The sequence below is a fragment of the Sceloporus occidentalis genome, unplaced genomic scaffold (assembly GCF_023333645.1).
Source record: "Sceloporus occidentalis isolate IW3139 unplaced genomic scaffold, rSceOcc1.0.p SCAF_68, whole genome shotgun sequence".
In the NCBI taxonomy this organism is placed as follows: Eukaryota; Metazoa; Chordata; class Lepidosauria; order Squamata; family Phrynosomatidae; genus Sceloporus; species Sceloporus occidentalis.
The window spans coordinates 1,933,230-1,995,085 of NW_028317048.1; the positions used below are offsets into that span (position 1 = coordinate 1,933,230).

At 40.7% G+C, this 61,856-nt stretch overlaps 3 protein-coding genes across 3 annotated transcripts in view; 2 read left to right on the plus strand and 1 right to left on the minus strand.

Annotated features, from left to right (window-relative positions):
* LOC149286493 (serine/threonine-protein kinase Nek5-like) overlaps nt 1-8,956 on the plus strand; it is a 15,879-nt gene extending 6,923 nt beyond the window's left edge. Inside the window, exons 13-20 of the mRNA XM_089493918.1 lie at nt 974-1,105; nt 1,668-1,751; nt 3,438-3,518; nt 5,082-5,259; nt 6,893-7,027; nt 7,679-7,795; nt 7,978-8,089; nt 8,761-8,956. Coding sequence (XP_089350044.1) covers nt 974-1,105; nt 1,668-1,751; nt 3,438-3,518; nt 5,082-5,259; nt 6,893-7,027; nt 7,679-7,795; nt 7,978-8,089; nt 8,761-8,956 — 1,035 coding nt within the window. The remainder of the gene's footprint in view (nt 1-973; nt 1,106-1,667; nt 1,752-3,437; nt 3,519-5,081; nt 5,260-6,892; nt 7,028-7,678; nt 7,796-7,977; nt 8,090-8,760) is intronic.
* Nucleotides 8,957-10,570: 1,614 nt separating this feature from the next.
* LOC149286494 (GDP-Man:Man(3)GlcNAc(2)-PP-Dol alpha-1,2-mannosyltransferase-like) lies at nt 10,571-14,252 on the minus strand. Its single transcript, XM_089494024.1, has 4 exons — nt 14,218-14,252; nt 12,889-13,122; nt 11,510-12,435; nt 10,571-10,842 (listed from the first exon to the last, which is right to left on the minus strand). Exons 1-4 carry the CDS (start codon nt 14,250-14,252, stop codon nt 10,571-10,573), a joined length of 1,467 nt encoding a protein of 488 aa, XP_089350150.1.
* A 10,676-nt stretch (nt 14,253-24,928) lies between these two features.
* Nucleotides 24,929-60,143, plus strand: LOC149286495 (copper-transporting ATPase 2-like). The gene is made up of 21 exons (XM_089493920.1): nt 24,929-25,129; nt 34,409-35,618; nt 36,120-36,341; nt 37,792-37,955; nt 38,977-39,138; nt 39,339-39,415; nt 39,778-39,952; nt 40,305-40,538; nt 41,901-41,992; nt 43,693-43,820; nt 44,998-45,152; nt 50,217-50,351; nt 50,697-50,891; nt 52,198-52,380; nt 52,848-53,040; nt 57,033-57,179; nt 57,411-57,553; nt 57,812-58,015; nt 58,413-58,530; nt 59,529-59,631; nt 59,870-60,143. Exons 1-21 carry the CDS (start codon nt 24,929-24,931, stop codon nt 60,141-60,143), a joined length of 4,515 nt encoding a protein of 1,504 aa, XP_089350046.1.
* The last annotated feature ends 1,713 nt before the right edge of the window (nt 60,144-61,856 follow it).

The following is a 61,856-nucleotide window of genomic DNA, read 5'->3' on the forward strand; positions in this document are numbered from 1 at the left end:
TGTGCACAAGGTGTCAGTATACGACTATAATAAACTCTGTGTTTACTAAATGGATATAAGAGTGGGAGTGGTCTCTTTTTAAGTTTTTCCTTGGTCCTCCTTGCAAACGCATGGAAGGATTCTGCATAATCCCCCCATATGTGTTTGCCAACCCCCCAAAAGCTCCTACGATCGGATTCTATGTTTCTATGCAGACTACTGTATTTATTGTAACTCCCATTTATTATGCTATAAACTGTTAAGCTCTATAACTGTCAGTGCTTAATAAATACATATCTAACAGCATGACTATGTATGTTCCCTTTCTCCTTTATGTGGTGCACTGGCCACATACCGTACCTTACACGTATTTGTGATCGATGATGTGCCAGGTTAAGGCAAAGACAGAAATGTTTGGCAAGGGTGTAGTACCACGTGGATCCATTCCAAAGACACACTGACTTCGTGGCTCACTTCTAGCACATTACCCTAAGAGAAGTTGGGGGGGTCTCTCCAATGTCTCCCCAATGTCTCCCGTGGGTCATATCATTTAACAGCTTTCAATGCATGTTCCATTAAGCCGATGTTTCAGCCGCTGATAAGAGCCCACCAACTCCAGATGGCAAGTCCAGTCAAGTTGGAGCCAGCTAATTTTATTTAATACCAGTTGATAGATTGCTGCCAACGTTGAGTGGTCTAACTTGGCCTTTAGTAAAAGGACCAAAAAGATCAGTTATGCCAGACTGCATAATAATGTGGTTTAAAGATAGCAGTTTGTCTGCTGTTTCTAATCTAATGTGTCTAATAAAACATTTGTATTATTGAACAGCATTCAGTGCCAAAGGACAAATGTGAGATATTAATCTTCAGAATGAATAATCGTTGCATCTAATGACCTCATTTCTGAAAGCAGGACTTCACAGAGAAGATCATGCATGTGCCCATTTATACCTCAATGTTTATTCTATTCTCAACGTATTTCTTTAATGTGTAGGGTCTACGGCCATCCTCTGCTGATCATTTCTACAAACCAGTGCAAGTTCCAAGACCTGAAATCCACCCTGAACAGCACTTGGAGAGGACACCACAGAGACAGCAGCCCAGGAACAACGAGAAAGAAGAACAGGTAGAATCTTTATCCCGCCTTTATCTCATCATTTATACAACATGAAAGCGCAGAAGAAGTGGCTTCACAACCAGGTAGATTGTCAAGCCTGAGGAATGATGACGACTAGAAGGGACAGAACGATAGTGCTAGTTCTGCAACAGGCATATAACAATCATATCCCACAGCACTGTACAATGGGTTAACAAGACATAACAACTATTACATAACAATTTTCACCTACTGGGTTGTCTTCAGGTTATCCAGGGAATAATATTTATCAAGTGTAAATTGAAAACACAGTCGGTGTGGATGACAGCTGTTGAGGACACATATATTCACTAGCCTCCAGTATTGGCACTTCCACAACACTCCTGCAAACTATTTTTACAATTCTCGATTAGTGAATAATTATAATAATATATAGAGAGCTTGTTTCCAGGCGGTTCCTCTCCCTACAGAATTACCATGTGAGGGCAGTGAGCCTCAACTAATTATCAGCCTGAGTATCAGCCTTTCCTAACATCAGATGAACTGTCTTAGCCGTATGCCCAGTGATAACTTATAATGTTTTACCTGACAGTACCTGAAACAGCTTGAACTCATTCGCCAGCAGTATTATAGTGAAGTGAAAGAAAATAAAGTCAAAGCTGGAGGAGGCTATCAGGTAAATACAATTGTTTGTGTGTGTGTATGTGTTTAATGAAAATAAAAGTTAGATCCCGTTCTGGGATTATCTCTCATTCCAGTGAGAGAGGCTCGATCTTAATGACATATTTTTAAAGGAAATAATGTAACCCAGGTGCAGCACCATCTTATCGTTTATGATGTGCAGCACCATCTCATAAAACAGAATCATTTAAATTTGGTGACCCATATTCAGTGCCTTTTACATTGGGTTTTAATGCATGGTCGACTATGCAGTGCACACTCAGATCTACAAACAAAATCTTCATTAATTACATTGGAACAAAAGCAGTTATATGAGTGTTACAGCTGATCGGGTCTTCATCAAGGTGAGCTAAATAAAGAATCAAGCAATAAGAGATAAAAAAAAATATAGAGTTTAAATACCCTAGGACTGGAAGAACTCAAGCGAGGAAGATGCTTCACGCCGAAAAGCTGTTTTGACAACTAATAGTGCTGTAATAGTGATGCAAAGGTAAAGCTTGGCCAAAATTGGTTCATGCAACAATGATCTAAAGCACACCAGCAAATCTACAACAGAATGGCTAAAAAATAACAGAATCAGGGTGTTGCCATAGCCCAGTCAAAGTCCAAACCTCAACCCGATTAAAATGCTGTTGTGGGACCTTAATAGAGCTGTGCATAAACAAATGGCCGCAAACCTCAATGAAGCAACGTTGTAGAAGAGTGGGCCTAAATTCCTCCACAACAGTGCTAGAGAATTAGAGAGTCACACAGAAATGTAATACTTCTAGTTATTGCTGCTAAAGATGGTTCTACAAGCTATTAAAGGTGTACTTAGTTTTTCACACATGGCTTCTCAATTTTGGCTTTGTTTTTGTTGCATAAATTATGGCATGGTGTAATATGTCATGTGTTGTTGTTCACCTCATTTTTAGACCTGCTAAGAAACAGATGATCATTATTATGTCCTGATATGTAAAACCATAGAATTCAAAGAGGGTGTACTTTCCTTTTCACATGACTAGCCATTAGCATGTGTTTTATCTCAGCCCAATCTGCTAGACAAACATCCTGACTCCTTATCATACTGACTAGTGGTAACCAATAGAATTGCTCAGTACTAATCACATAGCCGGACACTCTGACTAATGAAATTCTGGAGAAGTAGACTTCATTAGTATTGCTATAAAATGTCATCTCAATGTAGTGTCTGAGCAGGGAAAGTCACTCGAAATATCGCATTATTGGTCTGCAGATAAAGGGTTTATTTGAACATCGCATTTATGACAGCACTGTATTTTGTCCTCATGAAGAAAAATATGATTTCTATGAGACTTCCCCTTTAAGATACCGCAATCACTAGCTATAACGTTTTGTGAATGGAGCCCACTGAACATTGCTATTCAAGATGTTTAAAAAATGAATTATGCTGGCAAAAGAAATAATCATATATTGCATGTTATATAATATTATACAGGAGGCCCCTAAGGTTCCAAAGGCAACCTACGTAGTGAAGCCAGGGAGGAATGGAAAGGGGACACCTCACAGAGACCAGCCTGATACCCCACAGCCGGCGGAGGTAATAGTGGAAAGATCACAAATAAAGCCAAATGCTCCTTTTGTGTCACTTGCTACTATGGAGGTTCCATGTTAGATGTGGAACCTGTTAAGTGCCAAAAATAACATTCTGTTTGTCTTTAAGGACATTGAAAAACATTTAATTCAAATCTCTGTGCAAAACAGACAAGAAAGAAAAGCACTGGAAGAAAAGTATAAAGTCAAGGTATGATTTCTGGTATCTGAAACTAACTACTTTACAAGTACTTTCTTATAAATTTGTTTAACATGCAGGAATATACATAGAATTGAATAATTACTTGCCTTAGCGAGAAGCTGCAGATGCAGAGCTGCTGCAGAACACACTCTTCATGTTCTTATGTTTCCTGCAACTGATCTGCATCCATCAGCGGCAGGAAAGCGAGGAGAGATTGTTTCCCCTGAGCTCCCAGCAAGGACAAGCCCTGAAGAAGACTTTCCCCAAGCCATGAAAGGCACAAAGCTGCCAGGACCCAAGTGTTGTCTGGGGGAGGCTTCCAGAGCCTGGCTTAGCTGGGTCTGGCAGGGAAGTGAAGTGAGTAGTTAGGCTGGTTGGTCTGGGCCAGCAAAATGTAGTGAGAGAGAGTGGTCCGATTGTGTTAGGCTTTTCTTTTATAATTTTCACTTGTAAATACAATCACACTTCCTCAGAATACTGCTCCTGAGCCTTATTGCCCTAGAGGGCCATGCTTAATATCCATACAAGATACTTTATTGGACCTCCACTACAGGGTTTTGTATAAACTAACAACCTCTGATAAATGTATTTTAAATGTATAATTGGAATAGTTTCTTGTAAATTTAGAATTCATGTTAATATATTTGAAACCAGTGTTTTTTCTAATCTGTCACTTGGAACGTAATCACAGGACAGCTTGCATGTCGCCCACACTTGTTTTTATTTGATGCTTTTTTCTATCAAATTAAATGTCTAAAAGTCTGTAGCATTATTGGTTATATGGAAGAGAGCTGAAATATATATATAGCTCAAAGTAAAAAGGGGTTGAAATGTATTGTCGTCATCCTTTTTCTGACAATAGACATGTGAAGGAAAATTAAAGGAAAGGATTATTTCATTTAATTAATGTAAAAAACAATGACGTCCTTTAAGCATCCTAAGGTTTGTGTATAAGGAGGGGTTCAGTCCTGAACCCCGCAGGAGATTTTCTAGGGTCATACAAGGCCAAGGGTCCATAATAGATTTAAGAGAACTTTAGACTTTGTGCGCCATATTCCTGACCTCCCAAAAAATACATACAGGGCTTAAGCTCCCTTAGCCACCCCGTATCAACACCTCTGATGCTTTGATACCCAGCAATTATTCTGCATTATGTGGGTAATATGGGATTGACACAAGACGATTGGAGACAACGTGTAAAATCTTCCCTTGATCTATACATTTGTTTTGTAGTTCTGCCATAATTTAGTCAAGAAGTACTCTTTAAGGTATGATACTTACGAGGAAATAAGTAGTTTATGATGCTTTGTAGGGTGGAGTGAAGTTTGAAATTGATTTACACGAACCTTTTCAAGAGGAAGACACCAAAGCGGATGAGGTAGGACGTGTGAATGCATGTGTAATAGTATAGGTCAAGCAAACATCTTCGGTATGAAAGGCAATTAATTCAGATACACCGTGTGTTTAGGTTTTTGTATGTGGCTAGATGAAGCATTTTCCGTTGATCTATACACATGCAAAAAAAGATTTGTCTTTAAGCTGCAATTTCCCATTTGTAGTGAGAACACCTAGATTAAATTGGATAACACAGATAGTACTCCTGCCTTCCTAATGGTGATTGATTTTGACATTGTGGTATCGTCACAGGAAGCTGATTTACTAAATGATACTCTGACATTTGATCATGGGAAGAAACTCGAGGATGTCAACTGGAGTGAGATGTACAAAGGTTGTGCCGTACAGGACTCAGGTAATAGCCTTCAGTTTAGTTGCTCTCTCAGGACCTATTCCATTTGTTAGACTGTATAAGGTTATTCACACACTTTCCATACTGTGCTCCTATGGCTTGTCCTCCTCTCTCTATATCAGTCTTCCATATCAGTCTTCTTTCTCACATGCCTTCTCCCCGGTCTCTGCGCCTCTGCGCCTTTTCTTTTCTTCTCCATACGTGCAAGATCTGAATCTATAGCACTTGCTGTGCATATATGATATAATATCCTGGCATATGATATGATATCCTGGAGCTCCCCATTCTCATTCATGTGTGAGGACATCGGATTCTGTTGATCTCAGCCAGTGTGGGCCACTAACAGGGATACTCTGATATCTCAAACCGCAGTTTTTTACAGTCGCCATAGAACCTTGTCTAGCCCTAGTATTTAATTGCCCCGTCCACTGCTTTCTGGTATTTTGTCTTTATACTGTAACTTCTTGTGATGTCATCCCAAGTACAGTAGGCTTTTGACAATCTACACCCACCACTAATGGGGTTTTTACCCCTTCTAGCCTGCTAGGTACTAGCATGACGGTAAATATAGCATTCCAATAAAGTAAAGCATTCTTTACAGACCTTGTGTTCATTACTATAAACAGCGGGTTTGCCACTGGCAGCATAAGCAAGACTATTAATCTCAAAATGATTCAAAAACAAAGAGCAAAAATCATAAACATGATGACAACAGACTTTTTTAACCATGAACAGTCATGCATACAGTATAGCGGGTATACATGCCAGGCTGATTCTCCCTACATGCAAATCAAACCAATTATACTTGCGAAATAGCCATAAAAAAGTGTATTTACCAATAGTAACAGGTCAGATAAAATATGTATAGTCTGGATAGCTCTCCTGTGCTAATATAATCTGAGTTGTCAATCTGTGTATTTTGCTGTGACTCTGCATATAACTATAAATGTGCGGCTATTCCAGTTTGAACTATATAATATGTCAGGGGAAAAGACCTAGATATTCTTGAAAGTCTGGTTAAACCGGATCAATCGGAAGCATTCTCTCTTCCCCAGATGGAGCCTTAGTGTTTAAATTTAATCGTAAGACATTTAAAGGCTTGCATGTAAACTTAAACACTCTAGACTGCCGGGAGAGGTGGGTGAAGACCCCACTACACCACAGAATCAATTGGCATGATCTCTGCCGGGCTCCTAGAATACCACTACATGCACGGGGGGGGGGGGGGCAGCTAGCATCCTAACGGGGTTCCACGCACGGAGCTGGCGCTCTAAGGGATTAACGAAATATCTCCAAAAGGAATACACCAAATTACATCAGAAAATGCATAATTTATCTCTAGACCATGTTTCATTTGTTAGAACGTATACATTTAATAGTATTGTATTTCTTTTGTAGATAGGTGCCATAGAATTACAGAGAAATACTCTCTAGCTTATCACATTAGTGCGGATACAAGTGTAAAATCACCCGTCTCTTCTATTGTGTCCCGTGTATAAGGAAGAAGTGACATATTAATCCTAGTCTTGTCATACACCTTGTATATATGTAATTTACGAAGCGCTGCGTAAATTGTTGGCGCTATATAAATAACAGATAATAATAATATTGTATTTTTGTTCATGTGGTTTTGTAGATGATACCAAACTGGGTGATAAAACAGCAGATAACCGGAAACAGTGGACTCCAGGAGTTCCTAAAACATTGCTGCATATTCTAGAGGCGGCTGACGTCACGTCTGTTAACGACACCGTGGCCGACATTGACCGTGGTGAGGAGCGACAAAAGTAACAACGAGCCTGTGTGATTAATCTACAGGAAGCAGGAAATCCCAAATGTTCTTTGTATAAACCCACGGTAGAGATAAAGAATAGTGATTCACAGAATCTACATACAGTAAGACAAGAATCCAGCACACAAAATCCAATTTAGCGTTTGACAGGCAAAGGTTACTGGAAGCTAGACGTGATCAGGATAGACTTACGGATATTTACACATATCATAAAATGGGTATTTGAACTTGATGAAGTAGCATTTTATAGCCCCATAATTGGTATGTACTATTACATATAATCTGTCTCCTTAGAAAGTAGTGCACAGCATAAGTTAATAATGCTCGCTTTACATGTGAACATGGCTAACGACCAATCTAAACTTGGGTCAAAGCCTGGGGGACTCAGGCTGATCTTGGCAGAGTTCCTGGGAATCATAGCCAATTGCTGACCGTGATTGGAACGCTGGACCAACCCAATCAGGGTCATCTGCCCTGACACAACGATGCACTGAATTGGGTAGAACAAACTGGTTAATGCTGGAGTCAGTAAACCGAGCTTACAGTACCTAGCAGTCTACTAAATACAGTCATGAGATTACCATTTTAGGTTAATTACTATTCCACATCTCATACTTTTTGTTTTGCCAGTTGATGACTTGCCCATAAATCGGAAGCAGTGGAAACACATGGCACCTGCTACGCTGTTAAAAGCCTTGGCTGAGGCGGAGATGGATAACTCCATTATCCATCATGAAGATGTGTGTGGTGAGAATAAAATGTTTCCTCCTCTGGTTCTCTGTGAAATGTAATACACAACCGGTGAGATCATAAGCAGGCGTTACACGAGAAGTAGTTCTCTGTATTCTGCTGTTTTTGACCGACCCATTCGCTCCATCTAAAACAATCTGGGACCACCATTAAATAAGTTGACCTTTTCTTCTGTTTAGATGGAACTTTGAAGCAATGGCCTCCAGTGAAGGGAGATGTGGAAACTGATGACGCATCAGAGGATGACTTGGATGAAGAGCGACTAGAACCAAGATCTGACGATGACGATACGTAAGAGTTTTACTGATAAGACTAAGCATGGGTCTGTTTTATATGGTAAAAGGCCTTCTTAATCAATAGACACTCCAACCATCATGTGCACCTTGAAATCGCAAGGTGACCCCTGTGCATATGCATTTACCCCTTTCCCCACCCCAGCTATATGTCATGTAGATGTCCACAGTCAACTCCAGCGTTGGGGTAGGGGCCTGTTCAGATCTCTTGTGCACATGCGCAGAAAGCACTCCTATTTTCAATTAGGGCATTCCTGTCACTGATTGGAGGCTTGGAGAAGCCAATCAGTTGTAAGAATTGCTGAACCACAGAAAGGAATGCTAACTGCAGCAGGAACACATAGTAAAGCACTTTAACGTGCATACTTCTTCAGTAAAGTGGCCCTAACAGGGCCCGGTGTGTCGGTGCGGGCTCCAGCTCAATGCCAGGCTTGGCCCTGATCTTTAGTGGATTAGTGAGCCATTTAAGGTGTCTTATCTTATGTCTGTGTCTACAAAAAGCAGTCTGGTTCATTGAACTGGATCTGCCTTAGCCTGTGCCAATCCATTGTTGGTTCACCTGGGTCATGAGGGACATAGAGGGTTAACCTGAAAAGCATAATTTAATGAATGATTAAAGTATACATTTTCACACCATGATACTACTTGATATAGCCTCTGTATTTACAGCAATTTCGAAGAATCCGAAGACGAACTCAGAGAAGAGGTCATGGACTCCATGGAAAGAGTTTTAGGTCACACAAAAGGAAAGGCGTTAGAAGAAAAGGTGGTTGAGAAAAAAGATTCTTGTGCAGAGAAGCCTGCCTTGGATACACGAAGTTCCGATGCTCAGAAGCCAGACCAGAGTTCAGCAGAAAACAGCTAAGAGGCAATAAGAGGAGACGGTTTGTAGCAATGGATGACAAGCTGCCTTTAATGTCAGGGTAGAGATAGTTATGTACTTCTCACATTTATGGGTAGTATGTATACAGCAGACACATGCAACAGAAAATCATCGTTCATGTATTGTAGTGGCGTACCAGTCTGTGTTTGGAAGCTGTTGCCATCAAGCCAAGGCAATCATTAATCGTAAAAGCTGATTACATATATCTATACATATACATATATACTGTATATGCAGACATTTAAATGTCCTAGACATGCAAAACAATATGTTTTGTCACTGAATGTACACAACATGTAAGCATATAATTCAAACTGCCATATGCTGTTCTGTGCTTTAAGGGTTTAGCAATTTGCTGTCTGCTGTAGTTCGACCTTTTTATCTTTATACATCTTTGCTTAACTCTGTATAGCCAACTACACTATTCACGGCAAGTCATCAGTGATTCCATTTCTATTAAAAAGAAAACAAAAACCTACCTATGCCTTAACTGATATTAAATATAGTGCATTAAAACAGTATTTTTAAAGGTGGGATGATTGACGTTTGGTGGAAAATATGTGCCAAAAGCATAAGATCAATGAATGGTATGGGGTACTTGTGGTTGGTAGAATCTGCTCCTAGAGAATTTATGGTTAAAAATAATTTCTTAAAACATTTTTAAACTGAGGGTACAGTTTTAGCAAAAGGGACAGGTGAAGGAAAAGTTGTGTTTCAGCACTCACTTCATTATACATTAAGAGTCAACCTCATTGAGCTTCTGCTGCAGGAAGAGCTTAGCTGGTGCTATACAATGTATAGCTAAATAAGGGATATTTCTTGATTTAACAGTGTATTACACCGGCCAGCTACGTCATTCTAGCTAGAAAAATATGCCAGTGTTGGCCATTCACAATGTATATTGAAGTACCGTAATACTACCACTGTGAATAAACTTGTGGATTTGAGTGGTGAATGTAATGTGTAGACTTAACACCGTTCACAAAGAAAGAAGCTTATATACATCATGTTGGTTCTGGTTATGTTATACAGGCCATCTAGGTTTACATTAAATGTATAATCAATAGGTAGCTTGTCACTCAGCTACAGAGAATCCCGAGTACACAATGCCTGCATCTTTAAAGAAGCAGTGAAAGTGTTTATACACAGTATATGTGGATGCTCATATATATATATATATATATACACATATATATATATATATATATATACACACACATACATACATATACATCTGTATGTGGTGTGGATGCCCATGTTGTATGAATGGAATAGTCTGGGCTTTTTGATGGGATCTGGAGGGTTTTTAGGGAGTAATCCTATTGCAACTTGCTATAGATCTCAGTTTCTATTGCTCTAGGCAGAGGTTGTAACACTTAAGATAGCGTGGTCGCCGTTCTTAACTAGTCTGTCTTTAAAAAAAAAAAAATATATATATATATATATATATATATATATATAAAATGACATAAGGCATAATGTAAATTATGTATTTACAAGTTATTAATTTAGACATCTACAACACAATAAATCCAATATAAAAATATTTCCTTGTTTTTCTGCCATATATACAAATGGAAACCAAAAGGCTGTCTGTCACTTGAATAGATGCTCAGCTGCAGAGAGGAAATTTCCTTCGAACTCATGGTCCGAGAACCTAGAGACAGAAACACGCGCATTCTGCCTTATCACCAGTCTTTCCTCCGGGGACAGAGAGAGAATGTGATCCATGGCTGAAGCGTAGCCGTCCTCGCTGTCTGCCAGGAACCCAGTTTTCTGTCCTTCATAAGGGATCACAATGTCCATCTTGGGGCCTCCTGAGTTGTGTGCCAAAATGATGGTCCCAGCTGCCATACATTCAACTACCCCTGAAAGACACATATTAGGGTCATATTAATCATGTATTTTACAAAGATTTACAGACAATCTTACTAGAAAAGTTGGGAACGATCAAACGTTAACCCTCCACAGCATGACGCTCTACAGAAACAGCGGAGAAGATACCATTGCAGGACACTGTCAATCATCACCTATGTAACACGTAGATTTGTGCATTCATTTTCGTTCAATCTTAATCGCCTGTTTCGTGCATTTGTACATTATTCTTCATTGATAAATATTGGTGACAATAGAATATGTATAATATATATTATTGGGGAAATTCAGTCATCTGTCAGTGTCTGCCTGCCCAGACTGAGGGCCCTATTACTATTGCACCTCTTTGACCATCTTTACTCTGGGGGAACCTTTTAAAAAAATATATCATTAAAGGGGAGTCCATAAGGTGTCAGGGATCTCCTCCTTTAAGAAAGCCCCCCGAATGTCAGTCCAAATCAAAAAAAAGGTCCCCGAATTTCACCCAAGCCAAATGGCCAGGAAACTGAATTCCCTGCCCAAAAACGACGTGGCAAAAACTTTTGTCCACATCGAAGTTGCTCGCCGTGCACAAGTCTAGTAACAAGTATTTACAGTTGGTTTTCAGAGACATTGCCGTTTGCCCTACATACTACGTCTGCTTTGCCAAGAGGTTCTTACCAATTCCAAAGTGCTCGTTCCACATGGTGTGTAATCCAATGGTAGCTTCACTTAGGTACTTCTTCAGCTCCTCAAAGGGAATATTCACTTTGAACTCCACAGGAACGCCAAGTTCCTGACTAAGCCTTTTCAGTCCAGACACCCGGTCTTCATCTTCTTTGTTGCGACAGCCACCGATCAGTAGAAGTTTCAGATTTGCTTGCTCTTCAGGTGTCTTCGTGGCCAATAACGCACTGAACGCCCTGATCTGCAACGCATGGTCTTTTTCAGGCCGGAACTGACCAATCGACACCAAAGAATGTTCATGTTTTTCTTGCTCCAGGTTTAATTTAATATCTAAAAATGTCTGCACATCGCAAGGTGGATAGACTATGTGTGTGCACTCACTACATTTCCACAAGTCAAGGATATGGTTAAAGGTCCACGTAGAGTTAACCATTATGATGTCGCTACACGAACCAACCCATCCGTACAACAAAGCAAAAAGGGTGTAATAGATTAACTTCATTCTGCTTAGGACAGTATTATTAGAAATATAAGTAGAATTGTTGAACCTGGAGTGTTGGCTGCGAACCACGGACAGCATATCTGTACTGATAGTGGGGTAATGTACATAGCAGCCCACTCGGCAGCCTCCGATATACTTGAATAGAGGTAAAGTGAAGGCAAAGCCCATGGAGTCTATATAAATATCTGGCACACACTTTACCAGGGCCTCCCAACCTAGGAAGATGGAGCCGAGGCTCTGGCCTAGTAAGGTGAAATGAGGGTATTTCCTGGCTTCCACAAGGTCCCGCTTTTCCAAAAATATAAACTTCACAGGGTGGGTTAGATTGATGTTAAAGCGAGCACTCGCCCCATTAAGAATCTGTTCTTCAGAGACATCGGTGTCTCCAGTGTAAACGACATACATGGCCTCTTTATACCTAAGAGAACCAAAAAAGCATACTTTTACACGTGTGTTAACGTTAAGCAGCTATTCTACGACAGAAGCAGGCACAGGTTGTTGCTATGAATGCAGACTTTCAGCCGCATGCCATGTACCCGTGTGCAGGAGACATACAAAACACCTGGCCTTCCAATGGATTATGTGTTTTTCTACCAAGTGTACGATCATTGCGTTAATTCGTGTTTTTCCCCCCTTTTTTTTAATGTAAATGTATTTAAAATTAAATAAAATTGACTGGAAGACAATGTGTTCTACATTTAGAAAGAAAAAACAAAAACTCTGCAGTACCGTATTGTGTTTTCTTGAATACTAGGGCAAGTTTTAATTTTTTTAACTTAATTATCACAATGCTAAAATAAAATTGCTATTAAAAACCTTTGACCTTAATAAGAAGTAAACAGGAATACGTTTAGACCGAGACTTACAGTACCTTTTCTGCAAGGCTCTCAGCGCACACCAAAGCACCCGCTCGCCTCCGCCGCCGGCATTACAGTAAGGGTGGAAAAACGCCACGACCTTCCGCTTCTTTCCATCCTTGCCAACATGTACGGTCTGCTTCTTCTTATGCTGAATCCATAACCGCAGACAATGCAGGACCGTGACCACGACGAGGCATAAAATAACACTTACGATGAGCCCCGGGATGAATAATGTCTTCAGCAGCCTCGGGAGGAGGAACGGAAAAGCACATTTCTATTAGCGACCATTTAAACAGGTCGAGGGAAATCATGCCGGGGGGGCGGGGGTTAGGTTTCTATATTAAAGTACGCAATGTTTCCAACAGCCATAACATTTTTGTTTATTTAATATAGATTAAAAAAAATTAATGAAACAATATTCAAGTAAAAAAAAGTGAGATTTCTTTCATACCAATAAAAAAACTCTCATAGTAGCAGTGACTCCATTATTATTATAATTATTAAAGGCTTGTTTCTAAAATTTTAAACAAAAAAGATAGATTTGATATTTATTAGTTAGATCTGCCACTAAATAGTATCGGTAATATTATCCCCTTAAGGACAACGGGCAATCCCTAAACCCATTGAAAACAATGCATTTTGAGCCGGTACATGTACGGTCTTTGCCATTAAGGGGTTAAATTACATAAACAGCATGTTCTAGGGAAACGTTTCCCAAAGCGACAAGCCTAGATCTAATACTTCTAACATTTAAAAAGGTCCTACAGAAAGGGGGACGATATTTATTCTGTTCTTATTACTTTCTTAATATACTTACGGGTTTTATGTTTCCTAAAATGTAAAGGGGGTTATTCACTAAAGAGGGAGTTGTGGTTTTTAAAGCCTTTAAATCAATATTCATTATGAGGGCCCACACCAAAGTGACTCAGCTGGCCCTGTATGTTGTATAATTCAGTGTGTAAGGAGACTTTCAAGAAAGCTCACTTATTTAGCTATACAAACACATTGCGTGCACACGTGCGCACACACACACACACACATTATATATACACACACACACACTACCCCCTGGGGCTAGTTTCAAAATGTATAATAATGTATAATACCACAAACTCTCCTGATAACTCTATCTTTAGTAAATAAACCCCAACATCGCCGACTAGCGTCACTTTACATCAGACAGGAAAGTATAAGGGATGCTGTTGACATGGTTACTTCATCTAGCATCACGTGAACGTGTCCTATTTCTATAGCATATGCTTGTCGGATAAACCAACAACCCCCTAACAATCAAGACAAACGGCCCCCCCATCTCCGAAAAGTCACAGACACCAGCTCACCTCAGCAGCCCGCAGACGCAAAACAAACCTGCCATGACTGTGAGACACTGCAGCACACGTCACGCCAACATTCAGCGTGCCTACATCCCGAGTGCCTATTGGCTGCTGCTGGAACGCATGCCAGCGAGCCAGTGACGTCAGAAAATGGGCGTCAGGTGACTTAGCAGGGCGTCGCTCCGCCTTTAGGGGCGGGGTATTGAATGAATGACAATTGGTTGGCTTGAGCTGTGGTTGTGCAAGTGATGGTTTACCTGCGCTGTTACCAGCAACAAATCAATGCATAAAAAGGTCGCTGTTATAGATCGGCCGCTTTATGGGTCCATAGTTCACTGTCCCCGCACTGTGCGCACAGCACTGTACATGGCAGGTCATATACGCGGTTCTGGGAGGCAGCAGCGGCAGAGGGGAGCACTTAGGTAACCTATTCTTCGCACACGAACACTTTATATTCTATAATCATGCTAATCTGTGTACTGCTGCATACATTTCTGCACAGGACACATACATCCGATAAAAAAGGGGAAAAAACCCTTATTTTAGAAAAAAGATCTTTAATTTGAAAAGCTGAGGTTACGCGTACGGCAAGCTTTCTGCCCATTTACCTCTCTTTTACTTATTTCAGAATACGCGCTCGTGTAAATTAACAAAAATCTATACTCTAAATGGGCTTTTATATTAAATGTTATCGTTTTAACCGATCCTTATTTTATTACGTTCCCAAAAGCACGTAATATTACTCGGTGCTTGTAAAAGGTGGATAATAATACTCAGGGGATTTTATTTTGGTGTTTAAATAATCAAATTCTGGTTAATGGTTGTAGCGCGTAATCTTACGTATCGAGCCGAACGTTGTTTTTGTATTGATTGCCCCGGATTTAGCACTTTGGTGTGTTTCTTCTGTTGTTTTAATGTTACAGGTTAGTTTTTCATAATTTTATTTATTTTACTATTTTATTATTTTTTTTAAGTCTACAAACTATTCTGTAAACCGCACTGTGCTCGCTATGTAACCAGAAAAGTTGTTTTGTAACTAAGGTTTGTTTGATTATTTCTTAACAAGACTTAAATACCATATTTTTTGTAACTCAACTATTCTGTGTATCAAAACTCTGCAAAGTGATGACATTCGGTAAATATTGGGTAAGTAAGTCAATTTTGGGAACATTTCATACAAATTTTTCATGTCCTAGAGGTCATCATTACACTCTCCCAAAATGTATTTACTCTGGAAGGGCTGCGGAGAGGTCAGTAGAAAAAAAAAAATTTGGAAATGTGTACAAAAGTAGGTTTCTGACTTATTTTTGTTGGAGCAATGCCAGGACATAATGGTGATCTGTATAAAACTTTTACAAGAAGGGTCATTTCTTATATGAATTATTGTAATGTAGGAAAATGTTTATAGCAAGTCCAACAATGTACATGAAATATCACTAAAAATGAAAAGTTTGAGCTTTGGGTTTTTAGATTTATTAGTTATTTGACATATAGGAAGGTAATGTAAAGGAAACTGTATTTTACAGAGAGGGTGGTAGACACATGGAATAGCCTCCCATCAGAAGTGGTAGAGGCTAATACAGTGAGCTAATTGAAACATACATGGTATAGGCACATGGCTCTCCTGGATCCATGATTAGGCCAAGGACTGATTAAGGTCTGAGTTTTTACATCAGTAAAAATGGGCAGAATAGATGGGCCGAATGGTTTTTCTCTGCCTTCCATGATCTAATAAATTCTATGATGTCATAATTTACGCCAATCCGCCCAATGCTAAAATTAAAGGTGTTGGTCCAGCTTGTGCGAGAACATTAGCTGTACTCTCTACCATTAGGGAATGTCAATATAGTTTTTCTTTTGAAGGTTTAATCCCATATAAACATTACAAAAAAACAAACCCTTTTAAGACCCTTCAGTTTCCATTGTGACGAGCTTTCTGTGTCAAATGACAAGCATTCCCTGAAAATAAAAAAAGCAAACCTTTACAACACTAATTATGTCTGGGGAGGGTTTGGGAATTTAATTGTCCTAGAAATGAAGTTTCTAAAGTTGCGTGTAGTAATAAACATTAAAGAGTAGGTGGAATGGCACGAACTCATGGGATACGTCCGTATGAACTTACGCAGCTTTTGGAAGGTTCTCCCACTTCTCCTGTTTGCCGTGATATGTTACCGACTCAATCGGTTACCATTTGGACAACAACAAAACCCGTTTGCTCAAGTTTAGCATGTCTGACTACAATTTCTGCAAAGCGAGTTCAAATATGCCTAATAATAAACTGCATTATCTAGTATTTAACACAGAAAAAAAAGAGCTGCGTTCCTTCACACATTTTCTTGTATCCAGAAAAAAAAAAGGAAAGCTCAAAATGGGAACGTAAATATAATTATCCATTATTCAAACATGTTTACAATAACTACACTAACCTTACAATGAGATATGGAATAGTATCAAACAAGAGGACAATTACAAAGAAAATTAATATCAAACACTCATAAATCGGCTGTTCTTTAGTAATTTCTCTAGAAAATGTGATTCTGCCTGTGTTTGATTATGGTTCTGCTCCTTCTAGAGAAATAATTAACTAAGCGACCTAGAATTTTAAAAGAACAGGTTAGGGGGTATTTGTGCATCAAAGCAAACGGTGGGCCAGCCATGTCCAAGGTGGCACTTAGTTGGGTCATCTTGACCATAGCCGCCCTCTTCTCCAGGTATCTAGTAGTTGTGGCCATCTCCTTCTACAACCTCCCACATCTAAGTCATTATCCGGCCGCCGCCAGTCACGTTCCACTCACTCCCATCTAAACACGATGTTTAGTCATCGCTCCTCCGTAACACTCTGAAGTAGGGTTGGACATCTTTAGATCCTTAAACCCTGAACAGCCATTGTTACCGGTATCCAGTTGAGGCACTGATGAAAAAAGGTAGGCTATTTGGGAGATATTTCTATAATGGCAAACATTCCCGTTTACAAAATATTTTAGAATGTGTTTTTCAATGGAACAGTCTGTATCCGTGTGGATTTGATGAAAGTATATTGGCAATATTCATTAAAATGGATGTCATAAGTGGGATATCTGTTATTCCAACCCGCAAAGGATTTTTCTTAAAGGCCAAAAGGTGTTCCAACCTCAAAAGTACCCAGGTGGTAAGGCAGGGGTATCTCATGAGGTACTTATAGGTCTCTGGTACATCCATGTCTAGCAGAAGTAACCTCAAAACAAAATATGGTAATCAAATGTTTCAAGTGCATCCTTCGTTCCTCAAGTTTTACTTTTTTATATCAATTCTGTATCTGCATATACTATTAATGAATAAACGTATGTATATATATATATATATATAGATATATTTATATATATATATATATATATATATATATATATATATATATAGTTTTCTGGTGTATATAATCACGGGAACTCAGAATTCCAGCGTTTACTTCCCTGATTAATCTTTAAACCCTGCTGTGATCATAGAGCCAGCGCCCCACGCCGCGCACATAGCAAGCACATTTATACCGAGGTGTGTGTGTGGAGACTAATCACAAGGCCCACGAAAAGTGAAGGTGATAAAAGGCCCAATAAAGATAATACCCGCAGGTGACAGACATGTTATATAAAGTTGGAGTCTTCAGCTGGATCCCTGGGAGACAGACATTGCTCCTCGGTGATTTCCTTGGGCCCTCCGGACTCCATAGCCATTGGACTGCTTTCTGCAGATTGTCAGCATAAGGCTCTTAAAGATCCATGGAGTGTCCAGTGAACAAAGTCTGGTAGCAGTTATGAGATGACCTTAGGGTTTTGGTCTGATTTGAGTAAGAATATTGTAGACAGACGTTTTGTAGACCACCGGATAATTATTATTATTTATTGTTTTGTATAGCGCCGTCATATTCTGCAGCGCTGTACAATACTGATGGACTTATACATCAGTCGGGAGTAATGCTTCAGATTAAGGTCAACAGATACGATAGATCTCCAATTCTACAAGAGGGTTCTCACAGCTGATGATCACTTCAACTCTAGCTTTCTTCTGATGGGTAAACAGAATCTATCCCAACTTCACCTTTGATTTCTAACGTGTTTTCATTTTTTTTTACGTGCGTTTTACTCATCACCCGCGTCCTCTGAAATGAAAAGCTTTTTGGAGCAATAAAAAGGACAGCCAGGTCTCGTAATTTTTCTTATTTGAACTTTTGTTTATACAGTGTTTTATATAGTGTTTTATATAGTGGAGGCTGTATGTATTTGGCTGTATTGTAAAAACCGTGTCACACTACTATGTGTTTTTTATTATTATTGTTAATAAGACTCTGCATTGTTTTCAGTGTAAAAAGAGCTGAGGATTCCAAACAATGTCTGCGGAAGAGGAAGAACGCTTGCTAGGTGCGGAGGAGGACAATTGCTTGCTAAGTGCAATAGAAAAAGGTCTTAAAAAGGATGCAGCAAAAGCTTTGAGACATCATCACGTAAGCGAGGTAAGATACTTTAACTGCAAGTAGTTTTTACGTGTCTTTTCCCTTTTGTGGGACACTGGAGGGGCAAGTTGAGACTTGGGCCCCGTGTGAAGGGACACATGTCAGGTATTCTTGAGAAGCAGCATGTATTCCAGCGATCAGTTAGAACATTATTCCAGACATGCGCAGTGTCAGTTGTGCCTTATATTTAGGGTTTCCAAATGGTCAACAGGCAGAAGAATGATTGCCGCCTAAAAACTGCATGAAGAACGTTAAAAAAAGAATCTGCATTTCAGAAAAAATATACATTTTCTGTTTTATGTCTTTTTCCCTGGCTAAAGTTCATAACCTAACCTTGATCTCCGACTGTACTGCCCTGTATTGTGTGATGAGTGTCTTAAAGATGTTTTAACATTAACAAATGAGCTTTAGAGAGATAGAGGGGTATCACTAGCCCACATTCAGCAGCATCACACCAGGTTGGTCCATTCAAGGGCCATCGCTGTTCCAGGCAGCGTCCTCAAAGAAGAGCGCGTATTAAAGTACTTTGTTAGTAAACATACTTTGTAAAGTCCCTTGTAAGCTCTGGATCTTCAGCACAATGCCTTTTCCATGGTCCAGGGTTTCATGCTACCAACTGGCTGCTTGAATGTCTCTCTCCTGATTTAACTTGTCATTTACTTCTGATTGATATCACCATTTCCAGACCACTGCCTGATCCTTACCCTGCCTGTTTGGTCCTGTTGTTTGACCTCCCTTTTTGTCTGCTCCTTTGGTGGGTACTGGATGTTTTGGGGTCTTGCTGGCCTTCCTCCAGGGATCCTCCTCCAGTTTTATTGCCATAGCTGCGTTATACATTTTCTTTAAGTATCTTCTGGTTGGTGGCGGGCTGGCAGCACATGTAAAGGGCAGCAGTGCCGTGTGTGGGATATGTGAACTCTCAGAAAGCAATCTGTTACTCAGTTATACATACTGCAGGGCAACGCTTTACATGAACGGCACATTTTAACCCCGTTAAAAGGCTTCTGGTAGTAGTAGGCTGAAACCCTTACATAAGAGCAGCCTAGGGGCAGTTACTGCACCCCGGGCCTCGCCTGCTGAGATATTGTCCAAAGTCAAGTCACATAGTACTTTTTGTTCTAGTAAAACATTTTTAAAAACCTGAGTTTACATTCCTCCTTTCTGAATGCTCCTTAAATTGCTTTGGACACCCACTGATCCAAAGAGCCCTCGATGATGTAAGACATGTATCTCACATGTATCTGACATGTATCCTAATTTAAAACCACCTTTTGAGTATGAAAATGAATTCCGGTGCAGAGTTCCAGACGCTTCGTATTACTCCAATAAGCAGAAGCATCCCATTCTACATTTCAAACTTTGCCTAATAATGCATACATATACATGTACATATGTGTGTGTGCAAATATGTAACTTGCATAAGAAATAAGAATCAATGTATACGTGTGTGTATATACCTTATACCCCTATATGCCACTATGCCTCCCTGATATGCTTTATAGCCCCTATATGCCACTCTGCCTCCAGATATGCCTTTTAACCGCAATTATGCAAATCTTCCCCCAGCTTGCCACTCTGATCCTCAGATATGCCTTATGCCCCCTATATGCCACTCTGCCCCCCAAAAATGCCTTATACCCACCTATATGCCACTCTGCCCCCTGATATGCCACTGCATCCCCAGGCTTTCCTTCATGTCTGGTGCCTAGTGGGGCAGCTGGTGAAGGTTTGCGCGATGCACGTAGACAACCTCTGCTGCTGCCTGGCACTTCCGCCGGGGGATCTATGACAAAGCATCAGAAGGTCATGTCACACTGGTGCTCCGTCATAGAAGCCCCCAGAAGAAGTGCCGGCAGCAGCGGAGGTTGCCTGCACGCATCGCACAGACCTTTACTGGCTGCCAGAGAGGAGGATCCGGGTCCCCTGCAGCGCTGCGAGGGATCTGGATCTTAGTCTTATAGTCAGACCTCTATTTGAGGTCCGAATATAAGACGAGGGATATTATATTATATTTGAGCAAATACGGTATATATATATATATATATATATATATATATATATATGTGTGTATATATGTATGTATGTACATAAGCATCCCTATTTATGTATGCTATAACTAATTTGCTTGTGTTAGGGTTAGTATTCCTGCTTCCTGCCACCCAAAGAACCTTGTTCCAAGCATTCCATGATACCGTCACAACTGGAACTCAAAAGGAACATGCTGGGGGATAGGCATCCATGTTCCCGTTATGCAAAGCCCTTTAATGAGCATCATGGGAGTGGTAGTTTCCAGTAGCCAGAAGGGGTATAAATGCCTCATGGTCAGTTAAAAATAAACGTAGATAGATTACAAGGGACCTACAGTTGACATTTACCATGACATTGTATGTGTATTCAAAATATGTCCCAGTTAATGCACCCAGGCACACAAATCAGCTTTTTAGCCAATTAGTGGACAAGTGATTCCATTCAGTGAAAAGCAGCCTGATTTAGAAAGCCAACTCCTCACATCCTACCGGGCCGTCCTCATCAGTAATATGCCGCTATACGCTGTTATTGGCTCCTCATGACAGTCACTTGGTTTTTAGTTAGCACTAAACTAAGACTATTATGCAGAATCATTGATCTGTTCTACGGGTTCTCGGTGGACTGCGGAGGCCAACATGCAGCTTGTTTTCCCCCTTAAGACATATGGTGCAGCTAGAGATTACGAAGTAAGTGTCTCTTTTATTTAACACAGCGATGAGCTTCGCAGTCAGTAATGGGTCTGGTCGTTGACTTGGATTTCATGGCACCGCGGGGTTAAGAATGGTTTCTCTGAGTTCTGGCTAATGGGTCGTCCAGTAACTTTGTTAAAACAAGCGGTTCATATTTGTCATACAGTCTGGCTTGGTATCCTGGGAGTTGAACTGTTGGGGATGTAAATGGCTACATTTTGCAATTAAATTGCCATTTATTTTAAATTGCCATTTTTTATCTTACTAAATATTATGAGATATATATATATATATATATATATAACAGTATAAAAAAAGCACCAGTCTTGGGTATAAAAGACCACTGGTCATGAACAGGTTAATAAATAAACACAGTTCAGATACTGTGAGCCCTTTGTGGTTCAAACCTTATACTTGTTCTACTCATGAAGTTTTACCAGTCTAGGGCGCACAGGAAGAAATATATCTTAAGTTTTTTACTTAAATAACATGATCATTAGATATGTTCTAATGGACATAACACAAATATCGACTTCACTGGTTTCTGGGTTTTTATTAAAAAACCAACAGACGCAGGTTTACTTCTTAAGTTTTAGGTAGGACTTGCAATTGAAACTAATTGCCCTGGAAATATTTGGACACCAGCCCATATATTTTATTGCATGGTTTAGCTTATGTGCCCACACTCCACACCAGGGCCGTAACTAGAAACTACAGAGCCCCAGTGTGAAAATTGCCCCGGGCACTGCAACTTTACAGGCAACATGTCCCACAATTCCACTTTTGCCCCAAGCAGCATTCTTATGCCACCTCTGCCCCTAAGCAGCTTGCCCTTGCCACCTCTGTCCCCATTCATTTACTCGCTCATTCATTCCCCCATTCATCCTCACCTTCAGATTTCTCTGGTCCGGGGGCCAGCTGAGCAACACTGGGTTGCTCAGCGTGCCGATTCGCTGGTATGTTATCTCCCAAGCTAATTAAATTTAGTAGCAGATTTAGTACCGTCTAATTTGTATATGGTTCAAGTATATAGTTCCAATAAAAAAAATATTAATAAAAAAAGCATTATTTGCAATAAAATCTCACTTCCTCTACGACAAATAATGATTTGAAAGTATATCTAGATCTAAGTTTACCTTGAAGCACTATACAAAGGCAGTGAGTAAGCGGAGTAAAACTGCAAAAGCATAAAATATGAAATAGAAGTTTCCAAAAATGACTGCCGACCCCATCACCTTTCTCAACATTTAAAATGCTTTGTAAGCAGGAGTATAATGTGTAGTTAAATCGGTAGGATCTTCAAAGTCTCATCAGCTCTTGGGTTACACAGTATGGAGGGCCACCTCAGCCTTTGCTGTAGGAACCTACCAAGGTTGTCCCTTCATGTTGACCAGTGAAAGTGTTAAAACCACAACTCTCCTGCAGACACTCCTGTCAGCTGTCTTTTTAGTGAATAGACACCATTTCAAAATGCATCTATTTCTTAAATGGACTATATCCTTTATATATCCTTTACAAATACAAGAGGCGTCTGAGTGCTTTTTATGTATGTTTGGAAAGTCATCTACAAACTTTATCCCATAAAGTTATTTTTATCTTATAATATTATTGTTCTAAATGTATCCTCCCGCCTCTGATTGTAAAGCGCTACAGAATCTGCTGGTGCTATATAAATAAATGTGATGTCATGGATAAAGAAGTCAGTGGAGGTGCCATTTTACCATTAGGTGGCAGCACGAAATCTCCCCTGTCTACAGACCAGCCCGAGATTTAGAGATGTTGGTACGCGAGGTAGTGGTGTAAGAATCCGCTGAAAAGATAGTAACTGATACGCTGTCATTAGGATTCTAGAACTTCAGCTAAGGTTATTATAGCAAATCTCAGCGGGGAGAGCAAAGCGAAGCCATGTTCTCAAATTCAATGTGTTTGTCCTGGTCTTTTTGTGTCCGGCTGGGAATATATTGGGGGTCAGTTACTCAGATTTTTTATTATGTTTTATCATTACTAGGTATACTATTATTATTATTAGCATTTATTTATGAAGGAGCAACAATGCACATGGCACTTTACATATGGCATGGGGTATGAATGGGTACTTGAGATAAAGGGTGTCCTGATTGCTCCCAAGAGGTAGTGGGGTGCAGTATTTATGCAAGGTGATGGTATATGTATGGAGTCAGCTGAAAAAATGGTTGCATATACACTGTCATGGGGATTCTGGACCTTCTAGAACCTTCTGTATTGTCAGATTACTGACATTGAAATGCATGGGTTTCTCGGTCATACAGTCCAATCAATACGAATTTCTGCAAGAACCTGCCCTTGATTCCTGAGTAAACACCGTACTATGCTGACATTGCAAAAGAGCACATGTAATCTTTTATCGCAATTAACCAGTTATGTGCCCCAAGCTAGCAGCAATGAAATGTGTTTGTTCCGGGGTCTCTGAGGCTGTCCAACTCCTTTAATACATCACTCTGATGTCACCAGGGTGACAGCTGGCAGGGTTTTTTTGCTTGTATTTTACGGGCATCCCAGTAGATTTAGAATAGTTTATTTTTATTGGGCTTTCGGGTTTTACACATATATAATGTATGTAGAACCCAAAAGCCCAATAGAAATCTGCTTGGATTTTTATACATATACATCCATAACACACACACACACAAATACATATATATATATATATATATATATATATATATATATATATATATATATATATATATATATATATATATATATATATGTGTGTGTGTGTTTTATCCCAAATACATGATATCTTATTTATATAACAACAGCAATTTGTAAATCAGACTAAGACAAACCCATACAATCTAAAAGAATAATCAATTTTCTCTTCTTATAGCCTCTGTATTTTTTGTATAGTATTGTTAAAAACACAGTTACATTGTATGTAAATGTTCTTTACATCTGCAATGTAATGGCTTTTGTATTGAAAACTTCAATTTGCTATGTACAATTTATTTGTAACATTCTTGAATGTATTTTATTACCATTACTATTGTTCTACAATTTTTGATTTTTTTTTTCTATAGAAAAATGTTTGGATACCCAATTCTTTTAATAAGTTTATAAGTTAATTTGGAAGCGTTATGAAACGATCAGTTTGTGATTAGACATAATAATCGCATGACACAGCAACTGGACGGCCGGGTAATGTTTGTGCACACGGTCCTGGCTCTTTCAGTCGTCACGCCTAGTATACTTGCTATTTACTATGCACGAAAGGAACGGCCTCATCTGATTCATCCGGAGTGAGGTGTGCAAAGCCGATCTGGGAGCAGTGATGGAGATGGCAATTAGTGGGCAGAATCTTAAAGTTGTGCAAGTGTAAATAGCTGAGTGCAGAGAGCTCCGAGTCTATAAAGGCTCGGGTTACAATCATTGTGTGCTAATCTCATTACATTGATTTAAATCCCTCTCAGTTACGCAGTTCCCCCCCCCCCCCTTAATAATTTGTGCTGTTGAAAAGACTTTAATTTCATTGAAAATGGTAATGTCGAAGGACAAGATAGAGAATAAATTGGCCAAAGTAGGTACGTCTACCATGGACGACAAAAACATAAGTCTTATATCGTTTCGCAAGTTGTGCAACGAGGTACCTGGAGTTCTCTGTGTACCACCAAATGGGTCCGCAGCGGAAGGGGACATAGACATGCGCGCAAAGACCGAAGAACCTGGAAGCATCGGTCAGCAGGTTAGTACGTTGGCTTTTATTGTAGAGGATCTGATCGGTATTGATGCGGTTCTTTGGGGATTTCCAGTTAACATCAGTATTTTAGAAGAAGGGGAAACATTTTGGGTGAGGTTCCCACCTGGGCTGTGACTCTGGGGGGAATGGTAGTACCTGAAGCCTTTAGCAGATATTTTAAATTAACATATATATAAGTTATAAGCTATAACGTACAATGTATGTTTAAATATCATCTTTAATATATCGAGATCGATTCGACAAATAGCGGCTGATAAGGTATACAGATCTCAAGGTGGTTGTGATTAGTTTGGTCATTGTGAGAAGAACTTGCTCTGGGTGAAACGGTGGCCCGACCGGGGTGCAGTTATTATTTTTGTGTTAATGGAGTGTCTATGTAGGTTCACTTTCTGACCCGTTTCTCCAATATAACGATCTGTTTCACATTTATTGCACTGGATCATATACATGACATTAACAGATGCACTTGTGTATTATCCCTTGATTTTGTATATTTAATATTTGGGCAGCGTTGTCGTTATGAGATTTATTGCGTTCTCAATAATGTTTTGTTTGCTGAGAAACCTTTCAATTTATATATAAATAATAATATAATTTGTATAAAATAAATGTGTGTATCTCATATACTGTCATTTTTGTTATAATTGCCCTGCAAGACATTGTTCCATTTTATACGGTGATATTGTATCTGTGTTCATGGAGAACAGAAAATGTAATTACCATGAAAAAAGTCATTTCTAGCTTTGGTACCTGAAGACACGGTAATCATTAAAATGTATAGTAGAGAGCGTTAACTATCAACAGTGTGTTGTTATTATTATTTCTAATAATACCTATATTATTATTATTTGTTATATATATATATATATATATATATATATATAACACTGTCATATTCCACAGCAATGGATAGTATTATAATTTCATTAGTTTCTTAAGTTGGGTTTTTTTGTTTTTTACCTGTTTTGCTCAGAATCTTGGTAGAATGTACTAAGCCCCATGTTTTATTTTTAATATTAAATCTGAGAAGCCAATGTTCATGAGATGCTCTCCGGGTCCAATGACATCCTCAGACCCTTTAATGTTTAAATATCATATTTTTACATGATTTAAAGTTTTTAGGTTTTTCCTGTACCCACAAATTGGAGCCATTTAAAAAAAAAAAAGTAGACTTATTTTTGTAGAATGTTACTTTTTTTTTTTTTTTTTTTTATGGAAAAAATATCAGCATGGTTATGTTCCTGACCTCATTATAGAATAACTCTGTACACAATGTATGGACTATACTGTTATCTAAGGTCTACTTCTTTACTTAATACGGGTAAAGCTGGTAGTGTTGTATTTGTTCAAACAGAGGCAGAGGGGTCAGCTTTCCATAAATAGTTTTTGTTTGAATGATATCTGTATGTGGACCATGTACGTGGCCAACCGTCACTGTTTTGCGGCATTGTCCCAGGAAGCTGCCCCGCCGTCTTACTTTTGTAGGCATCAGGGATCAAAGGTCTCCTTTGGAATTATTTATACCGGGGTAACTTCTCAATATTTATCTTTATATAGAAACAGTGAGGTTGTTGGCAGATAACAACCATTCAGCCCGTCTGATCTGCCTATTTTCTTTCCTGCTGTAAAAAAACTTGAACTTGTCCTTGGTTTTATTTTATTACAAAAAGTCTTATACCTATCCCACACGTTTAATTCTCCCACCATACGAACCCTACCACTTTTGCTCGGAGGCTGTCCTTCCTATCTACCACTCTTTCAGTGACGTAAAATATCCTTGCATTAACCTCTAGTTTTAGACTATAGACATCAAACATATAGCACTAATAGGTTATCACACTTCTTATGTATACGTCATAAACCGAGACACAATGAAGGCGGTTATTGTCGCACCTGGCACAGGGTTCAGGGTAGAATTAACCTTTCAGAATAATTAAAAAATGCTACATGTAAAGATATCATTATGGGATTTGTTTAATTTTCTGTTGTTATTTTTAGCAGCCAAATTAGCATTACAACAGTATCTTATTACACATCTAATTATTATTTCCCGGCAAAGCAGTTGTAGCAATGCTATGACTTTTCTTTTACTCATCCTCACCTCTTGAGTATACAGTACAGAGGTAAACACTGCCGTTCAAATGTTTGGGGTCACTTAGAAACCTCCTTGTTTTTGTCTATTAAATAACATGGATCATAAATACAGTGTAGACGATGTTAATGTTGTAAATGACTGTTGTAGCCGGAGACAGCTGATTTTGAATGGAATATCTTTATAGGCGTAGAGGCAGAGCCGGCCTTAGGTGTTCTGGCGCCCTGTGCGGACTACTCCTCTGGCGCCCCCCCATCCCAAAAAAAGAAAGGAATAAAAACTTGTAACAAAACTTGTAACAAAACCCCAATCACTATATACTACGCCAAACATTGATGTGGTCTAGGCCTACCACTTAATTGTCTGGCTTAGTAGTAGGGATGCACCGAAACGAATTCTGGACTGAAACCGAAAGTGCAGCATTTACCTGGCCAAAACCGAATATGACCCCCCCAACACCATAAAAAAATCTAACACTTTTATTTAAAGTAAGTAACACACCAAAATAGGAGAAAACAATTAAATAATATTATATATATATATATATATATATATATACTGTAGTTTGGGGTAGCCGTATTAGTCCAGTGTATAAGAATGCAAAAAACCAGAATGTTGCAGAATCTTGTAATACCTTTTTTATTGGACTAACAGTATTTAAAATAATAGACGAGCTTTCGGGAGTCCTCCCTTTATCAAGTCAAAAGCATTTCTGACCAAGCAAGTGAAAAACACAGTTTAAAACTGACCAGTACATGTTCTGATACAGGGTTAAAACAGGGGTTAAAACAACATGGTAGAGAATTTGCAGACAAAAAACTAAGAGGGTCGTAAATAGTAAATAGTGGCATATACTGCACAGATAAGGCTAGAGGGGGAGCAGGGGTGAGCATGTAGGAGAGAGAGAAGAAGAGAGAAAAAAAAAAAAAAAAAAAAAAAAAAAAAAAAGAGGCTCCCCCTCTAGCCTTATCTGTGCAGTATATGCCACTATTTACTATTTACGACCCTCTTAGTTTTTTGTCTGCAAATTCTCTACCATGTTGTTTTAACCCCTGTTTTAACCCTGTATCAGAACATGTACTGGTCAGTTTTAAACTGTGTTTTTCACTTGCTTGGTCAGAAATGCTTTTGACTTGATAAAGGGAGGACTCCCGAAAGCTCGTCTATTATTTTAAATACTGTTAGTCCAATAAAAAAGGTATTACAAGATTCTGCAACATTCTGGTTTTTTGCATTCTTATACACTGGACTAATACGGCTACCCCAAACTACAGTACTATGGAAGATACCGCATATAGCCGTTTAACAAAGCAATTCTTCAAAATCACCACAAAGGAAACAAAGCTCAACAGTGACATATACTTCTTATCTCACTGTAAGAAAAGAAGGCTCATCCCCAATGGACTGAGGATCAAAAATCCAGTCGCTACAACGCATAACTCACAATATGCTGAAAACCTCTGCAAACGCACCAGTGAGAAACTTAGGAATCACCTTATCCACCTACTATATAAGAAAAAAACAAGCATTCAAAATGAAAAACAATCCCTGCTTCAGAAACTACGGGGAATGAACATACACACGACTGTAAAAGTGGAAAAAGAAATGCAATATTTCAACGCCAAACAAAAGAGAGAGCTTTTCATGAAGAAAAACAACAAACTTAACAGGCTTTCCCAAAATGTCAGCAAACGCCATACGGAGGGAGAGACCAGGATCACCACTAAAGCACCCAGAGCACCTGAAACAGCCGATGGTCTCATTACTAACCCGGACTACAACACAAACAGCTCAGGAATTATAAATATTTCAGATTACGAACTGTCCACACCTGAGATATCTGTCCTCTCCAAAGGATTATCATTTTGTCCAAGTACAAAATTAGATGACATTGAACTGTACTCAGACCTGGAAGAATTTTTTAGGAGACTACGATTAAAAGAGTTCTTTCACAATAAAGAGAAAACAACCACAACGCCGGATTACAATATCAAGAAAAAGAACTCTCAATTCACTCCAGCACCAGGACGCAACAGCAAATTGGACAGTTACATTGAAAGTTTCCGGCTAAGAACTGCATCCTTAGTCACAAAGCAGCACCATAATAAAATCAGAGCTAATCTTTCACCAATAGAAAGAGATGCAATCAAGGATTTAAGGAATAATCAAACCATCACAATCAAACCAGCGGACAAGGGAGGAGCAGTCGTTATTATGAACACCCAAGATTATATAGAAGAGGGAAACAGACAATTATCAGACAGCACATACTATAAGAAACTGATCAAAGACCCCACCAAGGAATACACTGCCAAACTGAGGAAGTTGATCAGATCTGTCCCAGAGGAACAGCAAAAAGGATTGGAAACGTTCATACCCACCAATCCCAACATAGGGACATTCTACATGCTTCCGAAAATCCACAAACCAGGGAACCCAGGCAGACCTATAATAACAGGTATGGACACACTAACCGAACCAATTTCAGGCTTAGTGGAAAATATTTTAAAACCCTTTGTTAAAAACACTAGGAGCTTCATACAAGACACCACTGACTTCCTTAACAAACTCAGTCAAATTACAAACTTGCCTGCCAATTCTATACTTGTAACCATGGATGTGGAATCTCTATACACCAACATCCCACACGTAGATGGAATTGAGGCCTGCTCTCTGTTCCTCTCAGAACATACTCATAACCAGAAATACAGTCCTCAAACCATTACTAAACTCATAGAATTCATCCTCACACACAACTACTTCAGTTTCAACAACAATATATATCTGCAAACCATGGGCACTGCCATGGGGACGAGAATGGCACCACAATATGCCAATCTATTTATGGCTGACCTGGAACAACGATTCTTGGAAACACAACTTCACAAACCCTACAAATATTATCGCTACATTGATGATATTTTCATTGTCTGGACGGACGGAAAAGAAAACCTCAGAGAGTTCCATAACGCATTTAATAGATTTCACCCATCTATCAAACTCAAAATGGACTTCTCCACAGAAAGTGTAAACTTCTTGGATACAACTGTCACAATAAACAAGGACACACTACATACATCCCTATACAGAAAACCCACAGACCGATCCAACTACCTGCACAAATCCAGCTTCCATCCATCCCACACAAAGCAAGGCATCATCCATAGCCAAGCCACCAGGTACCACCGCATCTGCTCCAACACTGATGACAGAGACATGCATCTAAAAACACTGTCTGAGACACTCAAACAAAAGGGATACAAACCTAGGATCATCAATAAGAAAATTAACTCTGCTCTACAAACACCACGTGAACACCTGTTGCAATACACAGACAAACAAACATCCTCACGCATACCTCTAGTAGCCACATACAATCCTGCCCTAGAAGAAATCCGAAAAATCATCAAGGATCTGCAGCCAATGCTAGCAGAGGATGTGGTGTTAAAAGAAATTTTCCCTGAACCCCCCATCTTGGCCTTCAGACAACCAGCTAATCTCAAACAAAAGCTGGTGAGTAGCAAACTACATACTGAAACAACACACACAGATAATGGAAGCAAACCATGCAACAAAGCCAGATGCAAACTTTGCCAACACATCTGTACCAGCAACACAGCCACCCACAACAACAAGACATACAATATTAAAGGATCATACTCATGCACTTCACAAAATGTTGTATACATGATTCAATGCACCAAATGTACTATAGGGTGTTACATCGGTGAAACCTGCCAGCAACTCAATAAAAGGATGAATCTGCACAGATACTCCATCAACCATCATGATGAAGAAAACCTTTGCACTCCAGTTGGGCACCACTTCACCCAAACAGGTCACTCCATACATGACCTTAAAATCAAAACACTGAGAGGTCATTTCAAAAACACCCAAGAAAGAAAGACATTTGAAGCCAAAATGATACATTTTTATGATTGTAAAAACAGAGGACTTAATGTGGATTTGAGCTTCTTAACACACTATCAAAACTTCCTATAACCTGTGCTTTTTTTTTTTTTTTTTTTTTTTTTCTCTCTTCTTCTCTCTCTCCTACATGCTCACCCCTGCTCCCCCTCTAGCCTTATCTGTGCAGTATATGCCACTATTTACTATTTACGACCCTCTTAGTTTTTTGTCTGCAAATTCTCTACCATGTTGTTTTAACCCCTGTTTTAACCCTGTATCAGAACATGTACTGGTCAGTTTTAAACTGTGTTTTTCACTTGCTTGGTCAGAAATGCTTTTGACTTGATAAAGGGAGGACTCCCGAAAGCTCGTCTATTATTTTAAATACTGTTAGTCCAATAAAAAAGGTATTACAAGATTCTGCAACATTCTGGTTTTTTGCATTCTTATATATATATATATATATATAAAGTCCAAAAATAGTTACCGGCACTCCAGGGACTTTCCAAATAACCACACAAACAACTTCGGTTTTCAAGTCTATATATATCATATATATATATATATGATTAACAGCAATCACATTCCTATCATGCCCAGGCATACCCAGATTCCAGGATTTACTCGCAGACTTGGCATGATAGGAGTATGATTGCCCTATCTACCCCTTCTTACTCTCTTCTGCCGTATCTACCCCTTCTCACTCCCTTCTCCCTATCTACCCCCTTTCCCCTGTCTCACTCCCTTCTCCCTATATACGCCCTCCTAACTATCTACCCTTTCCCTCTTTGAAGTTCACTTACCTTTCAGGAGTCCTGCGGTGGGGGTGCAAGGCCTCTGCCTCCCAGCTCTGCCACTGTATGGAACAGTATAGAATGATGGGAGTTATGATGTACTTTTAGAGCATAATTAGATCATGAAAAAGACATTGGAAATGGTACAGCATAACACCCATCACTCTCACACACTTACCAATCCACACATATACTAATCCACACGTATACCAATCCACACGCATACCAATCCACACGTATACCAATCCACACGTATACCAATCTACACGTATACCAATCTACACGTATACCAATCCACACGTATACCAATCTACACGTATACCAATCTACACGTATACCAATCTACACGTATACCAATCTACACGTATACCAATCCACACGTATACCAATCTACACGTATACCAATCCACACGTATACCAATCCACACATATATACCAATCCACACGTATACACTAATCCACACATATACCAATCCACACATATACCAATCCAGACGTATACCAATCCACACATATATACCAATCCACACATATATACCAATCCACACATATACACCAATCCACACATATATACCAATCCACACACATATACCAATCCACACATATACCAATCCAGACGTATACCAATCCACACATATATACCAATCCACACATATACACTAATCCACACATATATACCAATCCACACACATACCAATCCACACATATATACCAATCCACTTTCACTGAATGCTTTCCTACCTTTTCCTCTTTTCTCCTTACAGCTCCTTTTCCTCTTCTTCTTCAGTTCTTCTGTCTTCTTCCGGGTTAGAGGGCACGGACAGCGGTGGGCACGGCTTCAGTGTTGTGTGCCGGGATCTGACAACAAACCCCGGCGCACAGCAGCTGTTGCCGCGGGGATCGCGAGGGAGCGGTATCGGAGGTCTTTAACAGACCTCCGGCTCCCTTGAGTGATTTTAAAATCACTCAAGGGAGCCGGAGGTCTGTTAAAGACCTCCGATACTGCTCCCTTGCGAGCCTGCTCCTCCAGCGGCGGACATTACTGATGTGCCGCTCGCCCCCCCCCCCCCCTAGGTACGCTGCTGGCGGCAGCGGTACGCTACGGTGGTGGCCGCGCCCCCTGGAGTGTGGCGCCCTGTGCGGTCGCACAGGTCGCACACCCCAAAGGCCGGCCCTGCGTAGAGGCCCTTCATCACTCCCATCACTCCTGGGTTCCAATGTCAAATCCAAGTTTAACTTTAAAAGACTATTTGATCAATATATAGCAATTATGTTAATACAGCTAGAAATTTCCTTGTTTTACACAAAAAAACGGCTAAGTGACCCAAAACTTTCGAACAGTAGTGCATACTCTCATACTCCGTGTATACTCCCATAGTTAATGCACAGAAAAGGAATAACGCTACTTATTATCAATTTAGTGGATGAGCCCCATTGTGAGAGCTATTTGTCTGCAATATGAGCGTTTATTATACCAGGACTGGGAGTAGAAGTGAACCAGTGCCAGATCCATTATATATGAGCCAACACACTAGTACTGGAATTACCTTTTAATATCGTATTATTAACCAGATCGTGTTTCACTATTGATTTATTAGCTTTCCTGTTACAAAAGAATAATAGCATTGCCAGGCCTGTATAAACTACTCTGCATACTTAATGGCAGCAGCTACAATTTCTTGGTTAAATTGTTTAGTATTGTTATTTCATTAGAAACAATATGATAAAGGAGAGAGATCCGTCAAACCACATGTTTAAGATAGCAGGCGATGCTGCCATACCGTATCTGCTAAACAAGAGAGTAAGAAAAAAGGGGCTATAGAGTAGCATTAAGGAATATTGTAACACGGGCATTTATATCGCTGGGTCCTGGAGTGGCCAGGGGCCCGGCGGCACTTGCCCGGTGTGTCAGATGGCCATTCCGTGTCTGACTATTGTCATGGGTTTTAAAAAGTTACTGCTGGGTTGAATAGTAACAAAACCATCAAGAGTTTGTGGAAATGTTTAAAGCTGGTTCTGGGCAAAATGTTGGATACCAATTCTCATTTTATAGTGTTTGGTATTATAGCACACAATAACTTTAAATCATAATAACTTAAAGTATTCGATTCACTATCTTATGATGTAAAAAAAGAAATCCAGGCTGGTACCTCACCCCTAATGCTTATACAATATGAATCTCCACCTTTTTTATTTGTTTTCCATTTTATTTCTTATAAGCTATAAAACCTTATTTTAGAGCATTACATATATATTCTTTACATATTGTTTGCATTGCATTCTGTACTGGCGTTCTTTAACCACTGTAAGCCCGAATCACCTATTGGAGGCCAATGTAATCTGGTTTTTTTTATACTGTTACACACAGTTACTTAAAGTAAAAATATTTTAATAACGTAATATTTTTAGATACCATGTTTATTTGTATCAGTTTAAGAATTCACTGGTTTTCTTTCTTTTCCTTTTCAGACGTTTTCCTGTTCTACCCCTCCACTATATGGCCGCACGAAGTCACCTAAACCATGTTTTGCCTATGACAACGTTGGTTATGAGGGTAGCTTGCAAGATGTTTCTCCTCCACCGTCTAACACAAGCTCAGTTGTGGTGGATATTGTCGGAATGACCTGCCAGTCGTGTGTCCAATCCATCGAGGGCAGAATTTCTAAGATTCCGAGCATACTGAGCATAAAGGTTTCCTTGGAGCGGAATAACGCAGTGGTATACTATATACATACGGCAATAACGCCACAGAAAATCTGTGAAGAAATCGAAGAGATGGGTTTTGATGCCAGCGTATCAGAGGCTAAAGAGGTCTCACAGTCTGTAGGATCTGGTAATTATGTTGAAGATGTAGTCAGAATCAGAATTGATGGTATGACGTGTCAGTCTTGCGTCAACACAATTGAAGGGAAAATAGGCAAAGTTCAAGGTGTCCAGAAAATTAAAGTGTCTCTTACAAGCCAAGAGGCTGTCATTGTGTATCAGCCACACTATGTTGAACCAGAAGACCTCAGGAATTGTATTGATAGCATGGGCTTTGAAGCCTCTATCAAGAGTAAACCGAATTCATCCATGCTTGGAAAAATTGATATAGGACGTCTGCAAGATCTTTCACAAAACAACACGCAGCTTCTACACAACAGCCCCGACAAACTTGCCAAGGAAAACCATGAGACTGTGACTCTTGGGATACAAGGCATGCACTGTAAATCTTGTGTTCAGTATATTGAAGGTGGCATATCTGATCTCTCTGGCGTTCAGACTATTAAGGTCTCCCTTGATGATAAAAATGCAGTTGTGTCTTACAACCAAAGTATTATAACTCTGCCATTCATAAAGGAAGCTATAGAAGCTCTTCATCCTGGCAAATTCACAGTTACACTGCCGGTGGGGGCAGCACACCAGCCTGGACAAAAAACGAGACCCAGCGCTAGTCCTGGCATTAAAAAAGAACACGGGATTGTCACAAAAACAGCATTGATTAGCATTGGTGGAATGACGTGTGGGTCTTGTGTGTCCTCGATTGAAAATCTGATCTCGCAGAGGAAGGGAGTACATACGGTTGTGGTTTCTTTAGAGGATGAGACTGGGACAATCCACTTCAATCCATATGAAATAAATGCGGAGGAATTACGTGCCGCCATAGAAGACATGGGATTTGACTCCACTCTAATATCTGGTGTGTTTTTTATTTGACTTTTTCCATGCATGTACATTATTTGTGTCTATGACGGATTTAACGGTGTGTGTGTGTGTGTGTGTGAGCAAGTAGTGGTTTTAGACTCTTGAATGTAGGTATTTTGATGATGGAAGAAATACAATCATTTAAATGTACATTTTAAATTAAAGGTGGGACTCTATCCTATACTGTATTAAAAGGGACTCTCTAGTTTAATTTTTAATGGATATTGAAGTCTAGTTCCAAAGAAGTTTACTACATACAAATCTGTGGGAGTTGGAAAAAGAGACTTCTGTCTCAATTTCCTTCACCTGCTGCTTCTACTGAAGTTGGAAGTGTACTTAAGTATGCTTCCTCCTCGCGTACCTGTACCAGGAAGTGCATTGTGTGTTGAGACTATGCCTGCTTTGTGGGAAAGGTAAATACAGTGTGATTTATGACTGTAAAGACATTAATTATATATACATAATCCATATTACAGTGTGAACTTGTACATTGCAGATACATCCAGTGAGCCTGAAAATAACCAGACCTCCTTGGAGACTGCTAATAAAATTGATACTTCTCATGATTACATTTTGGATGTTCTTCCCAAGAAATCTCATCCAGACCTTTCTGTTAGTGACAATGACAGCGCTCCCCAGAAATGCTTCTTACAGATCACTGGGATGACATGCGCATCTTGTGTTTCCAGCATAGAGAGAAATCTGCAGAAGAAAGATGGTGAGTCTTGTTATTCCAATGATTTCTTTGGGTCGTGAATTGCGCACTTTCCTGCATGTTCCAGATACCTGCGTATGCTATTTGTATTGTAATGAAGGTCACTGGAGAAGGTAGAAGCAGTAATATTTGTAAATATATGTAGCGCGTTAACATTTTAGACTCCCGCACAAACAGCTCAATATACTTTCATAAAGTAGACAATGTGGTCAGGCAGGGCCGGCTCAGTCCCGGTCCACTGGTATCTAGTTAAACGTGCGCTCTTTGGATCAACAGTGGAGAACTGGTGACTACAACCTTACCAACCAGGTATATGAGGCAAAAGGGGAGTACATTTACTGTCTGTCTCTATAATAGTAACTTACCTTTGTAACCAAGTGTTGTTCATAACCTAAACTATGGAGGATAATGTCTACTTTTTTTGAACTTCAACAAGGAAGACTACAAACTCAACCAGTCATATAACGCCATTGTTAAAAGGTCAAATACACCACACGTCTAGATGTGATAGGTATGTTTCAAGAGGGGATTCTAAATCATATAAAGTATAACCAATTGTCATTGTTGACAATATTAAGGTACTGACAGAGTAAATATGGAAATTAATCTCCAGGTCAGGATGATCACCTTGACTTATGTTACACATAAACCACATTAGGGGACAGCTAAAAAGGCAGTTGTTAGAACAGGTAATCAGACTCCGTAATAAGTGACGGGAGACAGAATAGTTCTGGTGCGGTCGAACAATTCAAACTGCTACACTGAACTGGGGATATCTTGGAAACAGGTTAGGGGAATCAAAAACCCAGAATAATGGGTAACTGTAATCAGAGTTGAGTATATCCTTACTGTGGCTGAACATGAAAGCCGTAACAAAATGCCAAACCTTCAGATAACTGGGTTAGTATAAGGCGGTAGTCCTTGTGGGCTCAGGACCTAACTAGCCAAAAAGGACAATAGCGTTTCTACTTGGAACACATCGCCATATTCAGTTACAAGAAACTAGAAACATTTTATTACCGTAGAGAGATTTATGTTGAGATTCCTGTGCATGAGCCAGGGAAGTATGTTTACTAAAGGGAGAGCTGACAGAAGAGTTTACAGGAGAGTTGTCACTTTAACTCTGACTTAACTACACATTCTGAAAGGTTATTGTGCAGGAAGAACTTGATTGGCCCTGTATAGTGCATACATTTGTGAGAATTCTTCAGTCTCATCGCATGTTGATTTGTGCCTTATGGTTAGACCCACCAGCGCTGGTCCATCATAAATGGTAGTGAAGTGCTTGAATGGAAACCAGAACTCTCTCCATGTTATATTGACTTTGTATAAGAGCACCTGTGCTGTATCTTTCTTTCGCTATGGTCCTTCAGTTACATATTAAGAGTTGAACTTAATGGGCTTTAAGTCTTTTTTAACCCGTGTAACATTTCCCATACTTTTATTTCAATAGGTATCATCTCTGTGCTTGTAGCATTGATGTCTGGGAAAGCAGAGGTCAAGTACAAACCAGACAGAATCCAACCGTCTCAGATAGCACAGCTGATTGAGAACCTTGGATTCGGTGCCACAGTAATGGAAGATTGCACTGCTACGGATGGCAGCGTTGAGCTTATTGTACGTATATAGACTGTAGAGTCAGTTCACCCAAGACTTCGTACTTCACTGTGAAATGAAACTGCTGGAATCCTCTCCATGTTTATACTATACGCAAATACAATAGTGGGAATCATAAGAAGACCACAGACCATATCCCACCAGACACAGCTGTTCTACTGAAGAGGCATATATGGATTTGCCAGTCCTTGTCTTGTATCATCTAGTCTGCACTCTTTGATGAGGTTCCCAATTGACGTTAAACACCCCTATAAAAGGTTGCATAGGTGGAGATGGGGGCTCTTCTTCACATAGCAGAAATGGGGAGACCCCAGCAATTAGTGTTACACCCTGTCACTATGTGGAGGTGTCCACAAACTATTTTAAATTCAAAGGGTGGACATATCAATGGCACTTGCATTTTTTCTTAATAAAATATATATGCCTGTAGAAGTTCCTCAGTGTATTTAAAGCAATATGAAACCTAATAAACAGAGAAGCTGTTACTCAAGCAATGGAGTATATGCTTAACTTGGAGAGATTTTGAATTGAATTTATGCCATATGTGTCGGTTTGTGCACATTAACCCCCAAGCATACACTATTTGAATAGCATTTGCCTTAGTTTAATAACCAAAGCTCGAGAAATGTCTAAAATGTTTTTCTCTCTGTACTTATGCTTTTTGGCTAAATAATTTTTTTATTTTTATTTTCGCTGCCTTCAAGCTTTTTTCCTTCCCCTGCTTATCCCTGCTTATCCCTGCTTCATACATTTTAATGAAACCTTTTAATGGGCCAATGTTGAGACATCTTTCTCAACTAAGGCCGGTGCACTAAAAGGTATCCCAAACTCCCCACCCTTCTTTTAAGCAGACTAACTTATTGTTTCCTACATCAGAAAATCTCATGTTTGAGGAAGTTATCAACACAAATATATATTCCTAATTTTGTATACTTGTTTTATGTTCTAAATGTATGAATCTGAAAATTGTACAATTCACCCGGGATTCTTAAACTGATAAAAAATCTTTTATTGGAACTAGATTAGCGGAATGACCTGTGCATCTTGTGTACACAATATTGAGTCCAGGCTGATGAGGACTGCCGGCATTCTATATGCCTCTGTTGCTCTGGCTACTTGCAAAGCCCAAGTCAAGTTTGATCCTGAGGTTGTTGGCCCCCGAGATGTCATACAAGTTATTGAGGTACTTTAAAAGCAGAAAGACTTTAAAATATGTCATTTCATATTGACTTTTCTTGTGTAAAGTGTAAAGAGCCCTGCGAATCCTGCGTCCCTGCAGTTTTTGATCAAATCTTTAATTGAATCTTGACCAAAAATGTTAATCGAATCTTGAATCGAATCTACCAATCCAAAAAACGGATGCATGTGTGTTCATATTAACAGGGTATTGGTTTTCAAGCCTCTCTCTCTAAAACGGACCCAACAGCTCATAACCTGGATCATAAAGAGGAAATAAGACAGTGAGTAAAAAGTTTTATGTATATGATTTTGTTTAGTATGTATCCGTACCTGGGGACGCTGATAGATATGGGGTAGTAGCATTTGGCTGCACTCACTACCTGTCCCAGTTCTCCCTACCTGCCTCTTCACAGCGACAGCAGCTCGTCCTCCCAGGGCTGGCTGTGCTGCTTCCTCCAGAAGAACTCTTAGGGCCTCTAGCTCATGATGATGCCCGCTGGTTTGTTAATGGACATATCTTATCAATGGCTGTTGGTCTAGTGCTGGAGAGCAATTGGTTTTTTCACCTGAAAAATTATCCTGCTGGCACTCCTGGACTTTTGTGTTTTTTGAACAAAGTGACTTTTTTTCTCTTCAATTTTAGGTGGAGAAAGTCCTTCCTTTTTAGTCTGGTTTTTGGAATCCCTGTCATTTGTCTTATGGTCTACATGCTATTTGCTCACGGCGACCACCACAACCCTATGGTGCTGGAAAAGACCATTATTCCGGGGCTGTCCATAATGAACCTTATCTTCTTCATTCTCTGCACCTTTGTTCAGGTATGTGTTGGTCTTTATTGCTGCACGTAGGCTAGTTATTTGTACTATGTAACTGTTAGCCCAGCGACAAGTAGCACAAAATCTCCTTGCCAGCTTTATGGGCAACCCTGACTTTCTAGTAGACTGCAGTTTGACTTTTTTCCCCAACACATTACAGCTTAAGCCTTTATTTTGTAATTTATAACCTAAACCAAATACTTTTTTATTTTTATTTATTTTTTGCTAATTGAGCTTCATAATTATTTTATTATTATTGTTAATATCCAAGGAAATAATTAATTAATGACCTATTCAATCCTAATGCAGCACAAACGAAATTAAATCTGATTTCTTATGTACTGTTGTCCTACAGTCCCTTGGAGGATGGTATTTTTACGTCCAGGCCTACAAGTCCCTGAAACACAAACAAACAAACATGGATGTGCTGATAGTCCTGGCCACTACCATCGCCTACATCTATTCTTTGGTTATCCTGATCGTGGCCATTGTGGAGAAAGCAGACAAGAGCCCCGAGACATTCTTTGATACACCTCCAATGCTGTTTATGTTCATTGCCCTGGGGAGGTGGCTTGAGCACATAGCAAAGGTAATTCCGCATGATTGGTCTCAGTAGGGCTTATCAAGAAAGGCATACGTTATTTCCCAAGGCTTACAATCCAAGTGCTGTACAGTGCTCCGGAAAAATGTAGCTTCTTTTTTTGGGGTTGGCGTTAGCATAAGGTACTTGTCTAAAGTTCTGACACTTGTCCCAACTATTACAATTTACAGTTCGGTACACTAAATAAAGCTATGTAAGAGCATTTAAAGGTTTGGGGGGCGGCGACCTTAACACTGATCTGTTCTGGCAGCCTTTCGATGGATGGGGTAAGGAGGGTAGGGCTATAACATTGGGTTAGAAAACTGTGGTAAACTTCCCTTACATTGAAACAAAACCTTCAAAATGGCTGCACCGCCCACAAAATATAATACACGAACTATGTGTAGTTTTATTAAAAAATAATAATTATGCCAAAATTGTGATATTGGCAGTTCCCCTTTAAGATCCTGGCTATAGGACATTGAGATGTATCTGCAACGAGATCTGCTCTCTTAAACAACACAGAGCCTGCTGAATTAGTTCTGAGGATTAATGGTCTCACAAGTACGTCGGCCTTTAAATGGACAGTCCAGCCATCAAATGCACTTTAACTTTCGGGGTGTCCGCCTTACAAATGTATGGGGGGATTATGCAGAATGCCTGCAATCGCCCCTACCCCAGGCTATTTTCCATTCATGAGATGTGTTTGGACGCACACATCTCCCTGCACATAAGTTAGTTCCTTTAAGTCGGCTCTGGCGCTTGTGCAGAAAAGTTTAAACCCCTTAAGTGAGAGTCCTTTCCTGCCAGTCATTGGCTGCTTCAACCAGCCAATCAATTACAAGAATTGTCAGCCCAAGGAATTTTTATTTTCTTTCTGTATTGCTGACATACTCCTTTTTATAGTGAACAATGGTAGCATACAGTGTACAGCACGATAGTAACATAAAGTGAAGTATGTTTAGTAAGGCACTCTGATCAATAGGCTAAGGGAATACGGGGGTATGAATACTGACAAGGATATTTGTTTGTATGCGTAATTCCAGCTTTGAACCCCAGCCTTTGATACAGTCCTGCTTTTTCTTTAAAAAAATTCATAGAATTCAATCAAAACCAATTTTTTTAAAAAGTGATGAACATGTATTTGAAGCATTTTAACCCAGGCCTTTGTCTACGAAAAAATGGAAAACATTATAATGATTGAAATGTAGCCCATTAAGTCTTAGAATTGTCTTCATACACAGAATGTATAGTACATTTGATGCCAGTGCTTAAAATGAAAAATGTATATCACTGATGGAAACAAACATAATTATGCTGTAACACTAGTTTTAGTGAACTCTTTTATTACTGTGTTTCCTTTGTCCTTAGAGTAAAACCTCTGAAGCGCTTGCCAAGCTCATATCTCTACAAGCAACAGAAGCAACTATTGTGACTGTTGGACCAAACCATTCCATCTTGAGGTATAGTCTCTCGATGCATTTATCTAACATTAAAACGTTCCTCTGGAACACTTGTGTTCAAACAGCAAATCTATACCTTTTTAAACATTTTTAAATCTTAAAATATTCAAATGAGTACAGAATTTTTTAATTAGTTATTATTTTTACAAAAGTGTGCTAGATAACTTTGCACCCTGATAATTGCTTAAAATGTTCCATAGTATTTTTAAAGAAGGATGGTGTGTAATTTTAAAACACACACGGCAGTTTGTTACAAAATAAGATCATTGCTTGCGTTTCCGGCTGATATACTGAGGTCTACATTCTAATTAACAATTGATTGGAATGTTAACCATAGACAACTCCAAAATTAATTAAAATGGCTTTGTTACATTACTGTTCTTGTACTATTAGTATTTATGTGGCTCAAGCCATTTCACAACATGGCCAAATTCTCAGAAAGACCCATGCTCTAAACAGCACAGACGCTCATTTATATAAAGATCCACTCGTATGGCTACACTAAATTCCCGTGTGTGGGGCTTTAGGGCTCCGCTAGGTTTGGAGCAGAATTTGGAATGCGGATTCATCTTGTGACGGACCCATTACAGAAGGTATTGAGGAATCTAGGAAACGGGAAAACAATACCAGTTTGTTATAAACCACAAAAGGCAAAATATAAGGAGTAGCAGAGAAAGCTCTTTAGATCAGGGCTTGACAAATTTGTTGTGAATCTAGGCGCCAGCTAAAAAAGTTAGGAGCCAGGATTTTTTTGAAACTAACAGTTGGTTAGGTGTGATCTGATCATCATCAGCCCACTTACTTAACTCACAGCATTTGACCTGGAAGCACCCTGGACTTTCAGGTCAGTGCTGGTTTTTGTTGTTTGGTTTTTTTTAAATAATTTTTTTGATACTTTATTTTTTTTTTTTAACACTTTAAATGCTGATGTTCCATTGGAGCACAGCATTGACTGATATTTAGCCCCTACAAGCTTGTGGGGACAAATGGTAACCCCTGCAATGCCACAAATGTGTTATACACAATTGTGGAATTGAAGGGGTTAAAGCTGCACTGTCGCTCTCATGGAGCGATTGGGCAGCAGGGGAGGGTTGGGGCTGGTCTCCCCACTCATGTGGAGACCAAAGAACCCTCTCCCCTGTCCCTGAAGCTGCCCCTGGCAGCTGGGACGCAGTTGCTGGTCTATAGACCAGCCATTGCAGGGGGAGTCTGTGATTACTGCTGTAGGCTTTCATGCCTACAGGAATCATCAGAGGGCTTGTGGGGACTCGTTTTTGCTGTTTCTGGTCCAGGCAGACCACCAGCAGCAGAGCCCCTTAAAAAACGCGATCGCGGCATTGAAGGGGTTAACGCTGCACTTTCGCTCTCATGGAGCGATCAGGCAGCTGGGGGGTGTTGGGTCAGGTCCCCACACTTGTGTGGGGACCTAATGGACACACAACCACCTTCACTGAAGCTGCCTGTGACGCGGGGGTAATTTTTTGTGGATGTAACAGGCTGACAAACACCTAGGCGCCAGGACAGAATTCTCTGTCGCCATGGAGACCTGGCGCCTGGGATTTGTCGAGCCCTGCTTTAGATGATGTTGGGGAGATTGTGCCAGTCAGGGTATCTCATGGTGGTATGACATGGATTCCAGGAATGTTGAATGGGGTTTAAAAAAGTTACTGTATACATTTGTAAATGTTGGTCTTTTGCAGGGAAGAACATGTGCCTGTTGAACTGGTCCATAGAGGGGATATAGTGAAGGTTGTACCTGGCGGGAAATTTCCAGTTGATGGAAAGGTCATTGAGGGAACATCCATGGCAGATGAGTCCCTTATTACAGGTGGATCTTATCTCTTCCAGCATTTTAAAATCGGAATGACTGTTATGAGTGCATTTGAAGTGAAACTAAATTTTAGACTTGTGCAAATGGGGCAAAAACGATCCAGTTCATTTTTGGCCCGTTTATTTTCAGGCAATGAATTTCGTTTCCTGCCCATTCAGTTCAGCTGAAAATTCAGGGCAACGTTTAATTCTGGAACAAAGTGATTACCTATTGTCAACATTCACTCTCATTCTCGTTCACACTGTCACTCACACTCTCATTCTCGTTCACTCTCTCTAAATGTTTCCCTACCTTCTCTGAACTGCTTCTGCTTCTGAAGAAGGTGCCACTTCCACACCTTCTTCATCTTCTTTCTTGTAACTTCTTTATTATATTTATTTTCAATCCTTTAGCTGGTATCTTCTTTTTTCCGCATTTCCGTGGATATAACCCAGCAACCTCCGCCAAAATGTGAATTGTGAACTGAGAGCAATAGGACGGCGTTTGCAGTGAGGTAACGTCCTCTCCCTCTCCCGATCCTCCACTTGGGGGAGAGGACGTTACCCCAGCACCGCCGTTTTGGTGAAAGTGGCCGAGTTATGTGCACCGAGATGCAGACGAACAAAGAAGATACCAGATTTGGGATTGAAGATTGAAGATAGAATAGAGAAAAGAAGGGGCGAAGATGCGGAAGAGGAAGTGGTCCGCAGAGAACATAGGGAAATATTTAGAGAGTGCGAGAGAGTGAGTGAACAAGAATGCGAGAGAGTATGAGTGAATATGGCTTTTTGCTCTGTTTTCATCCTAGATGTGGGGGGTCTGGCCTAGTTTTCGTGGCTTTGTACAAGTCGCATCTTTCTTTCATTTTGCATATTGCACAGTTGTTTTTTTCATGGGGGGGGGTATTGCAATCTTAGCACCAGTAGACGTCTTCGGTTTATATGTTGACTATCAATCATAACAGGGGAATCGATACTGCCAAATTGGTTGTTGAAATAATTAAAAGTTCTCAAGGCACCAGGTATCAAGTATTCATATGGCACTTCACTTACAGTGCACAGCTCCTTTATACAGTGTTGTAATAAAAGTTCATCCATGAGATACGCTGCTTGCTAACAGCTGTTAAATATATATTTAACAGGTTATATATTCCCTTGTATTGATAACTCATCTTAATAATATCAATGTGCTCTAGGTGAACCTATGCCAGTCAGAAAGAAGCCTGGGAGCATGGTCATCGCAGGCTCCATTAATGCACATGGTTCTGTTCTGGTGGAAGCTACGCATGTTGGTTCTGATACTACATTGGCACAGATAGTCAAACTGGTGGAAGAAGCTCAGATGTCAAAGGTAAAGAAAATGTATACAATATCATTGGCTTAGTGGATTGTTAGGGAATAGATACATCAGGTGACCCCAAACTTTTGACATGTTATGTAGGTTTTCAGAGAATTAGCTCTACCCCTGTCTTTTATGTAATAACTATTAAAATACACTGATATAAGGACATAAGCCATTTGCCTGGCCCACCCAGGAGTGAGTACATTACATTGTTAACAGATTTACAGCCATTCAGATAGCACGTCCTGCTCTCACGCTATTAACGCGACGTCCGTGTTACACAAGACATAGGAATGTGCTGAAAGTTTACGATTTCATAATGAAACATAAGTACAGGTTTTGCATCTAACACGCCCTTGTTGTTCATGATACTTCCATTACCTTCTTCATTAATAACCCTGTGTAGAAATCATTTACAGGAAGGAAACCTGGTTGGACAGATTAGTATTAATGGACGCAAAATTAAATTTCTGTCCAGGATAGTGCTGTGCAACTGCAATTCGGGGTGACCGACATAGTTAAGGGAGCGTTTTCACTAATTCTGATGACTTTTTTAAATAAATCACTGCTTATTTTGAGGTGGCAGGGCAGTGATTCCTGTGTGACGTGATGCTTTTTGATGACATCATTTCTTCTCAGTAGTAAAGCTGTCTGTGACAGCGTAATGCTCTGGAACTGTGCTGTGCGCTTTCCTGGCAGTGCTTTGAATTTTTTTTGCCTGTACTTGTCTCTGCATTCTCAGTATGTCTGTGTTTAGTCTTCTCTCCAGCGTTCTTTACGTTTATCTCGCTGCTGCTTACTGTTGAATAAACTCCTCTGCCTCAAAGTATCTTTCTCTTTCTTTCACCCTTGTTATGCTTTTCTTTCTCTAGACGCCAACTTATTTCATGAAATGAGAGCCATATAAGTGCTCACTGTGGTTCTAGTTCCTAAAAAAATAAAACAAAATAAATATATATATCTCCAAGATGTCAACTTCCAGCCGCTGCCATAATGTCATCAAACTACCGTTGATGGAACTTCCCCACTAAGTCAACGCTTCCTTGAATTGTAATTGAATTTCGACCTGGGCTTCCCCCTCCTCTATTTCCTTTATGTCCTCGTGTTACGACACCTCATTCTCTGATTGTAGACCGTGTCACACCACACCACGTATGTATTCATCTTACTGCCTATTCCCATAGCCAGGAACTGCACTTTTTGGACAGGTCGCTTTCAGCACCTTGGCCAGCTTCAGTAAGACTGAATTCTGTGGCATGTTTAAAATGGAAACCCTTACCACGTTAATGATTTAATATATCCCTGTTAGGAAATGAACCCCACAAAGTATGAGCGCCCTCCTCACCTGTTGTTTTTGTAAGTCAAATTGTCATGTTATATACTACATGTTATGTCCTGGCTACCCATTGTACAGCGCTACGGAATTTGATGGCACTATATAAAACAATAAATAAAAATATGACATTAAACACAAGAGTTGTGCTTTCCGTTCACTGACTTCATAATGCATTAGGAAGGACTAACCCTGTGTAATATGTAGAATCATCTATGTATACATTCTGCAGGAACCGCTTGGCTCTTCTTGATCATTGGTGTCGACTCTTCATAATGTACAGTAAAGTCCCCAAATCTCCTGCAAGTTTCCACAATAGTGGAAGGAGTTGGCTTAGCAGTACCAGACTAGTGAGATATATTGTGGCACTTACCCCTCTGGCACACAAGATTAAAAGCTATAATAAAATGATCACTGAATTGTCCTCTTCAGACTTGCCTTAAATCTAAGCTCCATTATGTAGCCGCTCCTTATTTTACACGGATTTTTAAAGATTAGCCACGGTTGCTGCCGCAGACACTGAGATGCTTATGGGAAGTAATGGGGTGGCTTTTGATAAATCCCAGATCACATTTTCTGTATGCAGTTCTTTCTCTTCGTTTGCTAAATATAATCCTGTGCATTTAGAAGTCATCGAGTTCATAACTATTATGCAGAAATAAAATGGAAAGTAATTAAATGTTACAGAGTTAAAGCGTAAATAGTCTTCTGCACGTAGCCCACCCTCCAGTGATAAGCCATAGAAAATTCAGAAGGTGTTACAATAATAAAATAATTACCATAAAGAGAGAATTAATGTAATATGTTTATATCTACAGTTTTATAGAGCATGATGTAGAAGGGTGCAGGTCCTCACGTTGCAAAGTGTACCTATACAAAAGAAAGAAAGATGATTGGCTCATGATGCTGTATCCTGTGGTCGCCATAATGGATTCTGGGAATCATTGTGGTCCACAATAGTTCACAAGAGCTGTCAGACATCACTAGTATAGAAAATACACTGTAGTAGCTTACGGACAGTGTCAATCTTAAACAAATACTGTTGTCTTGATTAATTTTGCTTTAAGTCAGAATTTAGAAAATATATAAATTTTTATAAAAAGACAGACTTGGGTAACTGGGTAGCGCAGTATGTCATCACATTGTTTTCAAATAGGAGCATGGGCGTAGGAACCGGGGGGGACGGGGGGGATAGATCCCCCCCAGTAACTCATGCGGGGGGGACCGATAATTAAGAAATCCCCCCCAGGGCCAGGGCAACCGATCTTACGCGGTCCGCACCTCGAGCCCTGCTACTTACCTGTGGGAGGGTCTTCTGTACTGCACAGAGGAACCGGAACCCAGCAGAGTTCACGTGACATTACATCACATCCTCTGTGCAGTACCAGAGAACGCAGAGGGAGGCCGCGCCCTCTGCTGAAGACTGTGAGCGGGAACGAGGAGCTGCGGTGCAGGTAAGAGGGTAGAGAGGGTGTTTGAATGAGTATGCCTGATTGAGGGAATGAATCTGTGAATGAATGAGTGTGTGTGTGATAGAATGGATGTGTAAGTGCTGGAACCTAGGCATGATTGGACTGTGATTGATGTTAGCAATCACACTCCTATCATGCCAAGTCAGCCAGTACATGCTCAAACCTAGCTAGCTGCCCCCCTTGTGTATTGATGCTGCCAGCAGTATGGGGTCTGCACATCACTTACAGCCACCCTGTACCAGCATGTACTGGCTGACTTGGCATGATAGGAGTGTGATTGCTAACAGCAATCACAGTCCCATCATGCCTAGGTTACAGCATTTACTGGTTGGATGAGTAAGTGCTGGAACCTAGGCATGATTGGACTGTGATTGATGTACCAGAATGTACTGGCTGCCTGGGTATGATAGGAGTGTGATTGCTGTTAGCAATCACACTCCTATCATGCCAAGTCATATTGCTAATTTTTTTTGTCCAATTGTGGTGTGTTACCTACTTTTATTAAAAATGTGAGTTTTTATTATTATTTTTAAAGGTGGGGGGTCATTTTCGGTTTTGGCTAAGTGAACCGTGAATGTTTTGGTCCAGAATTTTCATTTTGGTGCATCCCTAGAATAAATAGAACTATTTCATTTTTAATTATCCTGAGTCCTGAATTTGTAGTCACAAAACTTTCTAGGCCCAGAAATCAGTGAGAGGAAAAGTAAAGGTTTTGTGTTATTTACTTTATTTTAATCTGCATATTTTATTAAAGGCCATATTTTCTCACAGTGAAAAATTAGTGTGGCCCGCGCACGTATACAATTCTGATGAAGTGGCCCACTGCAGAAAAACCTTGGACACCCCTGGGGTAGACAGTGAGAAGGGGGGGTAGGGAGAGGGTAGCTAGTGAGAAGGGGGGGTAGGGAGAGGGTAGCTAGTGAGAAGGGGGGGTAAGGAGAGGGTAGCTAGTGTGAAGGGGGTGGTAGGGAGATGGTAGCTAGTGAGAAGGGAGGGTAGGGAGGGGGGTAGATAGTAAGAAAGTGTGAGAGGGGGTAGATAGTGTGAGAAAGTGGGGATCTGATGGGGGGAAAATGCTGTCCCCCCCCAGATTTTTAGGGGTTCCTACGCCCATGAATAGGAGAGCTCATTAATGGCATTTTTTTAAACCTAGATTAATGGCAACACTTCAACTCTTGAAAATATATTGAAATGCAGTAAAGGAGGTACTTCCAACAAATAAAATGAACTGAGAACTGGTGCTGAAGCAAAGACTTTTACAGCTTGGCTATTAAATTATTCAGAAAGGGCTATAGAACTTTCATTTGTAATGGATGAGTGGTGGAGGAAATATCCGATACCGCCTTTTATGCCTGAAGATGCGGTGTGTTCTAGAACCGTGCGATACTTTGCCGCAAAAAAAATTTGCTAAAGATAAACAAAGATGTACTTAATAGACTAGGAGGTGACATTGTTATTCACGTTCCATATGTTGACACCTTCAGGCATGCCTCCGCATAAATTATGTTTGATAGTAGATGCAATAATAATGTTGCAGAGAAATTTTAATTCTAAATCAGGCTTGGCGAAGGAAAACCGGTTAAAAAAATAAATAAAAAAAAACTAGCAAAAAGTGTCATATATAAGCAGAGGTTGTAAGTGTCAGCGCCAACGGAAATGCTGCTTTTATTCCCTGTATCGATTTTGGCTCATTGGATTTTCCTTTCATCTTAAAAGCCAATTTTGTTTGAGCAAAAAAAATTTAAAATAATAAAAATAAATATATATACCGGTATATATGTATATATAGTGTGTGTAGGTATGATATGATTTGGAACTGATCATTGAACCAGTTCTGGCCGTTCACGTAAGGGATACATAGTGTGAGTCTGCAAGAAACACAGAAAGCAGTTATTCACCAAATACCCCAATTTTATATGTGTTTTTATTCTTCAGTATAATACCATACAAAAATAGAAACACTGTAAATATTTAAATATTTATGCAATCTAAATTGTAATCTAAGTTTATGCTTCTAAAAGAAACGCAGAATCTGCTTACCCTGCAAAAAAAAGTAGTCGTAATAACATTGCATGTCATATTACACAATGATTCTGGCTGAGGGTGATGGGAGTTTGGGAGTTTTACTTAAACTTGCTGCAGGGCCATACATTGCCCACTCGCCTCGACTTCATGGAATGTGTCGCTGCTTATTAATTTCAGATAAATGAATATCCTTTTTGTTTTGTGGCGGTTTGAATGGCATGCTCCTTTCTCTGATGTTCACAGGCTCCCATCCAGCAGCTGGCAGATAAAATAAGCGGATACTTCGTCCCCTTTATCATCATCATCTCTGTTGTTACGCTGATCGCTTGGATCACGGTTGGCTTTGTGAATTTTGACATCATAATAAAATACTTTCCTGTAAGTATCCTTATTATCTTTTGCTTCAAATAACACATAGCATTTTATATTAAATATAAATATTTACTTTATTTACCAGTAGTAAATCCTACCTCTTATTCCAAAATAAGGGGGTAATATGGGTTACATAGAGCTGGACGAGCCAGCGTGGGGGCATCAGCCTGGTTGCGTGTGAAATGGGAGTAGTGCGAGCCCGAGCTGGACTCCTCTTGCACTTGAGTGATTTAGTCGTAGTGCTGCTGTGCGCTGTGACATGAAAAGGACTTCTGTGCGACAGGAGAAACTCATTTTCCAAATGTAAAACTTTTATTTGTATTTATTTTATTTGTTTGCTTCTCATTTCAGAGTTACGGTAAAAATATCTCTAAAGCAGAGGTCGTTATCCGGGTTGCGTTTCAGACATCCATCACAGTGCTCTGTATTGCGTGCCCCTGTGCCTTGGGACTGGCGACGCCGACAGCTGTGATGGTTGGCACCGGAGTTGCTGCCCAAAATGGCATCCTCATTAAAGGTGGTGAACCTCTGGAGATGGCTCACAAGGTCAGTTTTTATACACAAAACCAGTCTCTTAAAGTCTGCAATTGTAGTGTGTTGGACGGATGCAGAATAATTACCGTATTGGCTCGGATATAGGCCGCCCCCGTATATAGGCCGCACCCTAAAAGTTTGGTGATTTTTTAAAGAAAAAGTTTTTTTCTTTAAAAAAGCACAAAAAAAAACATGCTGCCACTCTGTCTCCCCCCCCGAGATATGCTGCCACTGTCCCCCCCCCGAGACATGCTGCCACTGTCCTCCTCCCCCCCCGAGATATGCTGCCACTGTCCTCCCCCCCGAGATATGCTGCCACTGTCCTCCTCCCCCCCCGAGATATGCTGCCACTGTCCTCCTCCCCCCCCCGAGATATGCTGCCACTCTGTCTCCCCCCGAGATATGCTGTCACTCCCCCCCCCGAGATATGCTGCCACTGTCCTCCCCCCCGAGATATGCTGCCACTGTCCTCCTCCTCCCCCCCCCCGAGATATGCTGCCACTCTGCCCCCCCGACTTACCAGAGCAGACTCCCAGGTGTCTTGTGGGGCCGGCGGGGGACATCTACGCAATACGCGTATACAACTGCACCGGAAGTTGTATACGCGTATTGCGTAGATGTCCCCTGCTGGCCCCGCAAGACACCCGGGAGTCTGCTCTGGTAAGTCTTGGGGGTAGAGGTAGAACGCGGACGGTCACCGGCTGCGGCGATGCGGGTAAACAACCTCCGCAGCCGGTGACCGTCCGCACGATGCGCTTAGACAACCTCCCGTGCCAGCACCCCCCCCCCCCCCCGCGTGGAAAGTGCTGGCAGGGGAGGCTGTCTGAGCGTATCAGAGAGTAGGATAGGATGCAGGTCCCCTGCACCGCTGCGGGGGATCTGTATCCTAACCCCGCTGCCTGCCCGGCACTGTCAGGCGCTAGACCCCGAATATAGGCCGCACCCCCACTTTTAAGACTTAAAGTGGGGGGAAAAAGTGCGGCCTATATTCGAGCCAATATGGTAGAATGACCTTTAACTTCTTCTTCCTGCTATCAGGATCTTAATCGAGGACAATGTTAGATTACAAGTCTCTTCTAATAGATCTGGCATTGGCTTTAACCAACCCTGGTGGAAATGTTCATCATTTCATGTCAGATCACAAGCAAAGCCTATCCACAAATTGAAATTTTTACATAGATCACTATGGTATTTTGATCAATATGTGTATATATCTGTGTATTTATCTACATGGGCTGCTTGAATGATATGTCCCTATGGAATGTTGAATACACGTCATCCTCTCGGCTCTGAAAATTAAAGATTGTTATGATTTCAGATAAACACAGTGATGTTTGACAAGACTGGCACAATAACCCACGGGGTCCCTAGAGTGATGAGAGTCCTGCTCCTGGGGGACACTGTCAAGCTGCCGCTAAAAAGGATGCTGGCTGTGGTTGGAACGGCAGAAGCCAGCAGCGAGCACCCACTCGGCATGGCCGTCACAAAATACTGCAAGGAGGTAGTGATGGACGCGAGGCTCGCGTATTTGCTTTTACTGTATTACATTATTCCCATGTGACGGTCTGACTGTTCAGTGTCCGTGTAATAAAATAGAACTTGTACCATTAAGATAATCTAACATTTTCCATTTTCTACTGCTTTAGACCATTCTTTTCCTTTTTCCAATCAAGTACCACTCGTAACACATTTTTTATATAAGGTATACCAAAGAGTAACTTTTTCCCCGATATATGTCCCTAATAACAACCAATTCTTATCAAATCCCAATAATCCCCAAAAGAAATAGGACTGGCTCAGACATAAGTAGCCCCCTTTATACATCGTGGTGGAAAACGTTGCCAGTGCATCTTGTGTATACCAGATAAAAGTCAAATCCCTTGCGTGATAAGAATACCGTATCCTGTTAGTTGCAGACACTGCAAAATGTAGAAGAAAATGGTTTATGTTCATCTTGTTTTTTCCCAGGAACTTGGTACAGAAACACTGGGTCATTGTACAGATTTTCAGGCCGTCCCTGGATGTGGAATCAGCTGTAAAGTTAAAAACATAGAAAGTGTTCTTGTGCAGAGCGAAGAGGGTCTTAATGAGCAGAATGTGTACCGAAGTGCCCTCATCCAAACAGAAGACAGCTCCTTGATCATCTCGCCCGAGCTACAAGGTATTTCTCCGACCTTCTATACTAATAGATTTAAATAAGAACTTTCCTTTCAGTTCAAATCCATTGATCTATACATTAGGGGCTTTTCCGCTGTAAGACTGCTTGCCTGGCATAAATTAATGTATTTCTTTTTGAGCTGAGCTTGTATCCCAAGTGTAAATATGTTGGGCCATTGAAGTTTCTCTGAAAGTGATAGTTCACCCAAGCAGGCGTAATCGTACCCTGTGATTAATGGGAGTAGAGGCATCCCCTGTGTTTCCAAGGGCAAAAAATGAAATGGTTAGATGTCCCAAGTTAATTAAATGTATGCTGGGGTTGGATTTAGATCCCAGTCTGGATTGGAGTTTTATTGGAGCAGAACATGGACACGGTGTTTATTCACAATCATCGGCGGTTCCTGCTTATATGGCTCCAGTACTGAGGAGCACATGCGTATTTTGGGTCGCAATCTGCAAGCCCATGTTGCTACTTTCCAAATGTAGTAAATTTGCTTGGGTATTCCTATGTGCACCTAGATATTGTATTCATTCACATGAAATGGATATCTGGAATTCAGTTCTGTTTCAGTTCACTAGCTCCTGCTGTGCGCTTTTAAGTTTCTCCATTGCCATCTTGTGGTATTAGTTGGTATTGCAAGATATTCCAGACATTTTTATGTTTTCATTTTTTCAATCTTTTTATAATGATTTATTGGGTGAGATACGGCACAGAGCGGTTTTGTAATTACAGGCTGTAAACAGCATGTATGTTCAGTAATAGTATGTATTACTATTCTGGCTGACTAGGCTAAATAAAAAATATATACACAAAGGAAAGTTTGCTGGAGTGTAGTTTCATCGTCTCACTTCTCTGTTCCTCCAGCGAGAAGGACTGAGCTGGGTTCTGTGCCGGGATCAGGGCCGGACTGGCAATGACAGGGCTGTCCTGGCACTTCAAGGCCAGTGGCTACCTGATGAAGTTGGCTGGATATGCACAGCCACACATTACATTCATATGGTCACTAGGGCTGCAACAAACGATTATTTTCATAATCGATTAGTTGGCCGATTATTTTTTCGATTAATCGATTAATCGGATAAAAAAAATGAATGTAAATTTTTCATTTATTTAAAATAATTTAATAAACAAATTGTTAAATACAAACAGCAGAATAAAAAAAAAACTTTGATAAAATACATTTCTTGTCTTTATTTCCCAACCAGCCCCCCCCCAATTTATGCACATTTGAGCCCAGGCTTGCCACGCTGCCTCCCACACATACCACTCCACGCTGCCCCCACATATGCCACTCCACGCTGCCTCCCACATATGCCACTCCACGCTGCCCCCCACATATGCCACTCCACGCTGCCTCCCACATATGCCACTCCACGCTGCCCCCACATATGCCACTCCACGCTGCCCCCACATATGCCACTCCACGCTGCCTCCCACATATTCCACTCCACGCTGCCCCCCACATATGCCATTCCACGCTGCCTCCCACATATGCCACTCCACGCTGCCTCCCACATATGCCACTCCACGCTGCCTCCCACATATTCCACTCCACGCTGCCTCCCACACATACCACTCCACGCTGCCCCCACATATGCCACTCCATGCTGCCTCCCACATATGCCACTCCACGCTGCCCCCCACATATGCCACTCCACGCTGCCCCCACATATGCCACTCCACGCTGCCTCCCACATATTCCACTCCACGCTGCCCCCCACATATGCCTCTCCACGCTGCCTCCCACATATTCCACTCCACGCTGCCCCCCACATATGCCACTCCACGCTGCCTCCCACATATGCCACTCCACGCTGCTTCCCACATATGCCATTCCACGCTGCCTCCCACATATGCCATTCCACGCTGCCTCCCACATATGCCATTCCACGCTGCCTCCCACATATGCCACTCCACGCTGCCTCCCACATATGCCACTCCACGCTGCCTCCCACATATGCCACTCCACGCTGCTTCCCACATATGCCATTCCACGCTGCCTCCCACATATGCCATTCCACGCTGCCTCCCACATATGCCATTCCACGCTGCCTCCCACATATGCCATTCCATGCTGCCTCCCACATATGCCACTCCACGCTGCCTCCCACATATGCCACTCCACGCTGCCTCCCACATATGCCACGCTGCCTCCCACATATGCCACTCCACGCTGCTTCCCACATATACCATTCCACGCTGCCTCCCACATATGCCATTCCACGCTGCCTCCCACATATGCCATTCCACGCTGCCTCCCACATATGCCATTCCACGCTGCCTCCCACATATTCCACTCCACGCTGCCCCCCACATATGCCACTCCACGCTGCCCCCCACATATGCCACTCCACGCTGCCTCCCACATATACCACTCCACGCTGCCTCCCACATATGCCACTCCCGCTGCCTCCCACATATGCCACTCCACGCTGCCTCCCACATATGCCACTCCACGCTGCCTCCCACATATACCACTCCACGCTGCCCCCCACATATAGCACTCCATGCTGCCTCCCACATATGCCACTCCACGCTGCCTCCCACATATGCCACTCCACCCCCACATATGCCACTGTGCCTGATACGCCTTATACCCCCTGATACACCACTCCATCCTCCCCAGACATGCCACACTACCTCCCAGACATGCCACGCTGCCCTCCCCACATATGCCACTCCAGTCTACCCCCAGATATGCCACTGTGGCCCCAGATATGCCTTATACACCCTGATACACCACTCCATCCTCCCCAGACATGCCACACTGCCCTCCCCACATATGCCTTATATAATGTATATGCCTTATACCCCCAGATATGTCACTCCGTCCTCCCCTGATATGCCTTATACCCCCCAGATATCTCATAGTCCCCTCATAGAGTCACAGACCCGTTCACAGCACACTGACACCATACTTTTATAAATCAGTACTGGGTTAATCTTCACTGCCCCCAGGATTTAGATTCCCCTTAGTTTGCCCCCCTTTATCTCTAACTGCACCTTAAGTTAACTTTATTAAATTAATCAAATTAACCCTCAGTCCTCATCATTAAATTAACCCTAAACATCCCATTAACCATAACTACCCCTAAATTAACTCTAAATACCCCATCAATACAACTACCCTAAATTAACCCTAAACACCCTATTAACCATAACTGCCCCTAAATTAACCCTAAACACCCCATTAACCACAGCATCCCCTAAATTAACCCTAAAGACCCTGTCAACCACAACAGCCCCTAAATTAACCCTAAACATACCATTAACCACAGCTGCCTCAAATTAACCCTAAACACCCCATTAACCATAGCTGCCCCTAAACACCCCATTAACCATAACTGCCCCTAAATTAACCCTAAACACCCCATTAACCATAACTGCCCCTAAATTAACTCCCACCTCCCCTAACTTTCAGCAGCCCAAATATTAATTTTATACTCAGTTAGATGAGTGTCACAGCCATGTGGTTCTGGCCTTCTGGGAGAAGGAAGGAAGGGGGCCAGTTGTCACAGTGATTACAGGGAGGGACTGGTAAGTAGGAGCTGCTGCTGTGAGTCACTGAAACGGTTTATATAATGAGGGGTATTTTTCAGAGCGTTTGCTCTGAAAAAACCCTCATTTAATAATCGATAAAAATCGATTCAACTAATCGATAATGAAATTCGTTGGCAACGAATTTCATTATCGATTATTATCGATTTTATCGATTAGTTGTTGCAGCCCTAATGGTCACTTTCTGCGCACGGCAGCACTAGATGAACACATCGGATGAGTGTGTGGCACTGCTGGCCAGCGTCCCACCTGGCAATCGCCCAGTGTGCCAGATGACCAGTCCGGGATGGGCTGGGAAACACTTAATTAATGGAACCTGTTCTTGAAGTGAACTGAAATGTTTAACTGTGTGATGTTTGATTGTAAATGACAATTGTAATTTATATATATAAAGAATGCAGCTTGTCTTCATTTTGAAAAATATGTGCTTGTTTCAGGTGCCGGAGCCTCACAAGCCCACTCTGTTTTAATTGGGAACCGAGAGTGGATGAGACGCAATGGGCTGCACATTTCTAGTGATGTTGATGAGGCCATGGCTAGCCACGAAATGAAGGGACAGACGGCAGTACTAGTAGCAATAGATGGTAATGGCTAATGTTTTATTTTCACTGAAATATGTAGTTTATGATGAAAATGTTAAAATCAAATATTTTAGTGCTTAGTTTAGATATGCTGAAATAATAAGTGAGTGGAAAGGTATCTACTGCCATGAAAATAACTTTGTACTGAACACTGGTTCCTGCATACCTTGGGTTATCAATGGAATTAATAAACTCTGTGTTGGGTTTACTGTACACACGTGTGTTCTTTTGTAGGTGGTTTGTGTGGCATGATCGCTATAGCAGACACCGTGAAACAAGAAGCTGCCCTTGCTGTACATACACTTAAATCTATGGGTGTGGATGTGGTATTGATTACAGGGGACAACAGGAAAACTGCCAAAGCCATTGCCACGCAGGTATGATATTACTGCTTATTTACCATGTCGTGGTGGCTGGAAACTGTCCAATAAGTTGGTTTCATCATCAGTATGAAGTAGTCCAATGTGTGATAAGAGGAATTGAAAAGAAATAGGGGGCATAAAGAAATACTGTCTACACTGTATAAATTGATCTTAGTTGTATTAAATGGGTGCCCCATCTGTAGATACATAAAGGAAACTGTATTATTTGTAAGTCGTACTTTTTCTTAACACCCACTGGTTTGGTCTGTCTAGGTTGGCATCACAAAAGTGTTTGCCGAAGTCCTTCCCTCTCATAAGGTTGCAAAGGTCCAGGCCCTCCAGGATGAAGGCAAGAGAGTGGCCATGGTAGGGGATGGCGTCAATGACTCCCCAGCACTCGCCAAAGCTGATGTTGGTATTGCCATCGGGACTGGAACTGATGTCGCAATTGAAGCTGCCGATATTGTTCTTATCAGAGTATGTCTTTTTTCCCCGATTACGTTTGCTAGTTTATGGAATGTAATAAGTTCATTACATCAGTCTTTTAGATGCATTCACATAGCACGTAAGGGCATTAGAAGCCCAATATGCTTTACATTAAAAACAATCTTCAGATTCGTACAGTATTAATGGTTTTCCTTCTTCTGGAGAATTCCCCACATTCTGCAAATGCCACCATTGGTACGTTACAAATCCTGAAAAGGAACCAATGTAGTGGATAAATAATTTTATTTGGGCAATATGGGGATCCTTAAAAATTTCCTTGAAATTGAAAGCTTTCGTTGTGTCTATGCAAAAAGTGAGTATCGCTTCTATGTGCAGATAATAGATAGATAGCAACCCTTAATGTTGATTTCATCTGTTCTGCTTACAGAATGATTTACTTGATGTTGTTGCCAGTATACACCTTTCCAAAAGGACCGTGAGAAGAATACGATTAAATTTTATTTTTGCATTAATCTATAATCTCCTTGGAGTACCCATAGCAGCAGGTAAGTTTGTAACCTCTCTGCCGGTGCGTTATGTACTCATATTAGCTGTCAGGATTGTGCTAAACTGGATGTAGTCTGACAGAAAAGGGGAGTCATGGGGTTACAGCCAATACAGCTCAGCATTTAGAGGGCCACTGGAACCCCTACAATCTACACTAGTGTACCCCCAATCCTGCATGGAATACCAATGCATTCCTGGAGAAAGATGGGGGTACGGTTTTTCAATATGGAGGCACCTTGTGAAATTGTGATGGGCCATGACAGAGTGGGGCCCTTACCAAAGCTGATACTGGGCGTGGATTTATGGTGGTGGTTGTGGAAAGGAAGAATGGCAGTTCTCAGAAGTGTGTATGGATGAAGAAAATAAGGGGGCTTCGAGGCTGTGTCTTAACTGGTAAAAGTGATGTTTTTTCCCTGTCTTTTTGCGTTATCTACGCCAACTGAGGATGCACTAAGTGCTACCTCGCTTGATGCAGGCTGTAATCCTTGCAGCATTTGGACCAGCTTAGAACAAAGGTGCTATCCAGGTTGCAAGGTGGTGGCAATAGTCACCTCAAGTCTTAGGTTGGATATTGATGCAGAATCCATAGCAACAGTTTCGTAACAATTTGTTATTTAATGAAAACAAGGTTGCTGTGTTTAGAAGTTAAGGGATATGTTTCTTCAAACAGAACTTTAGGTAGTAGGACTGCTTGAGTAATTTTATAACAAGCAGAAAAATATCTTGTTCAAGCAGTAGACCACAAAATTGGCTCATCATCTACAAGTGGAGGAAAGTATACTGGTATGTAGGTATATGCTTTTATGTGTAGTGTGTCTGTCTAGTAGAATCTTAACAGGCTTAACAAACAAAAGTATAGGCACTCACACCCCTGAATATACTACAGAATGGTCACTGCTTCCCACAGTGCCCCAGTCTCCTTTGTTGGGGTAGGTGTGATTTGTAGGGTAGTCTTCTGGAGCTCCCAGGATTAACCAGATTTCATTGTCTTTACAAGGTGCGTTCTTGCCATTGGGACTTGTACTGCAGCCATGGATGGGCTCAGCGGCAATGGCGGCATCCTCCGTGTCTGTGGTTTTATCTTCACTACAGCTGAAATGGTAGGTACCGCTGATAGGGTATAACCAAATCTACATTGGTAAGGACCTTGTCATAATTATAGTTGTAATTCTAACAGATTAATACTCTAAAGGCTGAGGTTTGAATGAATCTGACAGTGTTACTGTTCATAAGAACCTGGTGAAGTCAGACCATGGTTATGGTATATGCCACATAGGATACATGTTCTACACAGAACCTAGTGGACTTCTTTTCTAATGCAGTAATGTTTCCTACCAGCTACAGAAAGCCTGATGCTGATAGATACGAGGCTCGGGCCCAAGGATGCATGAAACCACTCACACCATCGCAGATTAGTGTCCACATTGGGATGGATGACAGGAGACGAGATTTGCCGAAGACCAGTGCATGGGATCAGATCAGCTTCATCAGCCAAGTGTCTCTGTCATCTCTGTCCTCTGACAAAGCATCTCGGCAGAACTCCTTAGCAAGGGACAGGCAAGACAAGTGGTCTCTGCTGATCAACGAAAGGGACGAGGATCAGTACATGTAATGTAATGACGTGTCTGGTGGCATCATCAGATGAGTTACTGAACTGAGAGCATGTATAGCAAGATCATCATAAGGGACCAGCTCTGTTGTAAGCACCTAAAGCTTCTCCCTTATCAAACTACTGCCGCTATATAGCATCATGGCATCTAGTGATGCACTCTCTGAAAGCTGTGAAATACAGATTCAGTGTGTTGACGAGGTACTGAACTTAGAGCAATACAAGTACATTCCACAATTATTACTTTCAGTGCCAGACTGTCCCCAAGGGTTCAAAGCAGACCGAGTCAGTTAATAAGGATGGAGCATATTTTTTTATCGGTAGTTCTAACAATCCTCCATGACATTACATGCACTCTTTTAACCGACCGTGAATGGGTTTGCAGTTGCAGAGATTATTTATTACAGAGCAGTTCCCCTGTAGAGAGGGAATCACAGGAGTAACCTAGAAGTGGAAGACAAATGTTTGGCATTTTTAGTATGTGAATTGAATCAGGGATAACCAGGAATGTGACAGTTTCCCTTTAACTAGCTTTGGGATATGCAAAGTGTGTATGCGTGTGTGTATGTGTGTGTGTGTGTATGTATGTGTGATGTAGACCAATGAAGCATAAGAGTTAATATCAAGATGAAAACAGCTGTTAATGTGATAAATTTATTATGAAATTTGTAATCAAAATGCCTCTTGTATGCTTTGACTGCATTTTCTCCCACACACCGATATGATGTGCCTAGTAGCATGAATTGCACTCGTCTCATTATTAAAAGGAACTACAGCTTCATGCGTTCTTTTAAATTGTGACAGTTTTTAAGCTAAAGTGATGTCCAGAACGTGTACTGAAGAATTTAACCCTGCTGAACTAAAAGCCAAAGACCCCATCTTTTGCTGGTATAGGGATATTGTCCTTAACATGTTTGGATTTGGATATCTGTTCTTATTTTTGGATTTCTGTGTATAGTGTGTGTGTGACGATGCAGTCAAGTGCCCATTTTTTTTAAACTGTGACCAATGTAGAGTTTTATAATCAGTAGCTAATTGTTTTTTAACAAAAGTATGGGCAGTGAGACTGCTGACTGGGTCATTTTGTTACACAGCAGTGTGCTAGGCTTTATATATATATATATATATATATATATATATATATATATATATATATATATATATATATATATAATGCAGCCAGGAAAATCTGTAGACTTCCAAAAACTCATCTATTCCTTTATGGATTTTAGCTCAACAAAATGTACATCACATGATATAGTGGTACAAACGCAAAAAAAATGTTTACACCATGGATCCCAAAGCACATAAAGAACCAAAACAAAATATTCATGAAAAGTTGTCACAATGTAACATATGTATGCAGTTGGACATACATGCAGACGTTTACATTTTTTGTGAACTCCGACGGGGAAATTCGAGAAAGTGTTGTGAAATTTCAAAATAAAACGCAGAACTACATCAGTCCTGCCATGATATATCAAATTCTACACAAGTAGTAAGTGGTGATATTGTATAGTGGATTTCAGCTGTATGGTGGTCATTTATAATCTATTCTTCACGATGGATTACAATCTGAGCCTTTGTAGGATTGTCCATAAGCGATGCTTCATAATATATGTATTGTTTGGTTGGCACAGAAGGGATTGAATGAGTGGCCTAGCTGTGTCGAAATAAAGGCCTTTGTATTGTAATGTAAAAAAAAATTCTATTTTT

Bases quoted from the DNA above. Each gene is read 5' to 3' on its own strand.
- LOC149286494 (XM_089494024.1), bottom strand. From the start codon at position 14,252: ATGGCAGGTTTGTTTTGCGTCTGCGGGCTGCTGAG. The intron at 13,123-14,217 runs GTGAGCTGGTGT...CCTCCTCCCGAG, and splicing joins TGCGTCTGCGGGCTGCTGAG to GCTGCTGAAGACATTATTCA. The intron at 12,436-12,888 runs GTACTGTAAGTC...TGGTTCTCTTAG, and splicing joins CTGAGAGCCTTGCAGAAAAG to GTATAAAGAGGCCATGTATG.
- LOC149286495 (XM_089493920.1), top strand. From the start codon at position 24,929: ATGTCGAAGGACAAGATAGAGAATAAATTGGCCAAAGTAGGTACGTCT. The intron at 43,821-44,997 runs GTGGATCTTATC...AATGTGCTCTAG, and splicing joins AGATGAGTCCCTTATTACAG to GTGAACCTATGCCAGTCAGA. The intron at 59,632-59,869 runs GTAGGTACCGCT...GTTTCCTACCAG, and splicing joins TCTTCACTACAGCTGAAATG to CTACAGAAAGCCTGATGCTG.